General features: G+C 33.8%; 5 protein-coding genes across 7 annotated transcripts; 2 read left to right on the forward strand and 3 right to left on the reverse strand.

Moving 5' to 3' along the window:
- Window positions 1-3,769: 3,769 nt before the first annotated feature.
- On the reverse strand, window positions 3,770-17,988 carry LOC133174821 (small ribosomal subunit protein mS26-like). 3 transcript variants are annotated; one of them, XM_061309921.1, is made up of 5 exons: window positions 17,698-17,988; window positions 12,785-12,925; window positions 8,774-8,872; window positions 7,562-7,586; window positions 3,770-5,602 (listed from the first exon to the last, which is right to left on the reverse strand). In XM_061309921.1, exons 1-5 carry the CDS (start codon window positions 17,925-17,927, stop codon window positions 5,441-5,443), a joined length of 657 nt encoding a protein of 218 aa, XP_061165905.1. In that variant the 5' UTR covers window positions 17,928-17,988; the 3' UTR covers window positions 3,770-5,440. The 3 variants fall into 3 exon arrangements, with proteins under 3 accessions (XP_061165905.1, XP_061165907.1, XP_061165904.1); XM_061309923.1 differs by lacking the exon at window positions 7,562-7,586 and adding an exon at window positions 8,692-8,716; XM_061309920.1 differs by lacking the exon at window positions 7,562-7,586 and having other exon boundaries at window positions 8,749-8,872.
- Window positions 17,989-20,039: 2,051 nt separating this feature from the next.
- LOC133174728 (uncharacterized) lies at window positions 20,040-26,191 on the forward strand. Its single transcript, XM_061309810.1, has 4 exons — window positions 20,040-20,138; window positions 20,492-20,603; window positions 25,411-25,481; window positions 25,901-26,191. Exons 1-4 carry the CDS (start codon window positions 20,072-20,074, stop codon window positions 25,924-25,926), a joined length of 276 nt encoding a protein of 91 aa, XP_061165794.1. The 5' UTR covers window positions 20,040-20,071; the 3' UTR covers window positions 25,927-26,191.
- Window positions 26,192-26,430: 239 nt separating this feature from the next.
- LOC133174727 (uncharacterized) lies at window positions 26,431-34,283 on the reverse strand. The gene is made up of 3 exons (XM_061309809.1): window positions 34,013-34,283; window positions 30,536-30,740; window positions 26,431-26,987 (listed from the first exon to the last, which is right to left on the reverse strand). Exons 2-3 carry the CDS (start codon window positions 30,709-30,711, stop codon window positions 26,498-26,500), a joined length of 666 nt encoding a protein of 221 aa, XP_061165793.1. The 5' UTR covers window positions 30,712-30,740; window positions 34,013-34,283; the 3' UTR covers window positions 26,431-26,497.
- A 9,549-nt stretch (window positions 34,284-43,832) lies between these two features.
- LOC133174762 (uncharacterized) lies at window positions 43,833-53,225 on the reverse strand. The gene is made up of 8 exons (XM_061309858.1): window positions 52,973-53,225; window positions 51,467-52,782; window positions 50,890-51,345; window positions 50,019-50,174; window positions 49,387-49,458; window positions 46,079-46,285; window positions 44,855-45,016; window positions 43,833-44,201 (listed from the first exon to the last, which is right to left on the reverse strand). The coding sequence occupies exons 1-8, from the start codon at window positions 53,191-53,193 to the stop codon at window positions 44,062-44,064; spliced, it is 2,730 nt and encodes a 909-aa protein (XP_061165842.1). The 5' UTR covers window positions 53,194-53,225; the 3' UTR covers window positions 43,833-44,061.
- A 1,979-nt stretch (window positions 53,226-55,204) lies between these two features.
- On the forward strand, window positions 55,205-58,353 carry LOC133174805 (uncharacterized). Its single transcript, XM_061309902.1, has 4 exons — window positions 55,205-55,432; window positions 57,558-57,613; window positions 58,051-58,188; window positions 58,323-58,353. The coding sequence occupies exons 1-4, from the start codon at window positions 55,205-55,207 to the stop codon at window positions 58,351-58,353; spliced, it is 453 nt and encodes a 150-aa protein (XP_061165886.1).
- Window positions 58,354-71,257: the final 12,904 nt, after the last annotated feature.

Consider the following 71,257-nt stretch of genomic DNA (forward strand, 5'->3'; position numbering starts at 1 on the left):
ACGTCAATTTTCTGATCAGTGAACCAATCATCAAACTGATTATTCTGTAATTGAAATCAATTGGATTGACTTATTAGCAGTGTTCAACGTCAGATAACTCCGAGTGGTGTACAAAATTAAATATAATTAAAGTACCCTTGTAATGAAATGTAAACAAACATCAAGTATTTTATTAACTTATTTTTATTCGTCTTTGGTGCCATGGCAATACACGTATTATAATTATAATTTGAAAATTATTTTTTTTTAGTGTTGTCAAATCGGACGATTTTTAGTAAGCGGTTACTCGCTTACTCTTCCGATCGAGTACCCGGTTACTCGGATGATTTTTCATTACAGTTTCAATACCTATTATTTATCTCGATCCTATACTTATCGGTAGAAATAAAATACAAATGTATTGTTTATGAACTTTATTTACAATTACAAACTCAAACACACACACTTCTCAAAGAATTTTGATTTCAGATGTCACTTGAAACGGGCAGTTTGTTTTTGTATATGAAAATAATTTAATCAGCACACGAAGAATTAAGACAGATAGTCGTCAACCACCATTTTTACAATGGCTCTCCTTACCTTTTCAGTCCCCCCGGTATAATTAACATTAAATTATTAATTAATATACCCCATCATTTTTCGTTGATTTGGGGAGTGTCCAGTAAATCGCTGGTTTCCGAATTACGTTTTAATCTCAGGTGATTTAATAAATTTGTAGTCCCACCCGTATGCGATACCTCCAGTTCATATAATTTACATTTTACAGATTTTGAATAAGCTGTATGTTTAAAATACTTCCAAGCTTTATATGTCTGCGATGACAACTTGTAAATTATGTTCCTCTGACTAGCACGGGTGTAAATGAGGTAATTATAACTCAGGTCTTCAAAACTTGTATACGCCATGGCAATCTAAGCTATCAATTATATAAACTGTGAAAACTAGTCAAAACAAATCGATCAAGTCTAACGGTAAATAAAATTAGGGAATTGTGTTAGTATACGTTTATAAACAAAATAACATTTATTTTGCATGTATTTACTATTTAAAATGTATTTTTATCCGAGTAACCGAGTAGCAGTTTTACTAACCGATACTCACATTGTTCGACGGTTAACCGTTTGACCGGGTACTCGTTGACAACACTAATCTTTTTTATTTTTCATAATCTGTGCACACTACACATATACCTCTCTCTATCTCTCTTACCATATATCCTGGATTCCTAATCTAAATAAATACCTTACAAGCAAAGATACATAACAGGTTCTAGTAAATGTTCTACCAAGCCTCTTTCTTTACTCTTCACCAAAATATTAACAGGAGTGAATGGGAAAACTTCAGGAATACTGTACAACAATATAATCGAGATGTGGTTTAAATCATTTGTGGATACTTAAAAACTCCAAAGAACTTTTAGAGAATTTGAAATCATCAAATTTTACGTATCTTTTCATTGGTCATTTGCAAAATTATTTTGTTGAAAAACATTCTGATTGTACACACAAGTACTCTGAAGCTGATAATAAAAAGATGCTTCTGATTGGCAATATCTATGTAGTTTTTTGAGATCAGGTCTTCCTACAATCTGTCGGATTTCCCATTGGAACCAACTGCGCCCCGTTATAAGTAGTCCTACTTTTGTATTTATATGAAGCAGAATTTAAAAGAAAAAGACACTTGCTGTGGCCTTCAACTCAACATTTAGATATTATCAATTAGTTACCGCCATTCATATATCGACTCAATATACCCAGTGAACTTGAAATAAAAGATATCACAGTGTCTGATACATGTACATCAGTTTCATATTTAGATATTTTACTAGAAAAAGACGTTCATGGTAACCTAACAACAAACCTTTATGACAAATGTGATGACTTCAACTTTTCTATCGTCAACTTCCGTTCCCTTAATTATGTAGCAATATACCCTTGTCTTTAGCATATGGGGTTTACATCTCCCACTTGATTCGATACGCAAGAGCATGCTCCACGTACGGACATTTTTCTAAAACAAAGGCAAGCTATTGACAAACAAGGATATCAATCGTTTTAAGTCATCATTTCGCAAGTTGGTCGATATGGTCGATACAATGACCTTGTCAGCAAATATAATCTATCATTAAGTCGTCCGATCATGACAATGAGCACATGGTGGGTGTGACCGAACGACAGGGGATGCTTACTCCTCCATGGCACTTGATTCCACCTCTGATGTTTTTTGGAGGTCAGTGTTTGCTCTGCTCCTGATCTGTATGGTTTCATTGGACTTGAGCTTGATTACTGTTCCTTCTCTCTCTCTCTCTCTCTCTCTCTCTCTCTCTCTCTCTCTCTCTCTCTCTCTATATATATATATATATATATATATATATATAGTGGAATCATTTTAATTCCGGGGGGGGGGGGGGTCATTATTTATAACGGTGAAAGGCTACAAAATCACATCTATATTCGGCACTCTGGGGCACTGAGGAGTGATGGTTCTTTAATTATCTCGCTAACGCCTAACATTACTTGGAACTTCGGTTTTTAAGGTCCCCACCGGAAGGACCCCTGACGTTCATTTCTAACGTCCGGCGCTTTGCAAAGCAACAATCAATACCTATGTTTACTTCTTAGGTTTGACGCAGCGAGGCGAACATGAATCGAACCCGGGTGTCCCGGTCACAAAGCGAACGCCCTACCACTAGGCTACCGTGATTGGTTTATTGAATTATTACAGGAAAAAAGTGGTAAATTATAATAAAATAAGAATATTGGGGATTTGATTTAGTAGTTGAAAAATTGTAGAGATGTCTTAATTACAATTTTAACACATTGTGGAGAACATGAATCCGTGTCCCTCTTTATACCTCGAAAACAACAAAAATTAATCCCTCGAGAAAAGTAGTCATTTCACAGTATGCCTATTTATCTGTATCAGTTAGCTAGAGGCTTGAATAAATGAAAGGGTTTATTATATTTTTTTCAATTCCATTTATTATTAAATGTAACATATCATTTATTCAAATCGGAAAACGCATAAAATATTAGATGGGTTTTAAGTTTGATACATTGTTAAAGCAGTAGTAATTTGGATTTTCAATACACAAATTCACTTAAGAGAATCATTAATTTTATCTCCATGTAGTCAATTGGATATTGTAAAAGTTAGTTTTGTTAACTGCTCACATGACGCAACAGACTACTTTGCTTGCTTTGAAGGCTCCTGTAATTTTTTTCAGAAAAATGTAACCGATTATGAACTGTTATCAACCTCTCAAATTCTCTAACAAAACAAAATATGAAGAGGTCAAAATTACAGACCTCAAACGCCGTCATCTCTCTGTATTGATCAGCTAAACGGAAGTATTCGTACCCCATATAGTATTAAAGCAATGACCTAAATATTGGTATGAAATGTGTCAGTCAAATTACGACCAAACGGAAGGTTGTATATGCAAACAAGGTCAATAGGAAGAGCATAGTGTTTGCAAAATGCTGACTTTAAACGATTATTGAAAGCCCTGTAGCATTAACCTGTATGTCAGTAGTCTGTCTTAATTGAAATATTGATCGTATTCAGTTGTTGCTTACCTCGTTAATTGGGAGATAAAAACACAATATGCAGGTGCTGAATTCATCCAATCTGATATATAGCTTAGTTAGTAGTTGAAATTGACCATTAACGTCTAGTCAGTTTAACATCCAAACAAGGAATAGATGTGGCAGACTCTGTGGTATCTTTTGTTTTGAAATCAATGGGATACATAGAATCGAAAAATAAATGAAAGCACATTTTAACTTTTATTAATCAACTGATAAAACAGCGTTGATATATCTGACAAAAAAGGTGAAGATGGTGATCAGTTATTGATCTCTCATGAATCCTTTTTATAGGAAATGTGAACAATTCAAAAACATGGATTCCTGGAGATGCCAGGTGTGGGATCAGGTGCCAAATGAGGAGTACTCATCCCCTGTTGACCTGTGACACTCAGTGTGAACCCTCGTATTGATCAGATAAACTAATGAAAAAGGTGAAGATAACGAACAGTGATCAATCTCAAAAAAATCTATAAACAATACAATTCTGTGAAGAGGGCATAAAATACGGACCCCTGGAAATTCCAGAGGTGGGATCAGGTGCCTAGGAGGAGTAAGCATCCCTTGTTGACTGCTTACATCCGCCGTGACCCTATGTATTGATCAGGTAGATGGAACATTCCGTAGTCAATTTCAGTATAAAAACAAAGGCATAACAATTGGTATGAAACAAGTCAGCCAAAATTCAACCCAATGATAGGTTATATTTGCTAACAAGGTCATTATAACAACCATAGAATTTAAGAAATGCCGACTTTAAACGAGGTTGTTGAAATTACTGTAACATTAACTTATCTGTCAGTAGCCTAATTGATCGTACTTGGAGCATGCTCGAGTATCGAATAAGTTGGGAGATGTAAACACCATATGCAGGTGATAGCAGAATATTACTACATAAATACATAAATATGAAGTGGGGAAAGGGGGCATTCTTTATGCTTTGTAAACAAGTTACCTCTCTCAATTCTTTCCACAGTGCAACATCCTTCATGCAATATTTATAGAAGTTACAATCAAACAAAACATTAAAAGGGCTGTTTTGAATATTAATTCTCTGATGCTCCTAATGCACTCTCCTAAAAATTTTTCATTTGATATTATTTGTTGGTCTTTTCATACGTTTCATAGAGTTAATTGTGCTGGTAATCGAATCTAATACAAGATCATAACAGCTTTCAGAAGCTTCATCTTAGAGTAGGGGCACCCTGATTAAAATTTGGAATCATTACAGATATAATTTGGCACCATTACAGATATAATTTGCCAATGCTTTCAAAAGGTTTACCAAAAAATTTCAAAGATCCTGAATTATTGAATTTCAAACATCTTTTTTAAAAAATCTATAACATTTTCGATGTACATCATGTAAGGCAGGTTAACAAACAAATGAACCCTAAAGTCTTGCATGTTCCCTTTGGACAAAGTTTTGAATTTTTGAAAAATATTTTATGAATAATACCATTGTTGGAAAATTAACAATCAAATTTTCTATTTCACTACCAAATGCAATTTCGTTATATAAATGTCAACTTTGAGACCCCTTTTTTAAATGTCTATTCTTATGATTTTTGCAAGTTTAGCAAACTAATAATTCAATAATTTGTTATATTTAATACGGCAAACAGTAAAAACATAAAATTGGTAGGAAAATTTTAAAAAATCACATAAGGTATGTACAATATACATATGAGATCTGTCAGCATTGTAGCTTACGACACTGACCAGCAATAAATATCACTAACAGGTATTCATGGCATATAAGGGAAGAAAATGCACAGTCCTCTTATCCCTTAAACAACCGTCCTGTGTAAAGACACTTTGTATGTGTGTGTATGAACATTTTGGTCTGTGTGTCAGTCTGTCTTCTCTCCTTCTTTTGGTTTCTTTGTTTCTGTTTTTTGGACATCCACCACTCGGACACCATCCCTATCGATGGCAAAGTCGTAATCTGCTGACGTCTCCAGGCTCTCTAACAATCTCTGTTCTACATTGTCTGGGGTAAGGAAACCCACTTCCTATCAATAGAAAAAAATCAATGCTTTAGTTCAGACAGTGAAAAATTCTGTCAAACACTTAGCCTTGTCAATCAAAGTTATAAATGTCTGGATTCCTTCTCTTCACTTGTAACAGGACTGGAATCAAACCAAGAACCTCTGCATCACTAGTAAGATGCTCTCACCACAAAGCTCTGAGAACTGTTCACTGATTGTTCTCACCTTTTCTCTCTTCAGTCGTTTTATGGTTTCCTCTGAGAACTGTTCACTGATCACTTGTTCTCACCTTTTCTATGTTCAGTCATTCAGTGGATTCCTCTGAGAACTTTTTCACTGATCACTTGTTCATACCTTTTCTCTATTCAGTCGTTTTATGGTTTCCTCTGTGAACTGTTTACTGATCACTTGTTCATACCTTTTCTCTATTCAGTCGTTTTATGGTTTCCTCTGAGAATTGTTCACTGATCACTTGTTCTTCCCTTTTCTCTGTTCAGTTGTTTTATGGTTTCCTCTGTTCACTGATCACTTGTTCTAACCTTTTCTCTGTTCAGTCGTTTTATGGTTTCCTCTGTGAACTGTTCACTGATCACTTGTTCTTACCTTTTCTCTGTTCAGTTGTTCAATGGATTCCTCTGAGAACTGTTCACTGATCACTTGTTCTAACCTTTTTCCTGTTCAGTCGTTTTATGGTTTCCTCTGTGAACTGTTCACTGATCACTGGTTCTTACCTTTTCTCTGTTCAGTCGTTTTATGGTTTCCTCTGTTCACTGATCACTTGTTCCTCCCACTTCTCTGTTCAGTCGTTTTATGGTTTCCTCTGTGAACTGTTCACTGATCACTTGTTCTTACCTTTTCTCTGTTCAGTTGTTCAATGGATTCCTCTGAGAACTGTTCACTGATCACTTGTTCTAGCCTTTTTCCTGTTCAGTCGTTTTATGGTTTCCTCTGTGAACTGTTCACTGATCACTTGTTCTCACCTTTTCTCTGATCAGTCGTTTAAGGTTTTGCCAAATGTCAAGATGTCCAAAAATTTATTTTTACAATAGCTCCAAAACTATGTGAGGTATAAAGTTAAAACTTTTACAGTTTATAATATACCATTGATTAACAGATAAAAAGTATCCCTTGAAAACAAATATTTAAATTTTTTTTTTTTGTAAAAAAAAAAAAAAAAAAAAAATTGCATATTTAAAAAAACTGCACCTGCTTAATTCTGTACTTTTAGTGACTACCATCATTGCACAAATAATATATGTTTATCAATGAAGGGCAAGTTGGATGTGAATGGTCTCTGAAAGGCTGTTATTGAAAGCATGACATGTATAAAGACAAGACCCCTATAAAATCCGCCATTTGCAATGTACTTTCGGTTTCAAATCTTAACATTTGGACAAAAAAACAGGGAAAACAACTTTCCAGAGGATATCGAAGTCCAACTTGCCCATTATTGATAAACATATATTGTTTCTGCAATGATGGCTTTAACTAAAAGTACGGAATTAATAAGGTGTATTTTTAAAAAATTATATGCATTTTTTTAAAAGAATTTTCTCAATAAATATTTTTTTAATTATTTGTTATCAAGTGATACTTTCTATCTGTTAATCAATGATATATTTATAAACTGTAAAAGTTTTAACTTTATAAACCACATAGTTTTGGAGCTATTGTAAAAATAAATTTTTGGACATGTTGACCTCTGAGAATTGTTCACTGATCTCTTGTTCTTACCTTTTCTCTGTTCGGTCATTTAATGGTTTACTCCGAGAACTGTTCACTGATCACTTGTTCTTACCTTTTCCCTGTTCAGTCGTTTAATGGTTTCCTCTGTTCACTGATCACTTGTTCTTACCTTTTCTCTGTTCAGTCGTTTGATCGTTTCCTCCGTGAACTGTTCACTGATCACTTGTTCTAAACTTTTCTCTGTTCAATTGTTTAATGGTTTCCTCTAAGAACTGTTCACTGATCACTTGTTCTTACCTTTTCTCTGTTCAGTCGTTTTATGGTTTCCTCTGTGAACTGTTCACTGATCACTTGTTCTAACCTTTTCTCTGTTCAGTCATTTTACAGTTTCCTCTGTTCACTGATCACTTGTTCTAACCTTTTCTCTGTTCAATTGTTTAATGGTTTCCTCTAAGAACCAGGGCTCTACATTAACTTTTTTTCCTACTTGTCCATTCGGACAAGTGACCAAGACATTTACTTGTCCGAACTTCAACTTCACTTGTCCAAAATTTTTTCAATAAAGGTCTAATTCGGTCAACTTGAAAACCATTACTTAAAATAAAGTCCATTTTATACGTGCTTGATTGATTTGTGTTGTTACTGATAAATACAACAAACACATAAAATAAAATTTTATCTAGACTTCCTGTCCTGACAACAACATAAATGTTCACAAGTGAATCTGTCAACATCAAACAGAATCCAAACATCGTAAGATCCATGCCTTGAAGTAGTATGCAATTAGTGAACATCGATCCCGATCAAGTATGAACTCAATTACATAGCGATTGATATCGGGATCGGAATTCGGGTTTATGTACTGCTTCCGTTTTTATTAGTCGTTCTTTTTTATTATTTTGAGACTTCTTCACATGAAAGCACTCGTCCAATCGGACAAGTGCCCATCAATATTCACTTGTCCGTAATTTTTTTTTCACTGGTACCGGACAAGCGGGCGAAGCGTTAATGTCGAGCCCTGAGAACTGTTCACTGATCACTGGTTCTTACCTTTTCTCTGTTCAGTCATTTTACAGTTTCCTCTGTGAACTGTTCACTAATCACTTGTTCTTACCTTTTCTCTGTTCAGTCGTTCAATGGATTCCTCTGAGAATTGTTCACTGATCATTTGTTCTTACCTTTTCTCTGTTCAGTCATTTTATGGTTTCCTCTGTGAATTGTTCACTGATCACTGGTTCTTACCTTTTCTCTGTTCAGTCATTTTACAGTTTCCTCTGTGAACTGTTCACTAATCACTTGTTCTTACCTTTTCTCTGTTCAATTGTTTAATGGTTTCCTCTAAGTACTGTTCACTGTTCACTTGTTCTTACATTTTCTCTGTTCAGTCGTTTTATGGTTTCCTCTGTTCATTGATCACTTGTTCTTACCTTTTCTCTGTTCAGTCGTTTTATGGTTTCCTCTGTTCACTGATCACTTGTTCTTACCTTTTCCCTGTTCAATCGTTTTACAGTTTCCTCTGTGAACTGTTCACTGATCACTTGTTCTTGTCCTAACATCCCCAGTAACCTTCCCTGTTTCTCCTGATATTTCTTTGCTTCAGCTTCTTCCCTACAACAAACAGAAGATACTTCCTCAGTCCTCAGTCATATAACAAACAGAAGATACTTCCTCAGTCCTCAGTCATATAACAAACACATACTTCCTCAGTCCTCAGCCATACAACAAACACAAGATACTTCCTCAGTCCTCAGTCATATAACAAACACAAGATACTTCCTCAGTCCTCAGTCATACAACAAACACAAGATACTTCCTCAGTCCTCAGTCATATAACAAACACAAGATACTTCCTCAGTCATACAACAAATACAAGATACTTCCTCAGTCCTCAGTCACACAATAAACACAAGATACTTCCTCAGTCCTCAGTCATAAAACAAACAAAAGATACTTCCTCAGTCCTCAGCCATACAACAAACACAAGATATTTCCTCAGTCATACAACAAACACAAGATACTTCCTCAGTCCTCAGTCATATAACAAACACAAGATACTTCCTCAGTCATATAACAAACACAAGATACTTCCTCAGTCATACAACAAACACAAGATACTTCCTCAGTCCTCAGTCATACAACAAAAACAAGATACTTCCTCAGTCCTCAGTCATATAACAAACATGGCATTATTTCATACAGGTTAAAGAAAATTAGTAGAATCTGATTAATCAAGCAATGTCTGTAAAACATACCATTGCTGTCTGAGAACAAAAACTCAAAAGTGACATTACTGATCAATGGAAAAAATAACGTATTGTCTTGATTTATTTTTTTCTCAAAATAATTGATTTAATATATAAAATTATCACAAGAAATGAAGTAGATAATAAGATACTGTATAGAGGATATTTCTGCCAACATTTTATTTTTGTCCCTTTCCTCCTACTCATTGCAAATTCAAAGAACACAGTATAAATTTGTACAATTTGTTCCAGTGGACTTAAGCTTGGCTACTGCTTGTTATATTACTTAAGCTTGGCTACTGCTTGTTATATTACTTAAGCTTGGCTACTGCTTGTTATATTACTTAAGCTTGGCTACTGCTTGTTATATTACTTAAGCTTGGCTACTGCTGGTTATCTTCATATTTTTCATGTATGCACATATAGTTCGTTTTGTATAACTGTAAGTATAATGAAACAGATACTGCATGTATTACATGTAGGTCAGGTATGTTTGGGACAATTTTCAACCCTCCCAAATCATTGTCAACATCACATCATCTATGTTGTCACTGGTTTCATCACTTAAACTTCTCCACATAAGCCTCACCTACTGCAATATTTATATAATGCAGTCAAATATCACTACAGAGCACTCGAAGAATGTACCTAATGTGACCTCATTAAAGAATGTACCTAATGTGACCTCATTAATGTGACCTCATTAAAGAATGTACCTAATAGGACCTCATTAAAGAATGTACCTAATGTGACCTCATTAAAGAATGTACCTAATGTGACCTCATTAATGTGACCTCATTAAAGAATGTACCTAATGTGACCTCATTAAAGAATGTACCTAATGTGACCTTATTAAAGAATGTACCTAATGTGACCTTATTAAAGAACGTACCTAATGTGACCTCATTAAAGAATGTACCTAATGTGACCTCATTAAAGAATGTACCTAATGTGACCTCATCAAACAATAAAGTGCCCTGCCACAGCATGATACGCCCGTCAAATATTGTTCAATTGTCAAAAACAGTTTAGAGTGCAAGAAAATCATGACAACCTTGATAGAAGGATTTCAATGATTTTTCCATTCCTAATAATATTTGTTTATACATCTCCTGTGGTGTAGGCATTAATTATAACAAATATTACATTATAGATCCTCAAATGGTTGTGTTAGAGCTTGACAAATGTCCATCTGCAGCCCCCCCCCCCCCCCCCCCCCAGCTTTCAGATTTGTGAGACATGATGCTCTGAATTAGTTGATATTTTCAAAAAATTAAATAAAAATATCATCTTCAACAATATCAATTTAGTCTTAACAACAATCTATATCAAATTAATATCAAAAATAAAAGGCTGGCCATCAAATGACATACGCTATAAACTGACAAGCAGTTCTTCTGTCCAATTCCCAAAGGATACAGATATGAGCTGCTTGATCAGAGATCTTCTAATAGAAATGATTGAGACAGCTAGCCTTCCTCCACTGACCTCATTAATTAATCTTTAACTGGATGCATATCCACTCATTACTCACAATGGATGAATGGATCTATGCATACTATCTGCTTTGTAGTGCAATAAAAATGCATATTTATGTCATTCTGAAATTAAATTTGAAAACAAAGATTTTTTTTAAATTTGTTACCAAGATTTATAAAAAGAAAAAAAAACTTGTGCAATCTTGATGCAACATTTTTAATAAGGTTCCTGCATTACTCTTAGATTTCTAGGGACTATCTACCATAATTAAAACATTTTCTTAAATACTTTATATTTTTTTTTAGATTTAATGCAGACTGGTTTTAAGCTGCAATTCATACGGACAACAGGCATGCTGATTCCAATACCCCCCCCCCCCCCCCCCCCAAGTATAATTAGTTTTAATTATATTATACAATATCAAATTAGTTTATTATACAATATCAAATTAATTATTATACAATATCAAATAAGTTTTAATTACTTTTCACCAAATTCATTTTAAAAGTTAGGCTAGCCAACTATTTAATCCAACAGGGCTGATTCTTTTTGCCCCGTTCTCAAGAGATATAGATAACACCTGCTTGATCAGAGATGCTCTACCAGTTAGCTCCTCACACTAAACTCATTAATTTCTCTCTAATTTGACATGAAATTTTCTGTTATCAAATTCTCCTTGACCAGTGCTTGATAATTACACCCATGGGAGAGGTGGAATTTCTCTTGTAACATTGTTATAGATTGCTGTAAAGTATATAATGAAAAAAATCAGTATTTTCTTGATTTAACATTTTTTAATAAGGATACTGCAACACTCTTGCATTTTTTGGGATTGTATAATCTAAGAGTAAAAAGTTATCAAATTCTCCTTGACCAGTGCTTGATAATTACACCCATGGGAGAGGTGGAATTTCTCTTGTAACATTGTTATAGATTGCTGTAAAGTATATAATGAAAAAAATGAGTATTTTCTTGATTTAACATTTTTTAATAAGGATACTGCAACACTCTTGCATTTTTTGGGATTGTGTAATCTAAGAGTAAAAAGACATTTTTTTTTTTTAAATTTCACTTAAATTAAAGGTCACAGTGACCTTGAAATAGGTCGTGACACACCTTCTACCTAAGATGCATAAATTGGCCCAATTTGAAGATTCTAAGTCCAATAGTTTTCTAGTTATGAGCCAGACAGGATTTTTCCATATTTGGCCATAGCATCTTCATTAAAGGTCAGAGCGACCTACTTTTAGTGTGCGACACACCTTCTACCCAAGAAGTATCAGCTGACAAAGTTTGATAATCCTAGGCCTAATAGTGTTAAAGTTATGAGCCGGACATGAGAAAAGGTAACAGACAGACAGACAGACAGACGGACGGACGGACGGACGGACAGACGGATGGACATGAACGCCATAACATAATACGTCCCGTCTAAAGACGGGCGTATAACAAAATGCTGTATTTCTTGTCTTATAAATGATATACTGGTTGAAAAAGTTCTGTCTTTCTGTTCTAATAACATTCCTTAGAACTGCTACACAGCTGTTGTAATGTCCTACCTTAGAACTGCTACATTACTTTTACAACGTACCTTAGAACTGCTACATGACTTTTACAATGTACCTTAAAACTGCTAAACAACTGTTGTAATGATGTACCTTAGAACCGCTACACTACTGTTGTAATGATGTACCGTAAAACTGCTACTGGACTGTTGTAATTACGTAGGTTAGAACTGCTACTCGACTGTTGTAATAACGTTCCTTAGAATCGCTACTTGACTGTTGTAATGACGTACCTTAGAACTGCTACTCGACTGTTCCAGACCTTCATTCTCTCTTGCATGTCCTGCCAGCTGGCTTCAGCAATCTTATACTTGTCAGCTTTGACCTTGATTGGATTTGGTAAACTCTGATCTGGTACAAGTTTTATGAGTTGCCTATAAAGATTCAATCATTTTGTAAATACAGTTAACATTTGCATGCAATGGATCATCTTACAATTTTGGTTACTTTGTTATGTGGGGCTTCTGATGACTAGAATTGGTTAATTTAATCTTCTGGTTGGTCATATTATGTAGGTATACTTGTCATGAAGTAAGTAATTGTAGTACAGACTGTAGAAGAATAACTATTTTACAGATCTTGTACAATCATTTTGATTTAGCTTAGTAGCCTGGGCCGGGTTTCACAAAACTATCGTAAGATTTGTCCTCAGACAGATCTTAAGATCATCTTAAGATCTGACTTATGATAATCATAAGATATGCCACTGCCGTTTCACAAAACTATCTTAAATATAAACAGGAGGCCCATGGGCCACATCGCTCACCTGAGCACATTGGCTAGGCAAAAGCACAAATCAGTTCAGTATTGAAAAGATTACTGGGGGGGGGGGGGGGGATTGAATTTTAAACTACCTGATGATGCTTCCATGTCAATATAACAAATGGCTTTGTTGTACTTGAGGAGATTTTTAAAAAAATTTGCATATATTCCTTTGTAAAAATTTGATCCCCCATTGTGGCCCCTCCCTATCCCAGGGGTCATCATTTGAACAAACTTAATGAATCTACACTACCTGAGCTTGCTTCCATATCAATATGATTAAACATAGCTTTTCTGTTCTTGAGAAGAAATATTTTTTCTATATGTTCTTATGTAAAACTTTCGATCCCCCATTGGGCCCCAACCTACCCCCTGGGGTTATGATTTGAACAAACTTGAATCTACACTAACTGAGGATGCTTCCATATAAATATGACTCATCGTGGCTTTGCTGTTCTTGAAATGAAGATTTTTAAAGATTTTTACTATATATTTCTATGTAAAACTTTGATCCTGCATTGTGACCCAGCCCTACCCCCGGGGGTCATGATTTGAACAAATTTGAATCTACACTACCTGAGGATGCTTCCATATAAATATGACTCATCATGGCTTTGCTGTTCTTGAGAAGATTTTTTTAAAGATTTTTCCTATATATTTCTATGTAAAACTTTGATCCTCCATTGTGGCTCTGCCCTACCCCCAGGGGTCATGATTTGAACAAACTTGAATCTACACTAACTGAGGATGCTTCCATATAAATATGACTCATCATGGCTTTGCTGTTCTTGAGAAGAAGATTTTTAAAAGTTTCTTCCTATATATTTCTAGGTAAAATTTGATCCTCCATTGTGGCCCCACCCTACCCCCGGGGGTCATGATTTGAACAAACTTGAATCTACACTAACTGAGGATGCTTCCATATAAATATGACTCATCTTGGCTTTGCTGTTCTTGAGAAGAAGATTTTTAAAGGGTTCTTCCTAAATATTTCTATGTAAAACTTTGATCCTCCATTGTGGCCACACCCTACCCCTGGGGGTCATGATTTGGACAAACTTGAATCTACACTACCTGAGGATGCTTCCACATGTGTTTCATCTTTCCTGGCCCTGTGGTTCTTGAGAAGAAGATTTTTAAAAGATGCTATTAATTTTTCACTAACTCTTTATTATCTCCCCTTGAAAGAGGGCGTGGCCCTTCATTTGAACAAATTTGAATCCCCTTAACCCAAGAATACTTTGTGGCAAGTTTGGTTGAAATTGGCCCAGTGGTTCTTGAGAAGAAGTTGAAAATGTTAAAAGTTTACGGACAGACAGACAGACAGACAGACAGACAGATGGACGCCATACAAAAAGTGATCAGAAATGCTCACTTGAGCCTTTGGCTCAGGTGAGCTAAAAATCTTAAGACAAGTCGTAAGACAAATCTTACGCTTTGATATTTAAATTTAAAAAAACTTGTTTGCTCAAAGTTTCGTGGTATTTCTTTAATTTCCTTTTATATATTGAAATAGTGGTGTGTCTCAAATATTTCTTCTGCAGTTATAGTAATACTCTCGGAAAAATGACATTTTATTGCATCAATTTCATTGTATTGGGGGGGGGGGGGGGGGGGCAGAATAGCTAAATTTGAATAAATTTCAGTACAACAAATTTATTGAAAGAAATTTGCTTAAATGTCTTTTTGCTCAGAAAATAGTAGTTGCTAACAAAATGTTTTTGATACTACTTTTAATTAAATCCATGCACTATTGCATTTTGTGCCTATGCAAATAATGAATGATTTTCCACTATATTCAGCTGAAACACCAAATTGAGTTCAAAGTCCCCAGGTTCGTTCATAAAAATCTATGAAGGTATCTCTGAAATGCTGAACTACGGGTATGTCTTTTACACAAGGTACCACAAGGAACCACAAGGATACCACAAGGAACCACAAGGTACCCCAGGGACACCATATACAACCTTAATTATTCTAAATATGGTTTATATGCACTTGTAAACTACAAAAAAATGTTTTGAAGAGCATGTTTTGAAAATGTTTTGAAGAGCAAATTAACACTTTAATTGTCTTAAATAGGTACAGTATAGCGCTATTAAACCAAGGTAAAATCTAAATTAAATTCACTAATTTCAGCTAAATTATGCATGCATAGTTCAGAGGGAGAGATTGTATTTTTATGATGTATAAAAACTACTATACAACGAAACACAGTGGTAACAGACGGAGTAGAGAAACGAAAGCAGAATTTAACAGTTTCAAATGATATGAAAAAAAAAACATATTTAGCATCAAATATTACAGCAGTGTTTAATTTTGTAAGACTGAAAGACATGTTTAGTTTCGAGAAAAAAATAACCACAGTGTAACAAAAAACATCAACATAAAACGTATTAAATGTGCAGGGTGGCTACACCGAAGTTCCAATTTGTTTTTACTTCTATGGACAGGACTAGTCCAAACCATAAAAAAGTCATATATTTTTTTATTTATTTACTTATCATACCAATAAATCAACTACGTGTATCTGGAACTGCCTTAGCCATTTTCAAAACATCGTCGGATACCCACGGGTGATCTCATCTTTTACTTATCATCGGATACCCACGGGTGATCTCGTCTTTTACTGAGGAGACCACCCGTGGGTATCCGACGATGTTTTCAAAACTGCATAAGTTAGCATTGCTTGGTCATAGATAATATGTTGTTCTTGTGAGGAATTGAATTCAAAAATTAGATAATTTTGATTAAAATTATAAATAATATCTGGATCTTGTATACATGTCCGTAAGAAGCAATTTCTGGGGGAGGAAGAATAATTTCAGTTGGGAGGGTGGGGGCACAACTAAACAAAAATTCACCGAAAAGAATAATCGGGCACAGCCATAAAGTATTAGGGCTGGGACGATACAACTTTTTCTGTATCATTATGTATCACGATATTTGAGCCATGATACGATATGTATCACGATATGTTGATTTGGTTATGAAATCTTTTTTTTATTGAATTGAACAAAACATTTCTTCACAAAAAGAATAATTTATTAAAAAAAGTTGTATATCTGTTGTAAAACAAAATTATTTTACACAAGTGGTGTTAATTATTATGTATTTCATATTTATATTTACATTTAGCATATTTATTTCATATATTAAACCCAAAATTTTAAGTAAACAAAGAAAAACATAAGTCAGAAATTTTTTGGAGATATTTCGATATTTCTTCATGTGTATCGATATGCGTATCATCCTCACACAGAATCGATATTATCGATATCTCGATATATCGTCCCAGTCCTATAAAGTATAGCTACATTTTATGTTTTTTATTGCATAGTATTTACTGGCAAAATTATTACATGTAGGTGGAGTGGGGGTTGGGGGGGACATTGTTCTGATAGGCCTGATCTCATAGTCCAAAGGTGTCTATCTCTAAAAACTGTTCTCTTTTTAAAAAAATCCTTCGGTTTTTAGCCAAAATATATACTGTCACATTGTTCACTCTAGTCTTACATGTAAGACAGGTATCTAGTTGTCTTACGATTAAGATAGATCTTAAGATTATCATAAGATATGAGAGTTTTGTGAAACAGCTATCGTGCAATCTTACGATAATTTTAGGTCTTAAGACAGATCTTAGTCATAAGATAGTTTTGTGAAACGAGCCGCTGAATTAATCATGTAGTATTAAGTACCTACTCAAAGTAGCTTGGTTTAGAGAGAGGTGCTCCCCATGTAATTTTGTAAATGTTGAAAAGATAAGTCTGCATAGGTCTTTCCCTCCATAGACTATACAATAAAATCAATTATATGTAGTGTTTTTGTTTGTTTGTTGTTTAATGTCCATCTCGAGAATTTTTCACTCATATGGAGAGGCAACCTCTTGCCGTTGGAGGGCTACAAATTAAGACCTATACTCGGCACTCTGGGCCATTGAGCAGTGAGGGATCTTTTTCGTGCCAGCACCTACAGTGACAAAGGACCTCGGTATATACAGTTTCATCAGAAGGACTGGTCTCCATGTCCCACAGTGGGATTCGGACCCATGAATAAGGATCAATTCCTTACATGGCGTTTCTAGAGCAAAGGTTCTAACCACTGCACCATGACAAATGACTTATATTTATAGTATAGAGGGGTAGACCTATGTAGACTTATCCTTTTGTCATTTACAACATTGCAATACCATGGGGAGATCCTATGTGTTTAAGCTGCTTCAATGCATTTTTCCACAAATCAATAGGAAAAAATTGCAAGTACAGCCTTCCCGTATTTAGAATGGTGCGAGGAATGACGATGGTGTTCACTCTATCTCGAATTTCCTCTGTTGTTTACATTTACAAATTACATTTTCTGCCATTCACACGCCATTAATAATTACCAGATCGCCTTCATCTGTGTTCTATAATGATTCTCCTCCGTTTTCAGCCATTCCATCTCCTGAGGGTCCTGCTCTGGTCGCTTTGAGAGAACGAACTCCTTACTTTTTGCACGTGGAACCCACCTCGGTTTTCTCCACCGAACTAAGTCAAAGACGGGTAGCGCTTGTCTTGTTGACTCAAGGCCATGAACACATGCCCCTGATTTAAGTAATGTATTTATCAATGACATATTCTATAATCTAACATTAATACAAAGAAAAGTTTTCAGTAAGTTTTAGTTCTCGATACATAGCCATCATAGGGCAACCATATTAGGTTACCAGACAATTCGCTCCGCTGCTAATTCGAACCCAACAGGTATTCACAGTGCAGGTTTCAGGACCATCAACTGTTAACGAATTCAAGTCAAAAATCTTTTTTTTTTATAAAGCTGCAAGTTTATATATATATTATTTAATTTTACAAATACAAGTTGAAAATTTTGTCAATTTTATTTCAAAACGTGTGCTTATCTGTTCTCAGTTTATGGTCATTGGGACAGGGCTTAAAACGGTTAATAAAAAGGCACTTCTACATTGCTATGTTAAGAAGACATATTCATCAATTGATGAAGTTTTTATCAATATAATTATTGTTTTGTAGTAGTTGGGCATTCCGCCACTGGAATATGTTTTATACTTCTCTTTGTGTGCCGTTTCACGGTGTGTGTGTGTGTGGGGGGGGGGGGTCTTTTCTTTTTTTTTCTTTAGCTGTTTTATGTAAAGTATTTAACCCTTTAGATCTTTTCCAGGTAAGATTGAGTCCGTATTTGGATATTTTACTAGAAAAAATATTAATGGTAACACAACAACCAACCTTTATGATAAAAGTGATGACTTCAACTTTTTAATTGTCAACTTCCCTTACTTATGTAGCCATATACCCTTTTCACCTGCACATTGGTTAATTTATGTCTCTCAGCTGATTCGATACGCAAGAGCATGCTGTAGGCCAACGTACGGGCATTTTCTAAAACGAGGCAAGCTACTGACAAACAAGTTGATGAAACAAGAATATCAACAGTCTCGTTTAAAGTCATAATTTCTATGGCCGATATAATGACCTTGTCAGCAGATACAATCTATCATTAAGTCAAATTCTGACTGACATTTTTCATACTAATTGTTAGGCCATTAAATTATTTACACACTGAATTGTCTACGGATTTTTCCGTTTTTCCCGATTATGACAAGGAGCACACGACGGGTGTGCATGGTCGGCAGGGGATACTCACTCCTCCATGGCAACTGATCCCACCTCTGAGGTTTGAGAGGTCGTTGTCTGCTCTGCTACTGATTTGTATTGTGCGCTTGTTCGTTATCTCCATATTTCATTACAAGGTTTGGCTCATCAGAAGCCCCGAGTAGGGTTAAAATCCTCCGTATAAACACCGCTATTAACTAGAGAATGAAAGTAAAAGTCAGCCGTATTGTTATTTGATAATAAATCTAGAATGAAAAGTTTTGTGATGAAATACCTTTGAAAATAAAAGATAACTCTCTTCCGGTTTTATGAAATAAACAAATCGAATACGAAGATAGGAATTTACGTAAAGAAGTAAGAAGAAACAGAAATAAGGAAATAGAGATAACATGTATACAGTTTTACTTAACCTTGTATTGTGTCAGAAAAGTAAAGTTCTGAGATATTCATACATAAATTTTTATCAGAAAAAAATCTCCATTTTGCTAAATATACAACAGATGAACGTCCTTCTAACTTTCAGAAAGAGAGAGAATTCCTTTTTTCATTGAGTCACATCCTTAACTCACAATGACTTTATTTATTAATCTAAACAAGTATAAGAATGTATGTTGAACAGATCTTTTAACCACATCTGGTCTCCTTGACAATGTCCGTCATTTCCTACAGAGATAATTAAGTCAACCTAGCTACTCTGGCCGGGCTTAAGGCTGCCCATCCCGCATCCTGAGTGAGATGTACTTTTACTTTTAAGGACGTACGTCACACCAGGTGGACACTCCCGAGGAAGTAATGTATATATGTACCACATATCACATACATGTATACGCTCATTATAAAAATTGATCAAGTACCTTTATCAAGGGCATACCTTCCTACAATCTAATCACAGGGAAGTCCACATAGCAATGGTGTCAGAACATAGCATTTTTGTTATTGACTAAATGTATATGTAAATGTTTACAGAATATTTTTTCCTATTTGATTTTCATACATTGTCTGATCCCTTTGAAAGAAGAGATTATTTCCGAGAGGGTCACTTGTTATTCGTACTTGTACCAGTATTCGTGTCGCACTTGTGGACATATTTCACCACAAATCGTCCAGAACTCACCCAACAAGCCAGCAGCCATGAGTCCATCACGTAGCCACATCCTGGTTTGTCTGCTCGTCATTGTTCAACAAAGTCTGGTCCAGGGTATTTATAACTGTAGCTTCTTTTAAAAAAAATCATTGTGAAAGTCAGGACTTTAATTATTACGTGTAGTTCAATAAATCATTCATTTCGGTGGAGATAACTTTGTACTATTTAATTTGAAAATATTGTGTTTTTAAATAAAAAAAAAATTTAATATATACTTTTATTTTTGCCTGCATTTGAAAGTTCAATTTGTTCTTTAATTGGATAATTTATATTTTTTGGACTGTAAGGTTTATCAACGTTGTGTTTTGATTTGTGTTTTGATTGGTTGCTATCTGTATGTTTTCATATTACTGTATAATTTGATTGGTTGTTGCCTGTTCGTCTGTACTTTGATTGGTTGTTTTCAGGCTGTGACTCAGACAGCCAGTGTCCGGACGGATATCACTGCTGCACGGGTACCGACTGGTGTTGTTCGTCTGGATACGTATGTACCGGAACTGCCACCTGCTTATCCATAGGGTTCGTATAATTTATCCCCCCCCCCAAAAAAAAAACCAAAATCTTCCTTAGTAAAGGCACGCGGAATATTTGAATTGTAAGAAAATCAACACTTTTCAGCATGAATGTCAGTAAACTTGATATAGCCCTTGTACATGTAGGCGATACTGTTCCAATTTTGGATTTTTGAAAGGGGTTGGAGACTCAGAGGGGCAGTGGGGCCTTGGGATCAAACTTCGTATCTATCTGTATCTCACAAAATGTAAATATATACTTTAAGTCAAACCGATTTACACTCGCGATCTGTTTTATGACTGTATTGATAAAGTAAAGATTGAGAAGTAAAAACTGATGTAATTTAATTATTTACACTCTATATAGTTTTCATTCTGCTGTGTATAGTATTATAATTACACATTTTCTAATCTATAGATCAATTTTAGCTAAATATAAGCATTTACGTGTCTTACACTAAGTACTGTAATATGTATATAATTTGCCCCCTTCTTTCAGAAAAAATTGTAATAAATATACCCTCCTCCTCCTTTAAAATATTACCTAAAATATTTAAAAACAATTATTCATTGCTTTATTGGGGTAATATATTCATTTTTATGATTTCTAATTCACATCAGGTACATGCAAATCTTCATAGACTGAGTCCTTCCTCTCAAACTATAATATATAATAATATACATATAATAAACCTTTATTACAAAGACGGTGCATGTATTACAGTACACCTTGTACTCCAATTGATGAAAATATATTACACTCATATACATACAAGTGCAAGCATTTGCATAAAATCCTATTTGTATACTTATTAAAAGAAATATAAATATCTAGATAATGTTTTTTTAGAAGAGGAAGGTGGTCTCGTAAGAATCTGACAAAATCAAAAAGGGAGAAATTATAAATAACACTGTTTACAGTACGTGTTAATCTCTTTTCCATGTCCAAGTTTTTAGATTCTCATGTCAAACAACAAACACTTAATCGCTTCCTATTGTGAGTGTCCTGTTTTTATCATCCAAATCATCAACATATACTCAGTACTTAATTTGTTTCATACATACAAGTATCTAAAAGTGGACTTGCAGATGGTTAAACATTGGTTGAAATGAAATATTGTGTGTGATTAGCATTTTAATTAAAGTATCCAGCTGGGATTATTTCTTTGTTTTTTATGCAGTGGTCTCTCTCTTTCTCTCTCCAGAGCCCCCAGTTGGCAACAATAAGAATACATATTAAGAAAAAAAACTTCCATGATAAGGCCATCTTTAAAAAGAAAAATTGTTTGCCCTCTCCCAACCGACTAAAACTTTTTTAACCTTCTGGAAACATGCAATTATTTCTTGGATTCATTCCGAAGTTTTCTCATCCCATTACTAGCTATTTTATCTTCATATTTCCAAGTATTTTTGAATAAAAAATTTTCCCCTCTACCTAACTACAATTTTTTAAAATCGGGAGGGGACAAGCAAATATTTTTTTTGAAAGATGGCCTAATAAAATGCCAGAGTTCTCGCTCATCGTGCTGCGATCATAAAGAATAGACTAATCCACGAAAATCTTGCTTATCTTTCAGTGACAAAACTACGTGCAGGATCGTCTCGTTAATTTCACGGGCACTGGAAGTTAATGTAAATATTGAGTATGTGCATGTATAAAAAGGTATCCTTTTTTATTCATGCACATACTCAGTATTTACATTAACTTCCAGTGCCCGTGGTCAATTTCACCCAAATGTATAATCATCTCGCTTATCTCTATGATCATCTCAATTGTCGCTGACAAATCATCTCCATACACTGAATGACAAATTTTATTGCTACTAGACTTTGACCCGTGCGTGCACGGGTTGACATTGTTATGAATACATCCATGTGCATATCGGACATTTACAAAATAGATATATCGACACATTCATAAGGTACTTTTGAGATAAACAATGAATGTGAATATAATTCTGGGGTTTTTTTTGTTTTTTTTTTGTTGTTGTTTTTTTTTTTTACAAAATTGTTGCGTAACGGCGTAGCGCAGAATGGTTTTGACCACCAGTTATCTATAAATCAAGTCATGAGTTAGAGTCACGCCGGAGCTTACATAAATTTCACCTTTCCAAACAAATTTAATTAAAAAAATTATGGATATTTATTGAAAATATGACAACAACAAAGAGTTCAGCACTGCTAAAGCATATCAAGCAAAGTAATGAAAATGAAGAAATGTGCTAAGCTGGTATTTTTACACAATCAGTTATTAAACTAAAGTTGTAAAAAATTTTGTAACAATTTTAACACTGCAGGTCTCAACTTGTTCAAAATATGACCTCAACAATAAAAGAATTAAGCACTGCTTATACATATACTTTATATATACACAGGTAATAGACATGTATATAATCTGTTAAAGCAGAAATGAAAATGGACAAATGTGCTACACTGGTATTTTTACACAATTTAGCAGATGTGAAGCAGAACAGATTATCTTGCAATTACCCCCCCCCCCCCTCCCAAAAAAAAAAACCATACTGGTTGTTCAAGAGATCATAATAAAAGTTAAGAATATCAAATGTACTTTATATACGATATAAGAAAATGCTCTCATGATTGTCTGCATGTTTTGATAAAAATTAATGTGATATCCTTGAATTAGTACAGTATAAGATATATGGAAAACATAAATTATCATTATGATTAGATAAACCAAGCTAAAGTAGGAACTTGAAAGTACTTCTTGCTGCAATAATGAAGCCTTTTCCAGGGGGGGGGGGTACACTCTTTTTGGATCATACAATATCATTTCCATTTTTTAAATGAAATCATACAATGTAATCAGAAACATTTTAAAATAAATGTTTCTGATGTAATTATTCAAACATATTTTTTTCCAAAATATTTAGTAAAGTCTGAGTTTACTGACCTTGACCGATTTTATTTTGGGACAGCCAATGAGAATTTGGGAGCGGGATCTTGAACTGAATATGGGAATTTTTCTTACTTCATACGTAAATAATGCAGCAAAAATAAAATACATACCTCATAAACATTTATATATCTGTTTAGTGATAACAAAAATTAATCTACTGCAGTATTAAACGTTTTCAATCAAAAGTCATTGCATCACTTGAGAACTGTCATGGCTGCTGAAGAAAACTTGTTTTCACGCTAGTGTATTTTTTTCTTGTGGCGATTTAATAAAGCGTTAGTTTGTTTGCTACGATTAAATATAATTCATTTCATCAATGAATAAATATTTTTTACAATCTTAATTTTGTCCCACCTCATAGTTTTGAGATTTACTTTGCATGGATTATATTTTACAAACGATCGATATTTTAGCAGCATTGATAGAATGAACTGTACGGGTAGCAAGGGCTGACTTCAGACTACCTATCAAGCGTAGTTACCATGACAACCTTTACATATTTAGAAGAACACGCTGTCTCTTCTATATAATGTACTAAAGATCAATAACAATAATTTACATATTTCACCCACTTTTCTGAAAGTTAAAGAAATTTTTAGAGGTGAATTTAAATATAAACAATAAAATGCTTTCTTTGATGGTTCACGTGGGAAATGCACGGCGCAAGCATTGCAGGGGGTGTTCACCGTATTGTTGACAGACCAGGGTCAGAGGTCATTACATGTATTTACATAACAAAGCTATAAACCTGCAATAATGCTATATTGATTTCACTACACTTCTAAGAAATATAATGTGAATTTTTTGCATGGAATCAAATATTTCTTTGCCCTTAGTTTATGTTTCATATTTACCGCGTTATAAATTTCAGCAGTGAAGGTATTAGTAAACATGGCGAACAAATTCAAGTTGCAATCATTTAGACACATTTCAAATTGAAAATATCGGTTATATTGACGTTATTTAATTACTTCGATTTATTTCAAAGTTTTAAAAATGAAAATAATGTTATTGTAATTTTTGGCGGAAAAAGAATGCCTACGTACTTCACTTAGATGTGATTCTAGCTGGAGTTGTAACCCCACCCCCCTCCCTTCCCCTCAAAAAAAGCATAAAAGAAAGGAAGGATAAAATAAAGTCGGGTAGTTACATTAATATTGCTCCTACGATCATGAGCTTTTTGCCCCCGTTGAGATGACCAGAGACATACATAACATATAATAAATGTTTCTCCGAGATGGCGAATGATTACCCACGTGGCCACAATATCACATTTGTATGGATAAACTCAGAAAGATAATACAAATACGTGTAAATTTTCATTGGAAATTTGCTATACATTCTGTTCATAAATATTTATGATTTTCTTATTTCTTATTAGAGAAATTATAAAATAACAAATATATATCTACTTAGTACTTCTTTTGTCTTCTCTGATTTGAACACCGTTGATTTAGCGTGAATGTAATGCGCGCGCGCAAGATTGTAAAATCCAAAAAATCCAGATGATTTCCGGAATTTTTTGTGGAATTTTTGTTGATTATTTTAAAATTAGCGAAGGCTAATTGAGAAAAAATAAAAACAAATTGGTCATCTTCAAGTACCAATTATGTTTAAAATATATAAAACAAAAGACAGTACTTTTCCGATTTATCGGTATTAAAGGCCAAAAATCAAAACCAAAAGTCTATTTCTATTATTTTAATATAGTAGTATAGATTATAATTAAATCAAGGTTCCCATTATTAGTCTAACAGCAAAACTTTCTATAAGACAATCTTTGGACCTATCGTCTTTGTTATAAACATCATCTTTCTCTTTATACAGGATAATCGTCCGACCTATCGTCTATATGTTATAATCATGTCATTTTTCTCTTTATTTACACATGTAGGATAATCGTCGGACCTATCGTCGCTGTCGTAATTATCATCGCTCTTATCGTTCTGTGGTGTTACAGACGACGTAAGTATCTCTTTGTTATTGTAATAACCTTGTAGATGCTGACCATTTATAGGTTTGCCCTTTTTAAATCCTAAGGTAGACACTTTATAACGAATCAGTGACACAAACATGATGCTGCCTTATCTTTGTGCAGTATGCAGAGCCAAATGACCGAGTCTCTCTCTCTCTCTTTTTAGCATAAAGCATCAGCATAAAACAAAATAAATGACAAATTATTAACTTCTTAAAAATGATCTAAAAAGAAAAACGTTGTGATTTTGAATTCTCTGTTATCTGTAAATATCCTGAAGGCTACTCTTCTGATTCTTTTTCAGTCATTAGTACAATAGTAAGCATACAGCAGGAAACATATTGATGGTGAATTTAGCAATAATCTGAGCTTGATTTTTCCTATGAGCCTCCTGTTTAATTTTTTTCAGGCAGAGTGACCTACAATCAGATTTGATGCTCATGACATCACAAGTTTGGTAGTGACATCATCACTTAGATCTTCCACCTTCATCCTTCACCATTTAATACACCTCGTTCAGTATTGTAATTCGTTACTGATGACATCACAAGTTTGGTAGTGACATCATCACACAAGATCTTCCACCTTCATTCTTCTCCATTTAACACACCTCATGCACTCAGCATTGTAATTTGTTACTGATGCAGATACTAGTATATGCATTATAACTTTGATGTTAAATAAAATGTTCAATATTTTTTATCATGTTGCATTATTTTGTTTTGCATTTATTTTATGTAACAGGAGAACTCGATTCTCCCCTCCCCCAACTAGAAGCTGTTTAAGGACCTTCAGTACAATTGTAAACACTATGATATATGCATACTCTCTTTTAACTGATATCACAAATTGAAACTTCTTTCAGAACAGTAAATTGTCTACGAGTCTATAGCTATACTGTTTTATGGCAAAAAGATGAAATAAATTTTAATGGTCTGAATTTATTTTTCATTCCAAACTGAAAATGACATATAATACAAGTGCCTAATCCTACTGCTGGAGTGTATCAGCTGCTGCCAAACACTTTAGTCACAAAAGAGTTGTACTGCTGTCTGGTGAAATACGGCAGTGTTGCTCCTAACAGAGCCTGTCCAGCCAAACAGCCACAAAACATGATCACAAGCTTCTTATTTTCCAGTAAAGTCTTAGGGAACCAGCTTATATTTCCTTTCTGTGCATAAGAGTTAAACTCTGAGGTAAACACTTTATAACTGACCATGAGACACGGATAGATTACACCGAAAAATGTCTGTATGCCAATGCTGCTGGCTGTTTGTGTGAGCATTCTGGAGCCGGAGCCAGTGAGAATTTGGTCCTTAACTGCTACATTCTGTAGAACAAAAGTAGGGATACAAGAAGTAAATAAGCTTAGAAACAAAAATCCTGGGGGCATCTTCCTGCTTGAGGTGAATGCATGATAAATTCCGCTAGCGAGGTAAGAAGACGTGATAGCAGAAGCTCCATTGGCAATGTGTGGCTCATGACGCAACAGGAAACTGTAAAAGAAATACATGTAAAAATTCCTGTAACAATAAATCTATTCCAGTTATTTAGATCAAGCATAAGTATTCAAGGATTACACCTCAATGAATATTACTTGTAAGTAAAGCAAGACTCAAAATTAACCAACGTTCAGGTAGTGTACTTCCCTAGTTGCTTTGCAAGTTTGGTTAATAGGGAATGATTAAGTTACTTGGGAGTGTACCTATTCCAAAAAATTTGTCCAGTTTGCCTTTTTCCCTATTTCTTTGTAAGAAACATTTTTCCAAATTTCAATAAGGCCACACCAATAATATTTTTTTGTTCGTCGGACCCACGCTCATGTATTTAAACAAAACTATATGAATAATATTAATTTCAATTTCCTGCACCATAAAAATTCTGTGCTATTTTCTATTCGATTTCTGCTCTATCTTACGTATTTTAAATCTGTTTACTCTGCAAATCAGAAAAAATGTAATTGTCTGCTCAATTTTTTTCACTCTCCGCCCACGAAATTTTGCCTGCAAAATAGTAATAATATTATTATTTAACCGCTTGCCCGCTCGTACTTTTTCTCATCAAATATCCGACGAACAAGAAATTAAATTGGTGTTGCCTTAAATATTGTTACTTTTCCCAATAAGAAAGTAGGCTAGGCTAGGCCCAGACCCTTGATATCAAGACCTATTAAAACCCTGGGTGCTGGGAACTTATGAGTACTTAAGTATCTTGTAGGCTGGGTACTTATGAGTACTTATTAATAAGTATCTTGTAGGCTGGGTACTTACAAGTATTTATTTTTTATTGTAGGCTGGATACTCATGAGTATTTAAGTATCTTGAAGGCTGGGTACTTGTGAGTACTCAAGTATCTTGTAGGCTGGGTACTTGTGAGTACTTAAGTATCTTGTAGGCTGGGTACTTATGAGTACTTCAGTATCCTGTAGGCTGAGTACTTATGAGTACTCAAGTATCTTGTAGGCTGGGTACTTGTGAGTACTTAAGTATCTTGTAGGCTGGGTACTTGTGAGTACTTAAATATCTTGTAGGCTGGGTACTTATGAGTACTTAAGTGTCCTGTAAACTGAGTACTTGTGAGTACTTAAGTATCTTGTAGGTTGGGTACTTATGAGTACTTAAGTATCTTGTAGGCTGGGTACTTATGAGTACTTAAGTATCTTGTAGGCTGTGTACTTGTGAGTACTTAAGTATCTTGTAGGCTGGGTACTTATGAGTACTTAAGTATCTTGTAGGCTGGGATAAGCTGATATCTCTCCCTCCCTCTACAGGCATAATGTGTTATGACTGCAGAGCACAAGCTAGGTTAGGCATATATCACCCCCACCCCCCCACCCCAACATCACACACACACATAACGTGTTGAGTACTTACAGGGGTATTCCTACTATTTATAAACTGGGTCCAGGGTCCGTAGAATTGGGAAAATTGATGCGAAATATGTTCAGATTGGGAAAATTATAAAAAGGACTAATTTCATTATTTTCCTCAATATCTGAAAATGAAGGTAGCAAAAGACTGATGTCTGTTTTACAATAAATTAACACTATTGACAGATATAAAGACAGTTATAAATATATATATATATATTATTCATGCTGACACCTATCGAGATTTTCCGATGTATTGCAGGGAAACTTTTCTCATTTCTTTGTGCAACTCTCTTAATTTTTTTCAAGGACACTTAATTAGGAAAAAAAGATTTAAAATTGGGAAAATATGGCTGATTTTTGGATTGGGAATGGGTCCGGTAACTGGACCCAAAAACACGCTAGGAAAACCCCTGACTTAGTACATAATAGTGTCCAGCACAGGGTTGGCAAAAAACAGGGAAATACTCATATTTCCCAGGTCAGTGGGAAATACTGGTAATTAATAGTACATAAAAGTGTCCAGCACAGGGTTGGCAAAAAACAGGGAAATACTCATATTTCCCAGGGCAGTGGGAAATACTGGTAATTCCCGGGAATTACTGGTATTTCCCGGAAAATACTGGGAAAAAAGAAATAGCTACATATATAGCTACATATTTCATAATCTAAATCATGTAATTTACCTTATACTAAGGCTAAGATATCTACCAGGTATCACTATCCCTGATTAATTTTATTTTAATTCATTTTCAATAATTACATTACAGTTTATTCAATATGTTCAAATACCAGTCATGAGTGTCATTTGTTTCATGAGTCAGATGAAGTTTATAAAGGTCCATGAAATGAACCCAAAGATCCCATTTGAATTTTTTTATGCGACTAACAAAGGATTGAAGAAAATTGTTAAATGTAGAATGAGGTGTAAATATCAAACCTAAAGGTAAAAAAGAAGCCTTCCAGGTCTACTGAAGGTAATTATCTCTCAAAACAGCTAGGAGGACAAACTGTCCAGAGCAATTTGTTAAAACAACCTGAATCGATTGTAATAGGTACAGTGTTTAAAGAAGGATTAAAACAAGATTATTTTATATTTGGATTTATAATTAATAAACTTAATAATTTTACAAAATTGAAAAAAAAAACTTGAATTAGAAAACTTCACTTTTGTTCTTAAAATACAGTTAGCAGGGTTCGACACTAATGTTAGTACGTTAGTCTCAGACTAATACATTTTCATTCGGACTAATAAAATATGTGGCTAATTAGTCCGAATGGACAAATAAAAATTTCTGGAAAACAGTATGAATAAATTACCGATGTCCGATTCTCGACAACTTTTACTGGAAAACCCTGCATGTATTTTTAGATTTCTAGCTTTTGGCGGGTAGTTATGCAATGCTGGGTCAATTCAGCGCTTAATTTTTCGACTGATCGATATGAAGTATAAGGTTTTAGCGATCATGATTTAGTATGACACTTTTAAGAAAGATGTTGGACATTTTGGATGCAATGTAAAGTCAAGAAAAAAAAAAAACCAGATTGGGAATACGATTGTACTTGCTGATTGTGAGATTTCAGTGAATCTGTGGAATAATATATTTCACGTAAATACTTTGTTTATTTCAAAAAATAATATGTATATTCATTGTCATGTTAAATTAATGTTAAAAAACATTGATGTTTCTTTTTTTTTTTTGACGGACTTATAAAATCGCATGCGGACTAGTAAAAGTAATGAAGCACTAGTCCAGCTGGACTAAAGCCTTAAAAAGTTAGTATTGAACCCTGGTTAGGAAAACATTTTCTGCTTAAGAATGCTTATTGGTAGGGGACCTGGACTGTCCTGGAGTAGTGAAACCCTCTGAATTTGTTTTATAGGAGTTTGAAACATGTTCAGTTTTATTTATCTTCTGTTTTAATGTTTATTTAATTTCTAAATTTTGTATAAAATTGAATAAATTACAGAAATAAAAAACTAATTTTGTATTTCCCAGTATTTCCCAGTTAAAGAAATTTTGTAGTATTTACCAGGACGGGAAATACCGATATTTACCACTGGTATTTCCCGACCAACCCTGGTCCAGCATCTAGGATAAGCTGATACTTTTCTTCCCATCCCCCCCCCCCAACATTAAAACACATGTAATGTGCTGAGTACTTAGAACTTACGTCTCTCGTAAGCTAGGATATGCCGATATCTCCCTCTGAATTATCCTTTTAATTTGATCTGGTCTCATAATAACTGCTCCCTCTGGGAGCCTCGTGCCAGCTTTCCAGCGATGAATTCCCCCTCGGCGTCTCCCTGATGTTGGGACATCCTCTTTGAATTTCTCCTCCTCATTCATGATTCTTTGTGACAAAACCTTGGCAGTCACTGTGATATATTAAATATCATAAGTTAAACATGTATAATTTTATAGGCATAAATACAGTGTTATGTAAAACTGTTAGGCTATAATTATTTATGATACACAATGTAATAGTACATCTCCAATGTAGTTACAAAAGTTTCTTTTTTATTAATTATGCTAACGAGACAGATGGAATGTATTCAGAATTATTAAGTTTTAATAAATTAAAGTTCTTGAAAAAATACTTTTCCCCTATCTGCCTATAGGCTTAATGCCAAGTGAGTGAAATTTTTGGTGCCATGCATCTACATGATCTACAGACTAATTATCCATTGTATGCAGACAAACACCAATAAAAGTGCACAAAAGTACAGGTAACTCTCGATACCTCGAAGTCCACGGGACCGAGGAAAAACTTCGAGAGATCAAGAGTTCGAGTTTTCAAGAGTCCGGAATTTTCCGGGTTTGTTGACAGGTTTTAAAATTAGTCTTACCGGATGTAATGATTTTCATGCAGTGCTAACCTCTTACACGTGGTTTTTATAAAACAACCATATTTTTCGTAATTCAGATGAATATTTCATTAAACTGAGTAAAGCAGAAAATGTATATAATCATTTCATGTATATTTATTTATTCTTCGTAAAACGGACATCATACTATGCATTCGTTACATGAAAACAGCATTTTACAGCGTCGTACATAGCTTTGACTATTCCAAAAATGATCATTGAACGCAGCTCTGTAAGTATTTGTCCAATAATAGTCGTCATATTGACACTGAGGCTGTTTCTGCTTTTTTCATATTTCGTTTACCTTTGACACTGACTCGAAATAAAAATTAAATTAGTGTTTTGTCTTTTAATCAATCACTACTTTTCAATGACACTTCGTATCTAAATTATCGCAAGACAGTCGATGGTAATTATTTCAATAGCATATAGGCAAAATATGATAAATTATAAATCAATTATCACCTTGCAGCATAAGTGTCACCTGAACAAACATAACGTTCCTCGAGACCCGCGTCTTCTACCTGGGGCCATTTAAATGTCCAGGTAAAGGTGCTAATTATATAATCTTGTATACACAAAGCCACTTCGAGGTATCGAGGGTAAATTCTAATAGAATATGCATAGCGGGACTGCATTTTGACTTCGAGGGATCAAGGGTTTCGAGAGATCAAGAGTTCGAGAAATCAAGAGTAAATTTGCTTAGTTATATAGTGGAAAAATTTGGAACCGGAGACTCACTTCGAGCGATCAAGAACTTCGAGAGATCGAAGTTCGAGCCATCAAGAGTTGCCTGTACTTGTAATCTAACATGACTTTCTCACTAACAAACTATATAGAAAAACCTGTATTAAATGACACATAGTGGGAATTGTAAAAACTGGTCACAAACATCAGTTGATCAATTAATACAGATGTAAATGTTGCATGATGCTTCTCAGATAAAAATTAAAAGGAATGTATAGGTCTACTTATTATTATAGACTTCAGGTTCTTTTTGACATAAGTTTTCCTGGAATAGTTCCATTTATTTAGACTGACTTATTCTAGGAAAATTGCAGGAACTGATATGGGAATGCCAAAAATATTGCAGGGAAAGCAGGGACCTATATAGATAGTTTTCATATGACGTATTTTTTCTCCGAGTTATACCCTTGGCCGCCATCTTGGTGGTCAACCAGGTAATTTTTCCTCTTTGTCTTACCAAATCTAAGAGGATGTAGCAGAAATATTTGGGGGAAAGTCTTCATAGAATAAAAATAATGAAATAATGATGCTTTAACAAATGTATATTTTTCAGAAAAACAATGCTTTCTACCCCACAATGCCACTGTAATGGCCAGTATAAAAAGTTAAAGTTGGTTGAATAATGAAGGAATATGAGCATGTTGACCTCCAATATGGCGGCCAACGGGAAATAACTCTTGCTAATTGGGGCCTACTGAAAACTATCTGGATAGTCCCTGGGGAAAGTCATTCAATGCATTTTTTTTATACCAATTAAATTAATAAATAGGCCAGGTAAAATTAATCTTTAGATTCTCATCCCCGCCCGCCCCTCTCAAAGTGCCCCGCCCCGTTGTTTTTTATTTTGCTTTTTCGGTGCTAAACGTATTATTTTCATGTATTTTTATTCAGCAAGAATCTGGGTCAAAATTTAAGAGTTATCTCCCGTCTGTATTAAAAGTCGCGTGGCGCTATTTATAGCAAAAAAACTATGTGAAGAAGGGAGAAATATCGGCAATGAAAGCAGTTTAAATATGTAAGGAAAAGATAATTTGTCAGTAATGAGAAGGCAGAAAAACAAAAATAACATATAAACACATCTAGATACCATCACTGGCATGGGCAAGTTTTTAAAGAGATTTTAACCAAGTAAAAACAGACGAAGAAAATGACACATGGTCAAGTTTTAAATAACCATCTCCAGATGTATGTGATTTTGCAATTAAAAAAAAAAAAGTCGTCCAAAGACTTTAGAGAATAACAGTGCTAAGGAAATGTTAAATCTTAAAACTGTTCAGGCCTAGGCTTTTCAGTAGAATATTTTACAGATTTAAACAATCCTGTTTTGCAAATATGATATATTTAATGTTGAACATGTCAAGTCTCAAGAACGATTGAATGTATGAGGACAGTGGAAATCTGTGATATCTGTATATCACACAGAACAGAAGGAGTTGTTGGTAAAACTATAAGGTATTTGGGGAAAGGCCGATGAGAAAACATGCATATGCAATTTATTAGGATCAGCACCTTATTTTGTTTGGCGTGTACCGTATCTGTGTACTTGATTATTTGTTAATAAAACTATAAATATTTTAATTTTCTATAACAAGAATCTTCTGTAGATATTTAAAAGAATATGAAAACAATAAAATCTATTCATATTGGCATTAACATAATGTAAAAATTAAGTGTACGAATGTGTTGTTGATACTTTTATTTATAAAAAATAAAAAATAAAATCCGCCCACCCGCCCCAATTTTTCAGCAAATTAGGATGAGAATCTAAATTTTAAATTTATATGGCCATAATGGAAAATAAATTTATGTTTGCTATCACATGTTTAATATAAAGTGTTTTCATGCTGCTGTATAAAAGAGAAAACTTGTCAAAAGAACTCATTCTGGTCACATATGACAGAAAGTTGCTGAAACATCAGTTGCACAGGCAGGTTTGATGTTTGTTTATACTGTTATACATGTATTTATATTAATATACTTAACCGAGTCCTTATGATAGATCTAATGATGAATAACTAACTATAAATATACATCACCTGGATTAGGCAACAAAAGCCTAATGCCTCCGTAAAGATGCTCTTGTTACAGATTAATGTGTTGAAAGCAGAGAAAATTCGAAATTTGCATAACCCACGTGAATTCATCAACTTTTAAGAAACAAGCATCATCTTAACAGATAGTTTAAGCAATTTTGTACGAAACAATTGGTTGTTTATCATATATCATCCGTGAGTGGCATTGGGTTTTCTGTAGTTTTTATAAATTACAAAAATGATTTCTTCATTCGGACGTCCTAACACAACACGACTTGATGAAGCCCGATCCCGATCTCTTAGCCAACACTTGATATTGAAAGTACATAAATGAATTTGAGCACGTCTATTTTAATATGATTTATTAATCAGTAACCAGTTCACTGAGCAGGTTGAACTTGATTGCCATGATCTAAAGTCTTCACTTGGTTCCTGTCCTAAAATTTTGTTTTAAAAAATACTTTACTTAAAAGAGTAGAATTATCAAATTGAATATATCACTATTTATAAGAGGCATTGGGCATTGATATAAGATTTAATACAAAACAAATTAGAAAATTTAACAACATATTTTCCTTTATTAAAAGATGCATTCATATGTAGTAAGGAAAGTTCTTCATCTTGCCTCCAAAACAATTTAGTATTCCTCCATAGAAAAAATTATTAAAAATTCTTGATATTCAAAATATTATGACACGTATACTAAAAGTAAATTTGTTATATTACTCCATTAAAACAATCTCAAATTGAAAAAAAAATTTAGAAAAATAATAATAATGGATTGGCAGTACTCAAATGACCCACAAAAAGATGACAAACTTGTCATTTATTTATTTTATTATTTATTATTGGACAGACATTAATAACATACTTTTAAAAAATGGCATAAAAAATACATATGAAGATAGAGAGGATTTTCTTATTCAATGTAGCAAATTAATAAAGGAAAGTGAGGGACTACCTGGTATTTATAACTTAATCTCATATAATAAAAGTTAAACGTTTAAAGAATTTGCATGAAATAAAACAAAATTATTCTGGGTATTTTAAAATTTTGAAGAATTAGATATATTAAACTTTCTTGGTAGATTCTTACAAAAGGCATCGCCATAGGTTTGTAATGGTGGAAGATTTATTTTTGCTTATTTATTTTAGGAATGACTCTAATTCTTGGCCAAATTATTCGAGTATAACCTGGTTTGGGTCAGTTTACGCTTTATAATCCGCGAAGCGGATTATAAAACAGCGTAAACTGACCCAAACCAGGTTATACTCGAATAATTTGGCCAAGAATTAGAGTCATTCCTTATAATTTAATTTTAAAATCATTAAATAACTATGGGTTTAAAATTTCGTTACTTTTTATTAGTTCAAATTTGCCGCTCAATAATACAACCATAGTAACGGAAGTAACGGAAGTGATGGGAATCGAGGGGAGGTAAAAACTGATACATAGGCATAGCAGCCATGTTGTTTGGTTACATGTGGTAAGATCGAATTATTGTTTGAAATTAAAGGTACATTTATTAAATCTGGAATTTTCCATGAATCCCGAGGACTGGAAATGAGAGGATTGTATGGATACAGGTGATTCAGCTGGTTGTCAGGGGGGTGTGTCCCCATACCAAACCAGGTTATACAGAAATAATTTGTGTTCCTTTTTGGATATTAACCAATCAGAGGTTAGTATACAAACGAAATTAAATTATTATATTATATACTTGTATATAATTATTACTATAGTAAACTGTATTGCGTTACATATAGTATTCAGTCGGGAACGTTGCTGGCGAAGCGCGTGAGTCAGGCCGTTCTTAGCGACATCTGCGACACCGGCCTGACCACCGTGATACGCCTGTCGCAGTCCCAGCTAGACACCAGAAGTCGTTGGACGTGAATCAAATCTATCGTTATTGATATAGGTAATAATCTTCCACCAACCCCTAAATTTCACTTGTTATTTATATATTTGTTATCTGATTGTTAACTTATTAAACCTGTAAAACGTTATTATTGTTTTTGTCACTGTAAACCGCAGAACTCAGGGATAATATGGAAACACACCAAGTTTCCCGTTACAGGTTAAATTGCAGGCATTTGAACTGTAGCATGATGAAATTATATAAAAGTATGCATATATGTGTGTGAGAGTAAATACAGACTAGAATAAATTTATTTGCCAATCATGATACCACTGGGGGGGGGGGGGGGGGCATAACTTAGATACAAGTAAAACCAACTTTAAAATAACGTTTGCTTGCCCTCTCCCGACTCATGATGAAAAAAATGAGTCGGTAGGTAGGTGAGAAATTTTCTTTCAAAGAAAATTTCAAAATCAAGGCTGAATTTTCAAAATCCGTTTTCTGAAATGCATAAAACAATAATTGCTTCCTGGAGGTTTAAAAAAGTTTTGAGTCGGTCCATTTTTAGGCAGTCGGTCGGGACGCGGAGAGGGCAACCAAACATTTTTTTAAAGACGGCCTAAGCATGATTATATTTTTTTAACATTCAAGAGGACAAGAAAACTTGTTAACATTAAATACAGCAATACTTAACGTAGGTCGCGGGTTTGAAGGCCATTTAAAAGTGTCCGAAAACATACCATGAAAATTAGATATATGAATCGTCTACCTTCGTTTTATATTCTCTGAAATTTTTATAAAATTTGTCTGCATCGTTTTTGTGTAATCAAATCCCAAACATGCATGCCATTGTTGTCGTTGTACATTTTCGACGATATTCTATTGAATTATATAAGAAAAACGTCGTTTTCGGCTCGTTTTGAGGCAAGATTTTGTTTCAAAAAATATCAATAAATCTTAAATGGTGCAGGCGAAATTGTTTTCTCTTTGGTATTTTACGGTATCCTTTAATTCAAGTATATAAAATGTTTTTATTTGGACCATTCAGCAAGGCGCTCAAATCTACGAATTTCTGCCAAATATCGTACCGGCTAAATATATATATTTTCAGTATATATTTAAACAAAATATTATTTATTTTTACATACCACATTTTCAGAGGGGTAAATGGGACGAGGATTTAAAAATTAATTTTATCTGACGTAATCAACAGCCAGTTTTTTTTTAAAAAAACATTAATTCTACTTGTTGGACATGGAAAGCAAAGTAGCGAATAAGATATGTAGTTAAAAACATTGCAAACTGTTGCTTAGGGGACGATCATTTCATTGGGGGGGGGGGGGGGCTTGCAGACTTTGGAAATAAATAATCTGTCCTCGAAAATTTTGAAAATAAATAATCTGTCCTCGACTTGGCAAGAAAATAAATAATCTGTCCAAGACTAGTTCTAGCACCCCCCCCCCCCTAGGAGTTTTCAACTCTGATGTTTCTCTCTCTCTCTCTCTCTCTCTCTCTCTCTCTCTCTCTCTCTCTCTCTCTCTGGTTTGTTTGTTTGTTTTTTTTTTTTTGCTTGTCAGACTTTTTTTAGTGAAGAAGAAATAAATAATCTGTCTTTGGTTTTTTGGGAAATAAATAATCTGTCCTTGATGAAACAGGTGTATTTGCGATTTTTAAAAAAAAAAAATAATAATAATGGCTTCTTTCTTAATAAAACAAACTGATAATTCAAATACGATCAAAGGAAAAAAGGTCAGTTGAATCTTGTGTCCATATCTTTTCGTGATACCAAGTGAAAACAAATCAATCGCAATTTCTCGGGCCTTTCCGACAAGCCGGAAAAACAACCACTTGTTTTTCCAAGCTTGCAGGAAAGGCCCGAGAAGATGCGATTGCTAACTTTTTTTAATATTTCCAGTGTCGATCATTCGAATCGTAATAAGCCTTCTTCACTAAGTTATCAATTCCAACAAAAGTTTTATCTAAGTATTGTATCGACTATGTGACGTCATAATCAAATATGCACAAGAAAGTCACCCAAATCATATAAATTGCGTACTCAGTTTTAACGACGTCAGCAAACCCGCGACCTACGTTAAGTATTAAATCATTCTTTTTTGAAAGTCTTTTTTGTAAAAAGTTGAAAAATGACCCTCATCCCAACAGTGATACAAAATTGTAATCTCAGCGCCCAATTAAAATTGCACAATAGATACTTCACAGTGATTATTGGTTATTATGTCGTCAAGAACGTATGTCAGGACGCTATATTTTTTTATCTCTAAACCTATCATTTTGTCCGAGCATTTTTTTGGAGATGACTTGGACAGACTTAATGAAACTTTTCAGAAATGACGATCAGCAGCTCTGAATGTTCATTAAATATTTCGATTTTTCAAACTGACCATCGTTGCCATGGAAACAAAATAGATAATTTTGTAAAGGAATGTTCACACGGTTGGTTTCAACAATCTTTATGAAACTTCACAAATGCATTTACACATTTAAGTTTTTTAAAATTGTTTCCATTGCTGGACAAACTTTTTCACACAACGTGTACAGTTTGAGTGTTTGTTTTTTTTCTTCAGGGAGGTAGAAAAACTGCCATCACGTGATCATTATGTTTGGAACTTTGTGTATGCTTATTGCTTGCAATAGTCATAATCTGTTTATAATATATTTCATATTTCGATATTTATATATAAAAGATGTTTATGGTAAACTAATAAACTGGACGACTTCAGAATCGGCTTTTCCATCGCAAACTTCTTCATGTATTTATGCAGTAATATTCCAAAATCGCCTGCATATTGTGTTTATGTCTCCCAACTTATTCGGTACGCTAAAGCATGGTGTGAAACTCGTACAATCAACATTAAAAACAGAGACAAGATAATGACAAATATGTTGATGTTACAGGGCTTTCAACGCCTCAATCAACTAATCACTTCTAAAATTTTTGTAATTTTAGAATCTTGATAACAAAATTTTACAATTAAATCCGTGAAGGCAATATCTTTTCTAAATACGGAATATTATGCAATTGTAAGGTGCTGTTAAAACCCAGAAAAGAATTACAATTGTCCGGATAAATTAGACATTTGTTCTGACAAGAAGATAAAAGTTCTAACAAGTTAGTTCTTCATTCAGACGAACAAAATATTTTTGTGGATAAATACATTCTCTCTTTGATGAATTATGTATACTCTTAGGCTAGAAGAAAGTAGATTAAATTGTTTTTGTTCGGAATTGTTCGGACGAACCGGATATTGTATGATTTAGCAAATTACATATTTGTTCGAACAGATTTAATGTTTCTTTTTTGGAAAATATTTTTCTCTGATAAAGGAGAGCATCCAAAAAATCAAAGATGATACATGTATAAAACACAGGAATCAAGTGCACGTTGATTTTGAGATATGAATAATTTTTTATTGACTCCATACCTTGCAGTTTAGAGTAAAACTGCTTGCGTCTCAACTTTTGTTTGCCATAGACACTAGATAATTGATTAATTCTTGTTCTTCCGGTTTTCATGAAAATGTACTTGATAGTTTCTAAAACATTACGAAATTCTTCTTACTCAAATTGTCAGACACTTTGCTATATGTCTAAAAAGTTACATGTATGGACAATGTTTAAATCATTGACTTAAAAGAAAGCAGGCACTTGGACGCAACTTAATTATAACCGGTAGATATACATTATAAACAATTCTTTCTCTCTCTAGTCTTCTGCATGATGTGGGACGTGGAGACAGGTCCTTCGAATGAGATCGTATAAACCGAGGTCCCAAGTGGAAGTATGTGCTGGCACAAAAAAGATCCTTGATTGCTCAAAGGCTGTAAGTGCCTAGTACAGGTCTAAATTTGCTGCCCTCCACCGACAAGTGGTGTCGTCTCAAAATGAGTGAAAAATTCATGAAAGGGACATTAAACAACAAACAAACAAACAAATAATACTCCCTATGTGTTTGGTCTTAGGAAACATTGGAACGAGCTACATCTTCAGCGGTGGGACTGGGTATGGTTCTAGATTTTGTTTTGTGGAGAACACGATTCCAGACGTTGTGACGTTCATTTTACCTGTCTCACTAACATGGTTTTCTTTTTGACATCTGCCATTGCTATTTCATTTTCAGAGAGGAGGCGGTCTCCAGAAGAAAAACATCTTAAATTTTCCCCATAATAAAATTGTTTACTACTACTGGTTTTACAGATTATCGATGGGTTTCTACCCATATCTACCTTTTCTTTCTTGACAACTCTCCTCACATCTTCCCAGGGACTTATTATATTTCTAAGCTTTGTTTCTTCTATAAAAGTCATCAGGCGTTTGAGATAGGTTTTCAGGGTTAACCAGAAGTAATGAAGGAGAATCCCAAAACTTAAACAAAGAGCTTTAATGTATGCAATGTGTGGGAAATGGTGTACGACAACTGCATGAAGAAGAGAGAGAACAGGACATTCATCAGATTTATTCCTGGTATAGTTCTCCGGTCTCGTACAATCATAATAATCATAAATAATGCTGCTATACATATCATGCTTACTGAATTGCACATAGTTGTACATGTAAGCATTTCTAATCTATTCTAAGAAACAAGAAAGAGAACGTTTCAGAGTCGGAATGCTCCTCAGAACAAATACTTATTTTGCCACTGCTGTAGTAAACAAACTCTCCGATACAGTACGCTAGATCGTCGTTGATTTTTAGAGTAAACCCTCCTGGTCTGACAACTCCCCCTCTATAATTAACTATGATATGGGGGCACAGAAGAATATCTGAAACATGATTAACAATAAAAGGGATTCTTCCATTCTTATTATACTCAGTCTCACAATATCTTAAAAACCTAAAATTTTCCGATTTAAACCACGTTGCTTCTTTAAGAGTTGCTAATGATTTTCCAAAGGTTGTATTTGAAGAGATATTTTTGTGGATAGATAACAATTTATAGAGATCCCTTAATTCGTCTTCCACTGTCTCACGATCAAATTGAAAATAAAAATATAGTCTATAATGAACATATGCCAAAAGCCCATAAACTAATCTGTCCTTTTAAACCGTCCAATCCCTGTCTCAAATTTTCTAAGACTTTTGTACATTTTCCGCATGTTCAGTCATCAATATCTTCAGAGGGAGAAAGTGTTTTTAATAACTCTTTGCAGCTTCTAGAAGTCCCTATGCCGGGTCGACAATATAGTTCCTGTTACAGGTAGTAAAAAGTTAGCTGAAATTGTTCCTTCTCGTATTTTTTTTTTTATTATCTTTTTTTTATTTTATTTTTTTATTTATTATTATTATTTTTTTTTTAAATAAATTTCTGATAATTTTGTTTCCACGCAGTTCGGGCATCTTTCAACCAAACATCTTTTTTCCTCTCCCAGGTGTGCACTATCACATTTACCTCAATGTTACCAGCGTAATACATCGAAAACTAAAAAGGTAAAAACAATTTACATTTATTGCCACCATTTTTCTTCCTGGGTAACACGTTTGATTTGAAATAAATAACGAAAGTCAAACGTTACTGAATAATATTTAACTTTTATTTTATTTTCGCTTTTCAAAGACTTTTAAGGTACATAATAGTCATTTCCCCTTCCCGCACGTTTAAAAACGATGCTGCGTGCCTGGTAGCTTTTGGGACATTAATTATATACAAATGTACATATTCTATACTTAGTTTTGAATTAATTGATTTGGAGTGTGCTTTTGTGCTTTTCTTTTTTAATTTCAAACTCGTTCCACACAATTGACAAATTATTTCTGCATTTCTGAAATAAACTTTGTAAGATTCAAGATTTACAAACAACCGAAAAGGGCGCTGTTTTCTTTGCAGCCCTAAAACAATTGTACCAATATCTGCCTTCATATTTCATTTCATACATTATCCCAATCAAATTTGTTTCGGAAGCAAGAGTGGTGTCTTTATACATGCAAAATCCCAAATTTTGAATATCGTGATATTGTACTTAAAGGACATTAAGGAAAAATAAATCTTAATATCTTTTACACACATATACTCATAGTTCACTTTCCACTGAGTAAATCCTTCAAAATCACATTTCAGTGTTTAATACTTTCAACATAACAGTGAACCAAGATGAGCCCGATCTACCCTAAATGTTCTGGATTCCTAAACTTCAGAAAAATCCTAATAACAAAGATACATTGCTGTGTCCAGCAAATGCTCTTCCAAGCCCTTATCTTTACTCCTTGCAAACATATGTTTACAGCATTTTCTGGAACTGATGTAAATCAGATATGGATCCTAACAAATTCAAAAGAACTTTTAGAAACTTTAAAATAAGCAAATTTTACAAAAGTTTAAAACATCAACATGTTTACTATTATTTTTTATAAATATGTTTTTTTTAAAATTCATGAACGATAAATAAAAAAAAGTTATATCTAAGGCCAATTTAAACTATTTGGAAACAGATAAATAAGTGTTCACAAAAGATTTATCAATTGCCATCAACCAATATTTGCCTTTAACAATCTATTGGGTTAGCTAGAGAAGGCAAAGAAATCATTTTGATAATAAGAAGACAATCTAAAATTAGAACTCCGATAAATGAGCCTTTAATTTAATTCAATTTTTTAATCTCATAAAACTTCACACAAAACGAATATGTGAACAAGGTATTAACACGGACCCCTGGAAATTCCAGAGGTAGAATTATTGAAATACATTTATCATAAAGAATTATATCATTTAAATGACTATTCCTTTATAATTAAATTGGAGATATGTAATGATTTTTGATACACTAAGACAAAAAGGTAAGGTTTTTATTAGTGAGATCAATAGTTAGTTCTTTAACATTGAATTTTTAAATTGGTTTTCTTTGACACCTGAAAATTTATAATATCTGTCAATAATTCATAATCAAAAGTCATTCAATTTACTGAAAAACAGTTTATTGAATAGATTTTAATAAAAAAGTTCTGAAAAAAGTTCTGCAGTGTTTGATAATATGAATTATTATACCTCTGTGAATTTTTTCTATATAAAAGTACGACGAATAAACATTCTATTTTTTCCACACAGCCCCTACCGTGGAATAGTTTTGTGCTATTTGCCCATGGTGAAATAGTCATTAAACTATTCACCTGCAGCATTCTGTTTCCCTCGCTTTTCATCTCGGAACTCTTCTGGTTTTATCCAGATTGTGACGTAACACAAGTAAAGACTGCTTCGGTATAATAAAACACCTATTTACTGACTATGAGGACAATAGCAAGTTTATCGTCCCCCTCGACAGCAACTATTTCCCTCGGCTGCGCCTCGGGAAATAGTTGCTGTCTTGGGGAACGATAAACTTGCTATTGTCCTCATAGCCAGTAAATAGGTGTATAATATATCATCTAGTTATTTTATATAAACATTAATCTACTTATGATAAAATATATGGAGATAACGAACATTATTCAAGAACGAAAGTCCATTCAAACAATACAAATCAGTAGCAGAGCAAACACGGACCTCTAAAACAGAGTTGGGATCAGGTGTAATGGAGGTGTGAGCATCCCCTGGCGACCGGTCACACCCGCCATGTGCTCCTTGTCATCATCGGGAAATAACGGAAAAATCCATCGACAATTCAGTGTGTAAATAATGGCCTAACAATTAGTATGAAAAATGTCAGTCAGCATTTGACTTAATGATAGATTGTATTTGCTGACAATGTCATTGTATCGACAATCAAATCAAACATAACAACTCACATACATGTACTAAAAAAATCCTTAAAAATTATAAGAAAAATTTGCCACTGAGAGTAAATAAATATAAGGTATTTTAATGCACGTGTATTTTTCTTCTGTTATCAAAACACGAATTACAACTTGTTCATCTTTATGAAACATACTAATAGCCATTGCCATAACTAATAAATGCTTATTATCAATATGACTGTAACGTAACCCCCCCCCCCCCCCCACCCACCCACACTGAAAAAGTGGTCTAATGTATTCGATGTCATAAGACATATTAAATACGAAACGATAGGAAATACAGCAAAAAAAATCCTGTCCCTTAGAACTGTTATCTTCAATCTGATCAATTTTTCTTGTTCATGATTTTTGTTAGCTTATGTCAAACATCCTTATGAATGTCGCCATTCTACGTCAGATGTTGATGTGGATGACGAACGGTGCTGCGTTAATGAGTTGTATGCTACGTCACGTGTTGGTGTGGATAGCAAACAATGTTGTGTTTATGCTTTGTGCTGCTTTATTCACTGCTTCCCTTGATTCTCCACAAATCAGAACATCACCTGTCATCTGTTCTTCATACTCAGGGTGCCATAACCTCATGTTATCTTTAAAAAATACATATACTGACTTTATTGCAGCGAATATCTTATTAAGTTCAAACTACATGTATACTGTAGATTCCTTATTTTAACTGTATCTCAGATATATTTAAAATATACAACAGAGTAAAAAAATCCCCAATTGCCTCTAATCTTAGTAAATCCAGTTTATAAAATCTCAGACTTTTCGTAATAATACATGTAGTGTACTGTTATTGTTATGTTATATAGATGTTTTGTTACGTGTAAATGTAATAATTCTAATGTTTATAGAATACCAATGTATCGATCGTGCATTACATAATGTAACTGCTAATAATTACGATGTGTATAGAATACCAATATATCGATCATGCATTGCATCATGTAACTAGTAATAATTCCGATGTGTATAGAATACCAATGTATCGTTCACGCATTGATCATGTAACTACAAATCATTCGGATGTATATAGAAAAACGATGTACCGTTCATGCATCATGTAACTACTAATAATTCCGACGTGTATAAAATACCAATGTATCGTTCACCCATTGCATCATGTAACTACTAATCATTCGGATGTAACTAAAAATAACTCCGATGTGTATAGAATACCGATGTGTTGATCATGCATAGCGTCATGTAACTATTAATAATTCCGATGTGTATAGAATACCAATGTATCGATCACGCATTGTGTCATGTAACTCCATCAACACAGACTGATCCAAAACGATGATATAGACTTGGTTTAGATGGATAGATCCTCTTTTGGCAAATTCTTCTACAGCCTCCAACATGAACTGCGATGTTGTCCTTATATTTCCATGTAAAGACCCTGTGGTGAAAAAAGGTTTATTACATAGGTTGTTTATAGTCCTTATATAACGTTACACTATTTATATCCTATGTAGCTTATAGCACGAGTTTTGATAATTAAGTTATTTACGTACACTCTAATATTTCGATGGCTAATGATGTTTTACAATACAAAGGGAAAATACGTAGGTTATATTTTTATTTTGGATATTTTTAAATCTTTTTTTTTTTTTTTTTTTTTTTTTTTTTTGCGAAGGAAGTTCGTTCATGAAATTGATGTAACTATTCTTTACCAGGCGTTATTACATACGCTATTTATAGTCCCTATATAATCTATACAAACGCATATCCACCGGGTTTGAGACTGTATTCATGGAGGGTCAGTGCGCGTGCAATGGTGATTGTGACGTCACAAACGACACCAAACGATTGCAACGCTTAAGTTCAATCTGCTACGAATGCGTTCATGAAACGCACTTAAGATTTGTCGTAAGAGATTCTTAAGTTAAAATCTTACGCAAAAACTTAAGATTTTTTGTGAAAAGGACTACTGATTTTCTGACCAGGAATGAAAAAATAATAAACATTGCTTGATAGTTATCTAAACATTTTGAAGGGAAAAAATGTTTTTACTAGTCTTTCACTACGAATGGAACACACAGAAATATTACTTTTAATCTGGGCAGCTTGATAGTTATCTAAACATTTTGAAGGGGAAAATGTTTTTTGCTAGTCTTTCACCACGAATGGAACGCACAGAAATATTACTTTTAATCTGGACATTCTTTTATACTTCCGTGACGTAGTACGTTAATGAAAATGCTGTCATCATGCAGCCATCAATCATCAATGTCATATTATTCAATACTGATCTATAAAATAAAACGCCTATGGACTCTTAAAGTAGATGAAATGGTTTGATATTCACCGGAAAAATATAAATTTTAACCAAAAAAATTACATGCATTAGTATTGATATTTTTCTGGTGAATATCAAACCATTTTGCAATTATAACATATATACAATATATTTAGTAAATTCAGATGACATTGCGGTCTAATTTCGTAATTAATAATTTACCTGTGCCTAGAGCTGGAAATGCTAGGCTTGACAATTTCATTTCTTCTGCTTTTTGTAAACATTTCAGAACCATCTTTTTCCAAGCAACAGACACTTTAAAAGATCTGCTGACGGAAACTGCATCCACGTGGAATATAAACAAACACGGGATCTGAGAAGGGTCACCGGATGTAGTCACTGCCAAACCCTGCTTATCGACCTCCCGACCTGAGATGGTGGTAATTTACAATTATGCAATTTAAAGTTTAAGGTAAATCTAAAAAAACCGATGTAATCAACTACTTCCACAGTCAGAAAATTTTAATCAATGTATTAAAATTTGAAATAGAATGGTAGAAAAACAAAATCAACTACTTCAACAGTTAGAAAATTTGAATCGATATATTAAAGTTGAAATAGAATGCTAGTGTAGGTGTTTCAATCATAGTAGGGGAAATCTATGTAAAATTCGCAAGGTTAGCTTGAATGAAATTGTTTTTGATATAATTAAATATGGATGAAAAAATGGAGTGATTTCTTAAAGCAAAATAGAAAAAAAAATACAAACGAATTGCATAGCGTACCATTTCCTGATAAACGGAAAACCTCTTTAAATAGTCATATTGACGTGTTGTTCACAACCTTCTCTGTGCTTCTCTCCATTTTATTTGGGTATTTTTTAAATTAGTTTTTGCAATTTTGTAACGATGCATGATTTTTCTAAAAGGAGGTAGTTATTGACAAACAAGTTGATGAAACAAGAATATCAACAGTCTCGTTTAAAATCGTCATTTCGTAAATTCTATGGTCAATACAATGACCCTTTTCAGTAAGTACAATCTATCATTAAGTCAAATGCTGACTGGCGTTTTTCATACTAATTGTTAGGCCATTATTTAAACACTGAATTGTCGACGGATTTTTTCCGTTATTTCCCGATCATGACAAGGAGCACACGGCGAGTGTGACCGGTGGCCGGTGGGCAGGGAATGCTCACTCCTCCATGGCACATGATCCCACCTCTGATGTTTTAGAGGTCCATGTTTGGCTCTGCTCCTGATTTTTATTGTTTGAATGAACTTTGGAGCTTGAATACTGTTCTTTATCTCCATATATTTCATGTAATATAACAAAATAAACTGATAGATGAAGATATATTGCTCAAAAAGAAGAGGAATTGGACGATCAGGGATAAAGCAGAATAATAAAAGATTCAGTACATGATCGTAATAAAGCCCCACCCTAATTTCAGAACCCTCAATCCAGGAACCAAGAATTTCACAAATTGGAAGAGGCACCATTGCACATCAAAAGCATGCACCAAGTTTGGTTGTATAATACCCAGGAACAAAGAAGATTTTCAAAGAATGAATACATTCTCACTATTAGATCAATAAACCTAACATCATAACCCCTAACCCAGGGACCATGAATTTAACAGTTTTAAAGAGGAATCATAATTGTTCATCATAATTTTACATTTAGATTGTTAGCATAATTCTCAAGGGCAGAGTAGCAGATTTGTCAAAATATTAATGTATTTTCACTATTTCATTATTATAGCCCAACCCTAATATCACAAGTCTTGACCCGGGGGCCATGATCTTTTATAATTGTGGTCGAGGGCTTAATACTTACTATAATAAAGCCAACAGTTTGATTGCATTATGTACAGGAGCGAAGAGCAAGATTATGAAGATTGCATTGATTTCGATGGTTTTGCCATACCAATCCTCCCCCGCCCCCCCCCCCCGGGGGGGGGGATGAAATTCTCAAGTTTTGTTTCCTTTCGCCAATTAATGTTATGTATAAAAATTTGTTGAGAAGATGCTGAAAATGTTTAACTTTATTGCACGACGAGCGACGCTCGACGGACGACGTACGACAACAACAACACCCCCCCCCCCCCCTAAAAAAACAACAGGTAGCAATAGATCACATAAGTGACACAGGGAACCTTAAATGGTTAAAATTCATTGTACATCCTAAAGATGAAAATAGAATCATACATCTTGCAAATGATGATAATGATTTTTAAATAGTTAATTGTATAATTAACTTATATGAAATGTGAAGATATTAAACAGTGATCATGTTCAAAAGTCTAATTATACAATACAGATTGTGAGCAGGGCTAACACGAACCTCTGAAAACAGAGATGGAATCACGTGCTATGGAGGAGTAAGCATAACCTGTCGACCGTTCACAATCGCCGTGTGCATGGCCTTTGTCATGATTGGATAAGCAGAAAAATCCTTTGGCAATTCATAGGCAAAAATGGTCTTGCAATGCTTGAAATATGTCAGTCAACATTTGACATAACGATAGATTGTGTATACAAACATTACATTGTCCGTAGAATTTGCGAAATGTTGACTTTTCTGTCGTGGTTTTCCCCTATTTTTGTATCAATAAACCATTGATACTTACATATATAGGGTTTATATCTCCTATTTGATTTGGTACGCAAGAGCATATTCTTTGTACAAACAATTTCTAAATTAAGGCAAGCTACTGACAATTGAATTGATGATACAATGATATTAGCAATCTTTTCTAATGTCAACATTTCGAAAAAAATTCTATAATGGATATAATGAGCTTGTTTGCAAATGCTATCTTCAGTTCGATCGAATGTTTACTGACGTTTGTCATACAAATTGCTAGGCTTTTTTTTCGTACTGTATTTCTTTAAAATAGATTTTTCGTTTTTATCCAATTGAGGGTTAGGGGCACACGGCGAGTGAGACGGGTTGAAAGTGGATACTCCTCCATGGCACCTGATCCCACCTCTGTTTTCAGACGTCCGTGTTGTTCTTCTCATAATTTGTATTTTTTAATTGGACTAGTGAGCATGTCTACTGTTTGTCACTTGATACAATTGAGCAATTTATGTAACATGTCTTTTTATATATTCAGATGTTCCAGAAGGTGATTTAATTTGAAATAATTTAACAAAAAAATCTAATAAATTTCATCATTGCATAATTGACCTTTCTCTGGTTAGGGAGAAAGAAAAAAAATGACATTGTCTGAAATAATAAAAGGAGAAATTATGTCACTATAAGTTAAAATCCATAATCGAAATAGAAACCCCTAAAACATCTAATATCAAACCCGTTTTTTATTGATGTTTGATGCACATATAACTTTTTTTAATTGAAATTAAAACAAATATTTTAACGAAATATGGTTATGAACAACATAAATCAAAACGTTTTCTGTGACAATAACAATTATACACAAGCATAAATTTTAAAGGAGGAATAATACAAAGTCTTTTAATGGTAAAGTATCGGTATTTGAGGAAGTGGAAAGAAATACGTACATTTTTCTGTTGATTTCAGCTCATCTTCCAGTAAGGTTCCACCTTTGATTAAAATGTTTTGAGAAACCGCACCTAATGATAGTATAAGATTCGATAAAATATCGAGGTAAGAGTAAGAAAAATATCAGTTAACATAACTAGAAACGTTAATCGAAGGAATTATTTCAGTATAATTTAGCAGTTATGTAAATTGTGCAATGTATTTGGAGTACACATCAGTTTTTACAATGTTTCGCTATACACCTATTGGAAAATAAGACCACATCCCTTAAGATGTTTTTGAAGAAAAATATACGCTACAATAACGATACACTATGGAATCATCCTTATTCGTGGGGAACCAATGTTCGTTGACTTCGTAGGTTACCCTTACCCACGAATTTACATCCTGCAAATGACTATTTGATCAAAGTATTGATGAATTGAATTTAAATTGAAAATAAACAAGTCAAAAATTACGCGTGAAACATTAACTTCTTTAACGTCTTGAATTAAAATGATTCCAATTATTTAATGATATTGCACAGATATATATATATGCAGTATATATATATATATATAGAGAGAGAGAGAGAGAGAGAGAGAGAGTAACTCTGAACATGTGTTCTGTTCTTATGAGGGGCCACACGAACCTTTGGTCAGGTCCAGGAATTTGTTAGAACTGTTAACGATAGCGTCCACCCTGGTATCAGTTATGTCCCCTAACATTCCATGAACAGTAATTTGTCCAATTTTGACTGTAAATGATGAGGACTGATTTATACTTGGAGTCTTATTCCACTCACAACCTGTAAATTAAAGAGGGTGCTAATTATAGATCATACATGCGTCTGTGGGTTATTTTATTGCATCCAGGAAACTTGTAATTATTAATAATAAATATTAATTTAATACACATATATGATTATGGTTTTTTTAAACTTTAGTTTTATATTTGCTTTAAATGTCTTTGAATAGAATAACGTTTATAAAACAAGATTCTGAAAAAAAAAGTTTTCTATTATAGCACATCGCTGTATAAAGTTTGATGACTATCGAGCAAAGGGTTCATAAGATACTAAGTGAATCCATTTGATTCCAATCTTAGTATACTTTTAACTTCAAAATAACTGCTCTTTCATACTTATCTTCTTTCGGCCACTTTGCGTATGAGTTTTGATATTACTAGGTGAAGGTTTCTAAACACGTTAACAAAACGCACGTTTTTGACAACGAGGAAGGTTAATTAATTCATAAGGGACAACCTGGGCGTTACGTTTGCAAAACAAAAGGTTTTCATAATAAAGGAAGAAAACCACTTGTTTAGCAAAGAGAAACAGTCAAAAGTAACAGGCATCTTTTTTAAAAAAAAATAGAGACATATTAAAAAAAGCCAGGAAACAGTAAAAATCCAAATTGCATAAACGAAATTGTGTGAAAACACTCGTAAAAAGGAAATTCTATTTAATGCTTTTATTCTATAAAAGCAATCTATATTTATCCTAGTTAAAAAAATTAATTAACCTGGTTTAATAGAACACGAAGTAACGTTGTGTTTTAAATGACTCTCGAGAAAACAGTACCAGGACGGTCTGGACGCCATGAACTCATCCAGAAAAGAATTTGCAGACTGTCTATGGTCACAGAATATGATGGTCCTTATTCCACTCTCAGGGAAACGTTCAAAGTACTCATTGATTGCACTAACCAAGGCTTTCACCTGTTGAGTCATTGTAACACCATCAACACAGGACAAAGCTATGGACCGGAATCGTTGTTTCTCCATTGTACTTAGACAGAGGTGATAAACTGTCTTCAAAGACTCTAGTGGGACTTGAGATCTTACTTTTGGAGTGATGATGTGTAACAAAGACATACAGGTCCTTAGCTTTCCGGCCCCCGTTGACACCACTGTCCAATCCACGGGCTCCCCGGCTTCTGATGTGTTCTCTCTGCATTCCTTCAAAATCAACTTCCCACCTAAAATTCAGGGACATTTTAAATCCATTCAGATTACAGTTTTTTTATTTTGATCTAAATTTATTTCAGAATATAAACTATTCAAATCAATGTAAGATACAATAGGATAGTTAGGTAGTACCTGCTTGATATACCAGCTTTGATTGTCTACCATTTGGCTTATATTCTTTATTTGCATAAACAACCATGACGTCACATTCAACGTATTTAAGACTTCCTGCCATTACAATTATCTTTCTACCTATCGCTTGAACGTCTGTGATACATTTCAGGTTGACAACGTCCATTTTACAATCAATCTGAGTTTCTAATGCCAAACATATATCAGTAAAACTTTGTCTATACTTTGAGGGTATTGACACGTGATGTTGTTTCCATGCGATAGACTGTACAACGTCTGCAACCTGATCTCTGAAATGTAGAACAGAATCATATTTGCCTTTAACCCTGAGGGCACAAAGTTTGGAGTTTGTCAGAGAAACAACATCGTTCTTCTGAGAAAGGGCTTTAATGTCATCTGCCTTGGTCTTTAACAGATATCTAAATATACAAGGTCTGTATAGGTCTACCACTTCAAAAGTTTGGCTCCTGGAGAGAATAATTTCAACCTCCTTCATAACTGTTTCAATGTGATCCACCACACATACAATCCGAACCGCGAACTCCACCGGCACGTATTCAATTTTAACAAGACCGGCAAACTTGCTCTCTGTTTGTCTAAACATAGAACTATACTCCAATGGACTTATTGAACCTTCAAAATCGCCTTGGAGATCAATGTATTTAACAATAATTGTTGTTTCCAGAAGATTCTGGGATTTATTTAAGTCATTTTCTGTGAATGCAAATAACTTGACTGCATCAGCAGATGATGTGTCGATATAACACAGGGCATTTGAAGCCCTGATTTTTTGACCCAGAATCCTTTTGGCACTACTTAGTCCAATCAGATATCGTTTTTCTGGAGACAAGCTGCCTACAAGTCTCTCTTTGATGCCATATCGTTCGCTGGAGATAACCATACAGGCGGAATGCAAGGCCTCTTCACTTCCAAACAACTGAATTTCATTTTTTGTCAAATTTAATGATACCTTTATGTTTTTCACTTGTTTTGTGATTTCTTTCTCGATGTCAGAATTCACCAGAAGAAAAACTTCGGAACATGATAACCTGATAACTTTCTGTTTTTCTTGAGATAAGTCTGCTGTTAATAAATTCTCTATTTCCATGATGGCTCTCTCGACAAAGTCACGTTCACCAACGACATACACCTTCCTGGAGTCTACATCATATTTGATGCGGATCTTCTGTAAACTTTCCAGTCGTTGTGAGATGTGGGAATATTCACGAGACTCTAGGGGCGTTGAACTAACAGATATTGTATTAACAAAGTGTTCAAAACATCCTTCTACATCTTTTTTCCAGTTTAATATGTCTCTGTAAAATAAAGACTGATTTCTAAAAATTGGTCAAGTAACAACCGTGTTAATTCTTTTTCTATTATTAATGAACAATTTTTTTTATTTAGTTTACAAAAGACAAGAATGATATAATTGATACTATTAGGATTTATTAAAATGACTTATATTGAAAGTGTACAATTTAACTTATCTCAGTACGGATGTACCTGGCGGGGTCAGTACATCGGATGTAGAGTTCAGTGTCAGTAGTGTCTGGCCACTCCACACAGGCGTAAAACACACGTAACTCCCTCTCCAGCTCCTCCTGGACCCAGTTACAGGACAGAATAAACTCAAGCTTTAAACTTTCGATTTCCAATGAGATACATCTAGTGGAAAGCGAAAGTGGGAATCCCCCTGACACTCGAATTGAACCAATTCCATTCATGACTAAAACGTTTAAATCATTTTTCTTTTTGGTTAATCGGTTTTGTTTCGATTTAAACAATATCTGTTTTTAACAGGTTTGACTGACCCGGAAGATAAATCATTATCACACACAAGTAGATAACACTATTGCTATATTTTATCAGGTCTTTTTTCATTGCCTTGGCGGATCACGCACCAGTGTTATTCAAATACCACCTATTTTGTTCTTATGCCTGATATTGTTGCATATATCCAAGATCACTTTAAACGTACATACTTAAATACAATTCATTTTTATTTACTTTTTTTGAACGTCAAGATTTCTCCCCTCAAATGCTATTATAATCACCACTTGAGCACAAGTACTACAAACAATGTAAAATAAATGAACACACACATTTAAAATTATTTAAATTAATTCAATGAACATTTATATATCTGCGTAGCGCAAGTTCTTGCAATCATCAGTAAAAATGTACGAGAAATCAAAACGTATACATGTATTCTGATGTTCGGCCAAAACTCACACCATTCAATCAGAGACAAATATTGCTCCCTGCGCGTTAAGAGAGAGAATACACTGTTTGGCATCATAATTCTTAAAATTATCCTAAATAAACTAGTGTAAATTATTCATTGTGCTGGATTTTATATAATTTACTTAATATGTAAAAACCCTAAAAAGTGCTGGTACCCAATTAAATCAGGTAACTTTTGTGCACTTTTAATTCGCGCAAACCATGTAGCACGTTTCGTGTTAACCATGCAGCGTTTCCTTTTCATGTAAACTTTGCAGCGTTTCGTGCAAACCGCTTCCCGAGCGTATAAGAAGCGAGTGCGAAATGTTCAACTTTCGTACATGAACCGTGTGAGAAAAGTGTACTAGTAGATTCATACGAATATGGCTATTGTGGGTCAAAGATGTCAAAATGCACTGTTTATAACTAATATGGATATTTATCATACCGGTGGTATTTTAAGAATGAAAATTATATATATATATATATATATATATATATATATATATATATATATATATATATATATATATATATATATATATATATATATATATATATATATATATAGGGGAAAAAACTTAAAAAATCTTCTTCTCAAGAAAAACAAAACAATAATAGGTCATATTTATATGGACCTTTCCTCGGGTAGTATACATTCAGATTTGTTCAAATCATGACCCCCGGGAGTAAGGTGATGCCACAATGACCTACATTTTCTGGATGATTGACCAGGTTAAAGCATTTTCTGGATAAGTGACTAGATTTAAGTTTTTAGATAAGTCCATTCCCAAGCAGCAAGCCATATCATACCAAAATTGCATAAATGTTGCATCTAGGGATGCACACTACTAGATTATTAGTTTAGTGTGGGACTTTGCCTTACTTAAAGACAACATTCGTTGAGGTGAGCTCTGTAATCTCTGATTACTTATGTTTGTCCTTCCTGGCCACAGTGCTCAGGGGAGCAATATATGAGCTTCTTGTTCTGGTAAAAATTCAGCTCGTTCACAATTTCAACTCCACCACCACAACCTCAATTTTAACCAAACTTGCCAAGAGGCATTATTAGATTAAGTGCATTCAAGTTTGATCAAATAAAGGACCACACCCTGTCTCAAGGGAGATAATTAAGTATGGGTGAAAATTTAAAGTATCTTTTGAAGTACTCTTGCACCAGGAGAGATAAAACATATTCGAAAGCCTAATTACATAGTGTACATATTTATTTTCTCAATTAAGTGTACATATCTATTTGTTCAATTAATCATGAATCTTGAAATGGGGCAGCATACAAGAAGAAATTAAAATTTTACTTATCAACAAAACTTTACTTGGAAATTTATTGAAAAAAAATTGTATGAACAGAAAAGCCATGTCTTATAAGTCAAAACTTAAGTTTGTTCGAATCAGGGAACTGGAAATAGGATAGGGAGGACACAGTATATGATCAAAGTTTTATTTGGGAATTGTTTCATTATTTTACAATGTGAGGATAAGTATTTATCACAAATGTTTTCCTCCTCTAAACAGTCAACAAGACTCATTGAAACGACGCAATCATGCAGAAAGATTGTCACTCTAAATGATGCCTCAGGAGAGATAGAAATCAAGTTCTGGGGAAACAAAACGTCTCTAAGTCCTTTTGAAGGGGGAACACATCTTACAGTCACAGCAGTCAAAGTAGATTATTATGCAGGGCGCTGCTCGTTAAATTCAACACCATCAACAGCAGTTCAGGTTTTAAATTGATCAAAATATTACTAAACTTGCACTGATACATTAATTATTTTTATTGATTAATCATTCATTATTCATTTATTATATCCCTTTCCTAAATTTTTTTTACTTATTTCAAATTTTTAACAACAGAAACTTGAAAAAGAAATATTTTATTTCTAAACAAATTTTTAAGAAACATAGTTCAGGCCAAAAAAAATTGTGTGTTTCCTATTACATTGAATTTTTAAATAGGGTAGGTAGGTAGGTTGTTTTTTTGTGGGTTTTTTTTTAACAATATTAGGGTGAGGATTGAAGATTAAATATCTATTGAACATTATGAACTTGAACATGATGAATGAAAAATAGCTAGGTTTAATCAAGGTCTAACCTAGGCCTAAAATTTAGGGACTCTTCGTCCCTCCCTGAAAGCAAATTAGGGAGAAGTTTTAAAAATAAAGGGTGGCTTGATACAGCTATGATTAACTACTTTTACTTCCCCCCATTTTAAAACATTAAAAAAATCAGAAATTATTAATAAAAAAAATAATTTGAATTTGTAAATAAAGGAGATGGGCGAACATAGCGTGCAGAAAGCCTATAGCTTCAGATATATAAAAATCATGTTCAGTTTGTGAATTTAGTATTTAGAGTAAAGTTCTCCTTATTGAAATTTATAAAATTATGATTAAAAAAAATTTTCTGAGGAAATTTTCTCGGCAAAATTTATTCTTTTATTAAAAAAATTAATGTGGTATTCGTGTGGTTCGAACCCTAGCAATAAAAATCCTGAGTATCATTTTCTTTCGAGACTAGCACGCTAACCACTAGACTACACAAGTCCTGATGAAGTTTGGCATTTAAATCATGTTTGTGATATGACCCTTGACTTAATGGACTTCAAGTATTTCTCGAGAAGCTGCGAATGTTATGTCATAAAAGTATATTTTTAATGTATAGTGGGTAATTGCTCAAAAATTTTTGGTAACTAAAAAATGTACATTTTTATGCAAACTTTGAGGATTAACTTTCAAAAAGGTGGAACGAAGACCCACTCATATCGAAAAATAGTATTATAGTATGAGAAAATGACTCTTTTAGCCCGTTTTTGTGTGTGTCTAATATTTCACAGGCAAATAATTTCAATCTTTGCGGGATTTTTGCAAATTGTAGAGATTTTACATAAAGTATATTTTTATGTTAGACGAAATATCAAGGAAAATTTTGATATAATTGAAATTTAATTTTTCATCTTCATGTTTGTCACACTATAGGCTTATCGCTCGTCATGTTCACCCATCTCCTTTCATTCAAACTACCCAAAGAAAAAATCAATATGCAGCAAACCGTAATTGTGGTTCAACGTTTTTTAGATATAATTATTACCCAAAAAAAGTTGGGCAGACATTTTCCTTCTGAAAAGTAATTGTTTTCTTAAATATTTTTGATCGGTAACAAATGAATTATATATATTTCCCTTACTAGGCATATGTTATTAAATCACTTCACTTTGTTGCATAATACACCCATATCGGTCAAGTTATTAATATAATGATTTAATGACATTTTTGTTTGTTTACTGATATTAGTCTGACCCATACCTATTTACGTCCGTGATACATGTATAAACAGTAAGCTCTTTGACAATGTTGTGATGTCTGTATTTCTTTTCAGTATAGCATTTATGTGTCTTAAATGGCATGAAAATAACTTAATACTTAATTTCAAAACATCGGTCATCATTTATTAGATACTAGATGTATGTTGCATCACTAATTTAATACAATCCCCATGTTCATTCTTACTGACATTTTCAGGCTTACTTAGCTGTGAAAACGGCTCTACAGGAGACAATTCGTTACATTTTCCTCTATAATTAATTTGAAAAGGATAATCTTATGATTATATTAATGACATGAAACAGCAACGAACACAGACTTCTTGCAGTCAACAAGTGATTACGATTACATAAGAGAAAGAGACAGTCATCCAAAACTTGTAATTTTCCAGAAAAAAAAAAATTGTAAGGTCGGGAATTTGGCTGAAAAAAAATAGGGTAGGTCGGGTAACCGGAAACAAACATTTTTTTTTTGGCCTCACATTCAATGGAAGTATTTCTCCCATCTCTTATAAAAAATTTTAACAGCTGAAGGAAGACTTTGATAGTTTACAAGGCGAGATAGAGGCAGCATGTTTTGATGAGTATGTTTATATACTTTCATTTATTCCATCTCTGTCATTTCAGTTAAATATGCTATTAATTTTACATTTTATACAAAATTTCTTATATATCTACAGTTTATAGTAAGAAATATTTTTAAAAATTACCAGTTTAAGTCTTCTGTGCGGAAGATAAATAAATTTCTGTTATGTATCTTTATGCTTCAATATTTCATATTTTATGTTCATGGATATAGGAATTCCTTGCTTATTCACCTATTAAAATTTATCTTTCTAAATATAAATTCATTTGATAGGTTCATTGTACAAAAGAATCTTCATTATATAACCACAATTTTTAATGTGTAATGCAAAGAGTATTTTTACCTTTTTAATAGTCCAGAAGATTAGTGCATAACAATAGATTAGAAATAACACAAAGAATCCCATTAATCAGAGTCACTTTTTTCTATTTTAAGTGACAATTTGTCCATCATGGTAGGAAACAACATATTCAACATAAGTGACACCCTTCTGCGAAGAATTTTTCCAAATCTGAAATTCTGTCCTGGAAAAACACTGATGGCAATTACTTCATCTAATCAAATCACAGACTTGTAAGTATTTTAATACATGTACATGAAGTCATTCTCAATTCTGTAAAATGCAAAACACATACATACATATTAAATGGTTTAGCTTTTCGTCACTATCAACAAGAATTTTCTAATACATCTGAAATTTATTTCAGGGTGGAGGTAAACAATGATCATGAAGATTAAGATGAATACTTCCTACCTATCGTTTCAGAAGTAAAACCGCTCCAGAAGAGTGTTTTTTATATTTGGATTATCTACCTGAGTCAATGACCTTTCCAATGACCTTCAACTGTACTATTTATTGTAATTGTATAAATCTCGGTCTTAGAGAAACTAGTCATGATATATCCATCAAACCTCTTACACTTGTTACTAAGCTGCAGAACTGTAGCATAATGATTTTATATTTTAATCTTTGACCATAATGTTACAGATCACATGAAGCAAATTTTGTGCAATTTACAGCACAAGACTTCCTTTGCAAGGTTGGGGAGAATTTCTCCACTTTTCAGCATTGGCCAATCAACTACCTTTCACTCCCTAATTCTCACCCTTTATAGTTGTCTCTACAGACTAATTAACTAATTTCTTTTTGAATTTTTGTCAGATGGCAGAAAATTCAAAACAAGCAAGTTTATTGGTCTGCAGAGACAATTGTAAATGGTTAGGACGTGAAAAAAAATACAATTTGGGAGTGAAAAATATTTGATTGACCAATGCTGAAAAATGAAGAGATTCTCCCCAGCCATGCACTGCAAATCTTCTGCTGTATATTGCACAATAATTGCATTATGGGATCTGTAGCATTAAGGTCAAAGATTAAAATATAAAACCATAATTCTGCAGTTTTCAGCTTATACAATTATACAAATTTTCGTGTTCCATTCAACACTGAACCCTGGGTGGAGCATTTACCGTATATACTCGCCTATAAGTCGGTCCGCCTATAAGTCGGTTGTATATTTTTAGATTATTTTGGAGGGATTTGCCATTGACCCGCTTATAAGTCGGTACAGCTTTTTGCAAGAATATACTGACAATTTCAAACCAATGCTCTTATGTTTTTACTTTTGTTTCAAATATTTTTTTTTAAGAAATGACGCCAATATTCTGTTTTCTCAACAAATAAATTCTGTATCAATACTCTAATGAATTTACTTTTGTATAAATAATCTACCAACATTCCGATGATATTTATGAGAAACTTTATGATTACTTGTACTTTATGCATAATCTTAGAATACGTCAATAATGTGTCCAGACATTTGACAAAGATAATCGTTGGAAGTGATTAAGAAATACTACATTTCGCATTTCAGAAAAATACCAATCTTTTTATGACTCGCCTATAAGTCGGACACAGAGTTTTGGACCAAAATTTAACTCCCAAAAAACCGACTTATAGGCGAGTATATACGGTATGTCCTATGGACTTAATCTATAATAGTATATTGAACAATCATCTTTACTTGTGATATTTAGCAACCAAAACGAAAAAATTTTCCATAAATTTTAAAAAAATAATTGCTGAGCTTTTGCCAAAACTGTAAAATTCATAGCTTCTTCAATTTTTTCCTAATATTTTGATAATGCATTGCTTCTAAAAATCTGTACTCATGGACATTTACAATGCAAAATCCTTAAAATAAAAATCATAAAATTTTGAACCTCCCTTTAACATTGTTCAGGTGTAAAAATTAAGTTCATTTTTACACCTTTACTTAAATTACAAAATCATGGCTTAGGTCCTGTTTTCAAGCATTTAAAGGATCGATTAAAAAGTTTATATTGTTTATGATTCCAACTAGACATGCATTGTTCCAATATACTGAAACGGAAAATGTACACTTTTTATCCGAATTTAAATGAATACTTGTGCTATTTAGTTATTTACAACCTTGCCTGAGTTACTGGATTGTGGCAGTATGTTTTACATGTACTTGCAATTTTTTTTAATCTCTCCACTTTGATTGTAGTGTACAATTGTAGAACACCCAATTATATGGCCATTTTTTGTAACATCATACATGAGTACACGTATTAATTATGATACCATACTTGTATGTTAATGACTAATCATTGTAACCATCATCAATCTTTTTTTTTATATAAAGAAACATTCGTTGAGTGTATAATATCTGCATTTTTTTATACACATGTAAATACATATTTACTCCCAGTTTCCTAACTGTTAATCATCACATAAATCATTTGCATATATGTATAAGTTTAATGTCCTATTGTATTTTCAATACTCTTAAACATTTTGCATGACTCTATGAGGCATGATTCATGTCAAGAACCCTCTTTACACTAATTCCATGATATATTTATTTATCCAGTTGGAATAATCTCCCTTTAAATATTAGTCCCCTTTTTTTTGTAAAGGTACACATGCAAGCAGCAACAGGGACACCCCCCCCCCCCCATTCGGTTCCAGTGCCAAGTTATGGACAATTTCAGGATTTTAAAATGAAATTTTGTCCTCGAAGGATCTAAGAAACGGCTAAAGATATGAACTGGAGACTTGTTAGAGATGATAGACCATGACTTCTGGATGTTCGAAATTACCTTGGTTTTCGTCGTCAATACTTCCGGTCGTCACCGGAAGTGTTCAAAGAAATCGTAAATTTCAACTTTTCTTTTTTTAATAAAATCTTGCATCACATTATTGCAACTCTTTCGCAGTTTCGAAATATGTTGGTCCCACCGGAAACAAAAACGACAACTTCCGGTTATAAGAGAAAAACTACATAATTTAAGTATTTTACTTTCCCATAAATATCTTTTATAGGTAAAGTATTTGAAATGATTTTTAGACGTGTTATTCAGATTGCAAATGTCTAGAATAACGTCAAATATCTTTGCAAAATTCACTTCCGGTCGCGTGCTTTTCTGTCCTCAAAGTGAGAAAATATCTGAGCGAGATCTCAGAAACGGTAAGAGATTAAGACAACAAATTTATAGGAGTAATAGATCTTGAAGAGTAGGCAAAATCATTTGGGTTAATCTGTCAGCCGTCACTTCCGGTCGTCACAGGAAGTGATCAAAGAAATAAAAAAATTCAACTTTTCTTATTTAAATTAAAACTTGCATCACTTTATTGCATCTCTTTCGCTGTTTTGAAATATGTTAGACTCCTCCGGAAACAAAAACGTCAACTCCCGGTTTTAGGAGATAAAATACGTTATTTCGATATTTAAATTTCTCATAAATGTCGCTTATAGAAAAAGAATTGAAATGTTTTAATACATATTGTAGATACTGCAAATGTCTAGAGACACGTTAGAGATTTTTTTTATAAAATTCACTTCCGGCCGCGTGTTTTCCTGTCCTCAAAATTAGAATTTGTTCTCACAATTGCTCGGCAACATTAAACGACTGAAGTCTGAATCTTTCAGGACTAATAGCCCGTTATCTGTTTATTTGCATCGTATGAAAATCGTGCGTCGCCGTTACTTCCAGTGGTGATAGGAAGTGATGCAAAAAAGTGAATGGTTAATGGTTAGCACGTTGGATTTTCACGTTGACGACAAGGGTTAAATCTCCAGAGTGTCTGATTTTTTTTAATCACTTATTTAGCTTGAATTTATGTTTTCATTTTCAAAATCGGACGGAAGACCTCTCATTGCTCGCAATGAGTTTCTAGTTATTATTATTATTCTTATTTTTTAGACGAACAAACTGTGACGTCATCTGATTCTGAGGACGATACAGCAAATTTTGTCCAAGCAATATCTCGAGAACTATTCAGTGGTTTTTCGTCAATCTTTCAGGGATAACGCGCCAGTTAATGACATTGTTACATTAAAAAGAATTTTGGAAAAATTCGCTTCCGGTTTTAAGTTATGGACATTTTTCTGATTTTAAAATGAAATATTGTCCTCGGGATATCTAAAGAACAACTAAAGATATGAACTGGAGACTTGTTAGAGATTATAGAACATGACTTTAAGATATGCAAATTGACCTTGGTTTTCGTCATCAGTACTTCCGGTCGCTACCGGAAGCGAATTAATCAAGTCAAATTTTTCAACTTTTCTGTTTTTCAATATTTTTCTATGATATTAGTAGGGTTAATAGAGACTCTTTTCAGAAGGATAAATATATAATTTTTTTTAAAATTGATAAATCCAAACTCTAGAGAATTTTTATAATCCCTTTTCTTTTGAACTCGAATTCTCGAAAACTATTCAAAGAATTTCTTTGAAATTTTCAGGGATAAAAGATCTTTATATGAGTTTTATATAAAATTCCGTTTTTTGGTAAATTCGGTTCCAGTGCCGAGTTATAGACATTTTTCTGATTTTAAAATGAAATTTTGTCCATGAGTGTTCTCAAGAATGGCTAAAGATATCAACTGGAGACTTGTTAGAGATGATAGAACATGATTTCTAGATTGGAGAGATCGTCGTTACTTCTGGGCGCTACCGGAAGCGAATTCAAAAAAATCGATTTTTTCATCTTCAATATTTTTCTGTAATATTTGTAGGGTTAAGAGAGCCTCTTTTTAAAATACTAAATATATAATTTGTTTTCGAAATGATAAATCCAAACTCTAGATATTCGTCATATTCACTTTGAAGCGGGAGTCCAAATGGCGTAATGGTTAGCGCTTTGGACTTTCACGCTGACGACAAGGGTTAAATCTCCAGAGTGTCTGATTTATTTTATCACTTTTTTGGCTTGAATTTACGTTTTCATTTTCAAAATCTGACGGAAGACCTCTCATTGCTCGCAATGAGTTTCTAGTTATTATTCTTTTTTTTAGACAAAATTTTGTGCACGCGATTTCTCGAAAACTATTCAATGAATTTCTTTGAAAGAGCTAAATCTACGAAGGGGCTTAATCGGCCCAGTCATCAAAATAAATGAAACTTTCTCACATAAAACTCAGGGTTAGGGTTAGATTTGTATGTTGTAAAACAATTTATTTTTTAACAATATCTTTTCTGGTTTTCTTTTTACATTCGTTTAAATTTGGTATTGTTTTCCTTATTAACACTATCACGTCATTATGTTGACATTACATACTTTAACGTCGTGACGTTGACATTTTGTATAAGAAAGTAACATATGTACGTTAATGGAATAAAAATAACCAATATAGGCTCTTCTTTAAAATTTTGGGAAAATTTTACTATGAATTTTTCAAGAAGTTCTGAAAACTTTTGGTTTACTTATATTAATTAAAGGTATTTGTACTCTAAAGAAATGCCAGATATTTGTTATATACAACGGTTGTCTTGTATAATCGTTGATACATGTAACACGTTTTAAATGATAATAAGAGACACGTTAAGCTGAAAACAAACAAAACGTGTTAATCCTTCATATTTGAGTAAAACTGAATTAGTGTTGTAAAATGTATACTATAGTAGCCATGGATAAGGATTTTATCATTCTTAAATGTGTTATTGTATGATCATACGGCGTACAAACAAAAAATAGACTTTTTTTCAGAAAATACACAAGTACTCTTTAATAAAAAAAAACAACATAAAATTAAAATGAAAAGTTGCATTAAAAATGAATACGCTTGAAGTTACCATCTATTTTATTGTCATTTTGAGAATTTCGTTGCACTTCCATAATTTATGGCATTTCCCGGACATTTGAAATGAAATTGTAGTTCATACATGTAATACACGTAAATAGTGATGTTTGACGGTAATCCTGCGCACCACAGATTGACAGGAAAGAAGCCACTACAATTTTAAACAAGAGTGATGCAAAGCATCAAATTGGCCGCAAAAAAAATTAAGAGTCCAACGAAATCACAAGATTTCCGAAGTATTTGAATTTCAAAATGGAACCTGAAGTTAGAAAAAAAAACAAGATAAACGGAAATGGCAGTATATACCACTTTACTCAATGTAAATTACTTAATCGAAATAAAGTTCACTAATTATGATAAATATGTTATGTCATCAAAGAGAAACGTTTTTCATCTACCCACAATAGATATGAAAAGAGATTTCAGATGACAAAAACGATCGAATTAATTGTTGCTAACTAATCGTTTTCTTATCGTATTATCATATTTTTACAAACTCCCAATTTGGGGAGTACCTATTACAAACCCTTTTAATAAAATCATAAAGTAATGATTATCTGGTGAGAAGTGAAAATAAAATTGAAACATAACAACTAAGACTTTCATATAGTTCAAAGCCAGTTTTAACATTTTACTCATAATTTTCAAATATTTAAAATAACATTTCGTTTCTCCATGTGCAATTTCTAACACAACTACAAATAGATAGGCGATAATGAGTACATCATATACATATTGTATATATGAGATTTTAACTCAGTTGGATTTTCAGATCGTTACTCTTTGTAATTAAACAAAAATATACGAAAAACAGCTACAGGCAGTTACTGTAGTAAATGGCAATCATTACAGAACGTCTAAAAAAAATATAGACCACATGTCGAGCGACATATTACCATATCCCCCCCCCCAATAAATTCATGTTCAAATGCCCGATCTATGAAGTTATATTCTATATAGACATCCACATCCTTTCAAAAAACAAATATCATGATAGACAGGCAAAATTAGCAGTTATATCCGTTAATAAAGATAATACATTCAGGATACATGGCCGTAGGAATCGGGGGATGACCATGCCCCCCCCCCCGAATAATTTTGCCGATATTTAGTATACTATATAAAACAAAGCTACTATATGCTTGTACCCCGTCAATAAAAACGTCTGATCCCCCCTTTTTTTGGTTGTCAAGGAATTTCGGTAGACGATAGTGCCCCCAACTGAAAATGTATGGCTGTGCCCCCCCCTCCAAACTGAAATTGCTACCTACGGGCCTGGGATCTATGATACATTTATGCAATGACCGAGTCACGAAAAATCAATCGTTTTTAAATTAACGTTTTATCAAGGAGATTGAAAAAAAAAATGAAAACTGCTATTGAATTTATCTTTTATAATATATATACAAGGACTAATATAATTGGCATTGTCACTTTACTACTTTCTTGTTTAAATGGCAGCAGTAAATGGTCGAACTGTCCCACGTATTTAATGAGTGAGAGTGGGAATCCCGAAACCCCCCTCCTCCCAATAACCCATGTCTTTTTTTTATATTTGTAAAAGTAATAGGCTTTTATTTTGGTTTCTTATTTTATATCAATGCTCTAATCCCCCCTTTATGAATTTACACTACTTCATGTATAAACATGCTTGCTAATCTTGGTTGCCCTCTCTCCCTTGGGCCTGTTACATTTAAGCGGAGTAACTCAAAATAGAAATCTTGAGATAGCAAGTAGCCTCCCTTTGACATTTTTTTCATGTGTTGTCTAGGTCACAGCATGCATGCGATACTGAAATTACTTAAAACGATAAAGAGGTAGTAAGTTATTCGTTTATACAATATAGGGCATTTTTCTTATAGAGGCCTATCACAAAAATTACACGCAATCTGTAAAATCAATCTACAGTTTGTTTATTTGATCTGTCAATTTAACTCGAATTTTCTAGGTTCAATACAACTCTGCTCTTGATTCAGAATTAAGCTTTAACCATCCAACAGCGACATCTTCGCCATCAAATACCAGGGATACTAAACGTAGTGATCTACCACTCAGAGTGCTCGTTATTAACTGTCAATCTGTCAAGTCATCTGGAAAACCCGCCCAGCTATATAACATCATTGAATCGACACAGGCTGACATTGTCATAGGAAACGAATCCTGGCTAAATACGTCAATCAAATCGTCAGAAGTTTTTCCTTCCAACTTTAAAAGTTACAGAAAAGATAGAGATAAAGGAGAAGGAGGCGGCGTGTTTATCTTAATTTCTGATAAATACGATAGTAAACAACCAGAAGAGTTAAAGTGCAATCAAAACTGTGAACTTATTTGGGTAAAACTCAAAATCACAGGTGCTAAAGACCTATATGTGGGTTCTTTTTACAGACCACCGAATAACAATGACCCCGAGTATTTAAATACTCTACAAGCCTACCTCTCAAGAATACCAACCCAGGGATCACATGTATGGATAGGAGGTGATTTCAACTTACCTGGAATAAACTGGCAGACTGAAAGCGTACATCCGAATTCAGCAAATAAAACAATCAGCGACCAATTTCTTACCATCAGCAAAAACTTCTTCCTAGATCAACTAGTTCATGAGCCTACAAGAATATCCGAACACCATTCAAATATCCTGGACTTATTCTTAACCAACAACGAGACTCTAGTGAACCAAGTAAAAGTTATTCCCGGCATCTCAGACCACGAAGCAGTATTCATTGAATCAAGTTTAAGACCAATGAAAAAGAAAGTGACATCACGTAAAGTGTGGAAATATAAGAATGCAAACTATACATCATTTAGAGAAGATTTATCATTATACTATGATGAGTTCCAACAGAAGACTAAAGACAATAACAACATCGAAGAAATCTGGACACTATTTAAAGACAAACTCCAATTGCTTATGAAAGAACATATACCACAGAAGACAATAAAGAACAATAAAGACAATAAAAAATGGATAAATAAAGAAGTGAAATCAGCAATAAGAAAGAGAAATAAGCTATTCGATAGAGCAAGATCTACCCATAAAAAGAAAGATAAAGAGAGGTATAAAGAAGCCAGAGCAGTAGCGCAGAAAACTCAGAGAAAGGCATAGTGGGATTATGTAAACAATCTGATTGAGGTGGGAGATCCCGACAGCGAACAGAACCCGGGGAAACAAAAACGTTTTTGGAATTATATTAAGAGCCTGAGAAAAGACAACAGTGGTATAGCACCCCTTAAAGAAGATGGCAAAATGCACGACGATCCCAAAGATAAAGCGAACATCCTAAATAGACAATATGAATCAGTTTTTACTCATGAGGATACACAGAATATTCCAAAACCATCTGGGAATCCCTTTCCATCAATGTCTGATATACATGTCAATAAAACCGGTGTCCTCAAACTCCTCAGGAAAATTAACCCAAATAAAGCTTGCGGGCAGACTTGATCACAGCCAGAATCTTAAAAGACTTGTATGATAACATCGCTCCATACTTGACAACTATTTTTCAGAAAACACTCGATCTTGGCAATATACCTGCAGACTGGAAAAATGCAAATGTAACTGCGATATTCCAAAAAGTAGACAGATTTAAAGCCAGTAATTACCGCCCTGTATCTCCAACGTGCCTATGCTGTAAACTTCAAGAGCATATTATAACTACGAACATCCTTAATCATCTGGACACTTACAGCATACTCACCGATTGCCAGCATGGTTTCAGAGCACGCAGAAGTTGTGAAACACAGCTACTCACACTTACTCATGAACTAGCATCATCACTAGACAAAGGAGGGCAACAAGACCTGATTATATTAGATTTCTCAAAAGCTTTTGATAAAGTTCCGCACCAAAGGCTACTCACCAAACTAGATTTCTACGGAATTAGGGGAACAACTTACCATTGGATTAAAGCCTTCCTCAATGAAAGATCACAGCATGTTATAGTAGAGGGCGCAACATCGGAGAAGGGCACTGTCCTCGGGCCGTTACTCTTTCTGCTCTTCATTAATGATCTGCCGGATTGTGTTACATCAAGAACGAGGTTATTTGCTGATGATGCAGTTGTATACAGACAAATAAACACAAAGAAAGACACCGAACTCCTTCAAAAAGACTTTATTGAACTAGCAAAATGGGAAGAAATCTGGGGTATGTCATTCCATCCTGATAAATGCAACATCCTTAGAGCCACAAGAGTTAGATTCCCCATCATACACAACTACCATCTTAAAGGACAACTACTAGAAACAGCAGATACAACCAAATACTTAGGCGTTGACATCACAAAAGACTTAAATTGAACTAATCACATCGAGAGGGTAGTGAAGAAAGCCAACAGCATGCTAGGCTTCCTGCGCAGAAACTTGAACATCACGAGCCAAGACACTAAATCAGCAGCCTACTTCACATTAGTAAGGCCAAATCTTGAATACTGTGCTTCGATCTGGAATCCCCACAACAAGAAACAGATAAAGAAAATTGAAATGGTACAATGAAGAGCAGCCAGATTTACCACCAGGCGTTATCGCAATACCAGCAGCGTAACAGATATGTTAGACACTTTAGAATGGGAATCTCTATCATCCAGAAGATGCAAAATTCAGCTTACCATGCTATACAAGATAATCAACAACCTAGTAGACATAACATCTCATTTACAACTAGAGCTACTAGATCAGCACATACCCTGAAGATGAATCAGCATCAGACTAGGACAGACACCATGAAATACAGCTTTTTCCCTAGGACAATTCCAGAATGGAACAGACTACCAACATCCATTGCTGAGGCTCCTGAATTGGTATCCTTCAAGCAGGGGCTCACCACACTCCACTTCTAAACAGCTATCGTCCAGCTTGTAAGTAGACCCCAGCGAAGATGGGAGCTATGCCGATTGGGATCATTAGATCCCAGGGCCGCTACGGTAGTCGGATTGGTCTAATCGGAGGAGTTGAAAACAAGCTGGTACACACACTTTTATCTCTTTTATTCTGTTTTTAATCACTAATTTTTACCGCCAGCGCCGCTCACCGAAACGTAAAGGTCTAAGAAGACCGTGTTTTCGTAACCTATAGATGTAGATGTAGAATACTTCGTAACATAATTTATGTTAAGAGGTCTCGGATCAGTAAAGGTTTTCACTAATAGATATTAATTAATCTTTTGTCTTAAAATGCCACTGGCGATTTCTGAAACGCATGTTGGGCATGGGTTATAATATTATAATACATGTTTAGTTGTTATAGACTCTATTGCGTAACATTAATCATTTGTATGCTGTCGATGCAGACTTCACGACATTAATGTTTTGTAAGGTGGCAAAAAATCATTATAAATACGTCTTGGAAGTTGCATCCGATGTAAATTTTAATATTCTAGGCTATTCCGACGCGGCCACTCAGGAAAAAATAAAGATGTAGCCTACATGTTTCTCGGGTGATCTCCCTTTGATTACATAGTGACCATGGCGACGATCGAGGAGCCGGGAGTTGGAAAACAAATTCAAAGCATAAATAACTAGGCTGTCAGAGGAAAAGAGAATACATTATTTTTTTTTTAAACATTTCAGCATAATGATGAGTTATAAATCAACTTCTTGAAGGAAAAGTCTTGGGTCAGGACTGAGGCACGTAGTACACAAAATGTCGACTTTATTGCATCTACATGCAGCCATGCTTAGCGAAAATTTTTCGTACTTTTTTGTAGGGTAATCCCCGCTATTTTCACAGTGTGAGTCGGTGCTAAGGTATTTGAATCGATTAATTTCGATGTGGCCACACCTCTCGAACAAAATAAAGATATACTGTATTTATTCATATTTTAATCATCTTTTCAATGGTATAAATTTTATTTTGTTCGAAGGGTGTGGCCACAGCAAAAATTTGAACCAAAGACGAAAAAAATGCTTTATTTTGATAAAAACTAGCAAAGTGCACGTGTTTAGACGTTTTCTGTACAAATATGACGTCATCAAATAAAAAAAAATTGGCATAATTTTTTTAAGTTTGATACCGAAGGATAATATGCCTATTGTTAATTTTCTTCTTTCTCTCTGTTTAATTTTCCTGAAAAAATAGGCCGATTTAGCCCCTTCGTGGATTTAGCTCTTTTGAACAAATAATACTTACGGACTGTTCTGGGCTTTATTTCATTAAATCAAATCGGTATGCATAAAAACAATCCTTGACTTTACTTTGTTTTGTATATCTTTGTTCTTTTATACGCTACACAAGACGTATTTGACACCTACCGCATTTCCTCCGTTCGTCAACAATAGGCCTAAAATTTGCCGCAACATCTATCATATGAATCAATTGGAAAATGCCCATGGTTAAAAATATTGAAAGATTCAATCATTTGTAATAAGAAATAGACAGCCGCTATAATGATAAAATATTTATTCTCCCAGGAGACACACAGAAAAAATATCTCCAACAAAACTTTGTTGTTTTTTGTTTTTTTGTTTTTTTTTTTAAACATATGTGATTATTTTAGTTATCAAACCTTTAACTGTTTAGGGATTCTAGACTACGTTAAAAGTTTTAAGAACAGGTGGAAGGGATTGGGGAGCTTACTCCTGTATTTAATTCTACAGATCTAAACCCCCCCCCCCACCTTCCCCATCACCAGTTTGCCTCTGGCTCCTTTGATACCATATACCTTACTTGCATGTAAAAAATGAATTATTAAACAGTGTTTACATCAGGTTTTACTTATTTGGGTATTGTAGCACAAATCACATTGGGGGAGGGGGGGGGGCTTTAGTCTCATTTTTTTTGAGTTATTATCAATCCATGCGCAAACAAGATAATCATAGTAAAACTTTGTAATCAAGAAACATATACTCTTTTAAAGAACAGGTGAACACAATATACATGCTGAAATTTAGATCTTGTTGGTACCCAAAAACACAGACAGGCACGTAGCCAGAATGAAGTGAAATGTACGCAGAGAACGGCTGGGGTCCGCTTTGAGACCCCCAGTTGGTCCAGGGCGAAGCCCTGATGAGGAACCATGGGCGAAGTCCCTGGAAGCTCATGGGTTTTACCAAATATTTCATTCAAAAGCATGCCATTTCGATTTTCTTTAGAAAATACAAGACATAGTACTTAATATTGCTTTTAACATATATTTATTGTACATGTACATGTAGAGGCTGAATATTTTTTAAAAATGATATATTGGTATCATCTACTCTTTTTTAACTTTCAGCAACAAATATAATTAATTTCAATTATTAACAAAAATAATGTTATATTTCAAATCATATTCTAGTGGATCACAGCATTCAACGGTTGATATTTTCTCAAAGATCTTTAAAAAAAATTATCAATGTGTTGTAGAAGAATTACAAATTAATAAATGTTTTATTTGGTTGTGGCAATGATTTAATAAAACATTACAATTTTTTCTTATAAAGACATGGTATTATAAAATTTGAATTTGAATCGAAACAGTATGAGATAAAATAATTTGAAACACAAATATTTGCTGGATGGTATTGATATTTTTTCTCTTCTCACAAATCT

The sequence above is a fragment of the Saccostrea echinata genome, unplaced genomic scaffold (genome assembly GCF_033153115.1).
Source record: "Saccostrea echinata isolate AGI-Se365-2 ecotype Australia unplaced genomic scaffold, CSIRO_AGI_Sech_v1 ptg000059l, whole genome shotgun sequence".
Taxonomy (NCBI): domain Eukaryota; kingdom Metazoa; phylum Mollusca; class Bivalvia; order Ostreida; family Ostreidae; genus Saccostrea; species Saccostrea echinata.

Excerpts from the sequence above, each read along its gene's own strand:
- LOC133174821 (XM_061309921.1), bottom strand. The coding sequence starts at position 17,927 with ATGTCATTGATAAATACATTACTTAAATCAGGGGCATGTGTTCATGGC. Across the intron at positions 12,926-17,697 it reads ACACAGATGAAGGCGATCTG|GCAACTCATAAAACTTGTAC; the intron begins GTAATTATTAAT and ends GAATCTTTATAG. Across the intron at positions 5,603-7,561 it reads AACGACTGAACAGAGAAAAG|GAAGTGGGTTTCCTTACCCC; the intron begins GTAAGAACAAGT and ends TTCTATTGATAG.
- LOC133174728 (XM_061309810.1), top strand. The coding sequence starts at position 20,072 with ATGAGTCCATCACGTAGCCACATCCTGGTTTGTCTGCTCGTCATTGTT. Across the intron at positions 20,604-25,410 it reads GCCACCTGCTTATCCATAGG|GATAATCGTCGGACCTATCG; the intron begins GTTCGTATAATT and ends TTACACATGTAG. Across the intron at positions 25,482-25,900 it reads TCTGTGGTGTTACAGACGAC|GCAGAGTGACCTACAATCAG; the intron begins GTAAGTATCTCT and ends AATTTTTTTCAG.
- LOC133174727 (XM_061309809.1), bottom strand. The coding sequence starts at position 30,711 with ATGAATGAGGAGGAGAAATTCAAAGAGGATGTCCCAACATCAGGGAGA. Across the intron at positions 26,988-30,535 it reads TATCCTAGCTTACGAGAGAC|TTTCCTGTTGCGTCATGAGC; the intron begins GTAAGTTCTAAG and ends TTTCTTTTACAG.
- LOC133174762 (XM_061309858.1), bottom strand. The coding sequence starts at position 53,193 with ATGAATGGAATTGGTTCAATTCGAGTGTCAGGGGGATTCCCACTTTCG. Across the intron at positions 51,346-51,466 it reads AAAGCTGGTATATCAAGCAG|GTGGGAAGTTGATTTTGAAG; the intron begins GTACTACCTAAC and ends CCTGAATTTTAG. Across the intron at positions 49,459-50,018 it reads ATTCCTGGACCTGACCAAAG|GTGCGGTTTCTCAAAACATT; the intron begins GTTCGTGTGGCC and ends TACTATCATTAG.
- LOC133174805 (XM_061309902.1), top strand. The coding sequence starts at position 55,205 with ATGTTTTCCTCCTCTAAACAGTCAACAAGACTCATTGAAACGACGCAA. Across the intron at positions 55,433-57,557 it reads CACCATCAACAGCAGTTCAG|CTGAAGGAAGACTTTGATAG; the intron begins GTTTTAAATTGA and ends AAATTTTAACAG. Across the intron at positions 58,189-58,322 it reads TCTAATCAAATCACAGACTT|GGTGGAGGTAAACAATGATC; the intron begins GTAAGTATTTTA and ends AATTTATTTCAG.